This window comes from Thalassophryne amazonica, chromosome 17, assembly GCF_902500255.1.
Source record: "Thalassophryne amazonica chromosome 17, fThaAma1.1, whole genome shotgun sequence".
Classification (NCBI taxonomy): domain Eukaryota; kingdom Metazoa; phylum Chordata; class Actinopteri; order Batrachoidiformes; family Batrachoididae; genus Thalassophryne; species Thalassophryne amazonica.
This window is the reverse complement of record NC_047119.1, coordinates 24166301-24238389: the sequence shown is the minus strand read 5'-3', so window position 1 is coordinate 24238389 and position 72089 is coordinate 24166301. Positions and strand designations below refer to the sequence as shown.

The 72089-nt window shown below is 42.1% G+C and overlaps 1 long non-coding RNA gene across 1 annotated transcript; it reads left to right on the top strand.

Annotated features, from left to right (window-relative positions):
* The first annotated feature begins 29336 nt into the window (after positions 1-29336).
* Positions 29337-55249, top strand: LOC117529028. Its single transcript, XR_004565919.1, has 4 exons — positions 29337-29527; positions 35798-35803; positions 46404-46408; positions 55239-55249. It is a non-coding gene; the product is annotated as an uncharacterized LOC117529028 (long non-coding RNA).
* The last annotated feature ends 16840 nt before the right edge of the window (positions 55250-72089 follow it).

Here is a 72089-nt window from a genome sequence, read left to right as displayed (position 1 = left end):
TGACCAGTAGATGGCAGTAGAGGCCTTGAAAACAAAATTCCAGATACAGTAATCCCTGTCTGCTACATTTAAAATGCGTGGAATTTAACAAACGCAAATAAAACCAACATCTATAAACGCAGAGAATATATTCAAGAGAGTTTTAGGCACTAGAGTTTAATGCTGTTGTCTGTGGAGCCTGAACAGAGTGTCTGAAATGCATTTGTCCTGTCGTGATGTACTGAGATTACATCATCCTACCCAAAATACATTGTGGGTCACAGGATGTGCTCACAAAACCTTAAAAATTAGCACATTACTTTAAAACTAAAACATATATCTGATATTTTCACTTAATAAAACTTCAGACATGACAGTAATTTTAAATAACTTGTCCAAAATTTGCTTGGTTAAAATTTGAACCATAAGTTAAAAACATATGCCTCTGGATGACTTAGGTGATATCGGCAGCCTATTGGTATGGTGGTAAAAGAATTTTTTTTTTTTTCTTTTTGGGATGTTTCTCTTTTGTTTGCAGAGGATTGAGATGCTTTTATACAAGCGGCTCTCTTCTCTTAGCAAAGGTTACAGTTGTGCATCTGTTACAAATTTTTAACAGCTGAGTGCTAAACTAATTTTAAAAATAAAGAAAACATTATCTTCGATGATTATCGGAAGTGTGCCCACCACTGCTTTCAGTTACGTTTAGGGCTAGTGGCCGGCGATCACCTTAGTATTTCTTCTGTTTTTCTTGTTTAATTCTGGGAATTATACAGTATTTTTTGTCTTTCTGATGTCTGATTCTGTTTTTTCTCTCTGTTTAAGGTGCAGCTCCATCCAGAGATGGGAGTTGTATTTGTGTTGGCGATCCTCCTATCCTGTGCTCCAAACGCATTTCTTGTGTATTCCTCCGTGAATTGTTCTGTGAATTGTTCTGTAATTTATGTTTTGTAGCATGGTCCAAGCAGAGGGTCACCCCTTTGAGTCTGGTCCGCTTGAGGTTTCTTCCTCAGAGGGAGTTTTTCCTTACCACTGTTGCTCTTTTCCTTACCTGTGTGAAGCGCTTTGAGGCAACTCTGTTGTGATTTGGCGCTATATAAGTGAAAATAAATTGAAAATTGAACTCTCCGTGGATGCAGTTATATGTTGTGAATAACAACAGTCATAATTCTCATACTAGTGCAGTGCCCATAGGACGTTTATATTCCTATAAAAAAATTGGGAGCTTAAGTAGATTTCTCATGGATGGTCATATGAGGCTGTATTTGAAGGTGGGATGTACAAAGAGGTGTACTTATGTTATATTAGTTTTATATACATATTTCATATTGTTTAAAAAAAATCAGTTTTTTTCAGTAACATGAAAATAAAAGGATTCCTATTAAACAGGTTATTGGAAGAGACTCAGACAAAATTAAACAGAAGATTTTGAATATTTGAAACAGCAAATCCTCAGTATCCCACCTCCTGAGCAGTTTATTTAAATTTAAACACACAGCAAATATAAGATTTTATTCAGGTTATGTACTTACTGAAATGTTATACAAATTGTGGGGAAAATATAAGATTTTATTCAGCTTATGTAATTACTGAAATGTACAAATAGTGGGAAATTTGGTGGTGTTAGCAAAAATCTTATTTTAGCTAATGTCTCCTCAATGTTGTCAAGTTAAACAGTCGCGAGGAACACTGACAGCATGCGTTTCACAGTAAAAGCATTTGCTGGGATGCTGGCATTAAACATTTCATTCTGAAATGATATGAGCAACATTAACTATCTGATGTTGTTTAACTTTGGTACCAGTAACATCAGTGAGCCACACCATCTTGGAAGTACAAATGTTATGTTAATCAAAATAAAGGTTTCAAAATAAAGTTTATGAAAATTAATTACCCAAAATTTTCATAATAAAGGATGCACATCATCGTGGTATGCACAAGCCATATCCCAAAACTGAGGCCGACTTGACACATACTCGTACCCATACAGACGCTTCTTGCTTTATCGATAGATATGTGATTGATTTGTATGCTTTGTTTTTTGCTTGACCAGTCCCCCCCATCATTTTGCTTTGATAAACAAGGGTTGTTGGCCAAGTGGTTAAGTGTGCTTGTTTCCAGTGTAGAAGGTTCCTCGTTCAAACTCACCTCTGTCTGTTCTCCATGTAATATGGAGTTACGTCAGGAAGGGTATCTGGTGTAAAACCTGTGCCAAATCAATATGCAGATCCACTTGGAATCTGTTGTGGTGATCCTGAGTGAAAACAAAGGAGCAGCCGAAGGAGCTTACTTACTTTTAACCCTCTGGGGTCTGAGGGCATTTTTTGGACAGTTCACTCGCCTGGCATAAATGTTTTATTATTGCTGTTAACAGCCCTCCCTGCAAGTTTTATGTCTCTTTTTTTTTCCAGGACAACCTGTGCTTTCAGAATATATATGTTTTTGTTGTGTTTTATAAGTGTAATAAAGGTTTACAATCAAAAGTAAGCAAGGAAAAAATAAAGCGAAAAATAATTTTCCACACATATTTGTTCAAAACACACAGCAAACTATAATAAACATCTGTTTTGAGACTTTATCAAGGTAATTTGAGGTCTTGTGTGAAAGACTGTACAAAAAAAGGTTCAAACAATAAACACAAATGCACATTTTGAACAATATGTACAAAATGGTGTATGCGTTTTGTTATTTTGATATGGGAAACAGTGCTTTACGCCGGGAAAGCAACAGAGTTATCCAGTAACATTCACATGCAAACTAGTGGAGCAATCCTGATAGTTACACACTCTTTGTTTAAGCACATGAGATTGTCATTAGAGGCCCTCCACCTGCTCCGTGTGCTTTCACTTTCACTGTGCATAACGGCGCAGGGCACACTGAGTATGTACTAATAGTATATACTCATTGGAGCACCCAGGAGGCTATTCAAACAGGCCAACTAGTAACACATCACTCCTGAAAACAATCTTTGGCTTTTCATGTGAGGTAAATCTGCCCTACGATTGGATTTTGGAAAACCATGTGACGGTGAACCAATTGCAATTGGACACACACATTGCACATCATCACACAGCTTCTATAAGGAGTACAAAGATGGCTGATGGCTGACTCGAATGTCCGTGCAGTTAACTTTTCAGCAAAAAAAAAAGTAAGTTTCTATCTCATATCATTAAAAAGTTATTTATAATTTAGTAAAGCTTAGCCGTCGTATAAGATGGCGTCGGCCCCAGAGGGTTAAATACATCATTGTCATGTTGCCAATGTCACATCACCTCCTCCAACAACCATTACCTTTGGTTCCAAACAAATAACCAACATAGCAATATGGCAGTGACTGCAAAGCACTTTTCAGGAGAAGTAAAACTAAAATGACTCAAATACACTGAAATACAATTGTTTGTAACGTTTACATGCATAGCCAAGAATGAATCAAGCGATGCCAAAGTCCAAGACAGTATTAGTGGCTTGCCAATGTCAAGGCAATACTTGTTGTAAAATTGTAAAGGTTTGTAGTTTCCATTGACTAACATGGACTGCATTTATATACCTGTCTATTTACACATAGAAAAATATGTACTGGTTCCGTGCTTTATTGGTGCCTGCTATCTGCTGCCGCGCTCTGATAGGCTGATCCCTTAACTTGCCAGATAACCTCTCACTTGTGTCCACAGTGTCTACAGTAAAATGTATGCTGCCTGCACTCGGGACAGATAACACTCTGATTACAGTATATCATGTTTGCACTTTGCACTGTTTAAACAGCAAAAAAATTACTTGGACATGCCATAAATGGATTTGCACTATGTGTGATAAACTGTGCACTCTAGATCATCACGATAGAGGTCCTCTTACAACCATGCAGTATGACTGGAAGCATCAGGACTCTGAAGCCCTGTCGTTCTGCTGCAAAGCTAACAGAGTCGTTGTACACCTCACAAAATCTAGAAGCTTATGGTTACTAAGTGTCGCTAAGTAAATTAGACCAACACTGAAATTGCAAATGTCCTTTATAAAATCAAGATTGTTCATGATTTTCTTTGTCACAAGTTATATAAAAGGTTCCCATGTGCACATCAAACAATAGCACAACTGCCACATCCCCCTCTCTAGGAATGAGGGCTATGCCTCCGTCTCACAAGCTTACCTTGGAATTCTGACATGGGAGATTAGGGAAGTTTCCAAGCTATTCATACCCCCTATTCTCTGCAGAGTACTTGGCTCGGTGGCAGAATCCTCTCCTGTTCAGCTGGACTGGTCTATTTCTGATGCGCCTCTGATGCCGTGTTTGGAGCGTGTCTCTAAATGGCTTTTACCTGTTTATCCCAGCAGCACACAGGCTTTCTGAAATGTTTTCCTCGAAGCTTACCAGGTGCTTTTCTCAGCTGTGTGCTTAATTCAGACCCTTAATCCTTGCAAAAGTGGACCAAACATTTCTCCTAAGTGCTGTCACCACAGAAAAGTAGACTCTAAAATATACCACCCTATACTTCGTGAGTGCCAACAATGTGTATAAGTCACAAACAATCTGCATAGCTCCAAGTCATCTTCAATGCGTGGAATATGCATTATATACAATATTCATCAAAAACAAGTTCCAGCTACTGCAGAAAAGTGTTTCCTTAAATACGACCCTAAATCAGAAAAAGTTGGGACAGTGTGGAAAAAGAAAAAAACAAGCAAACAAAAACAAGAAATGCACACATGCATGGTCACTATAATCCATTCCTGTATTTAAGGCTGGCAACATATTCTAAAAAAGTAATGTTGCCATTCCGTCTCACAACACAGTCATGGCATTGAGGATGCCAAGTGATGATGCATTTAAGGTGTTATTTTGTACTGTTCATCTTGCAAACACATATTAAGTTGTGCAACAGCACAGGGTTGTCATCATTGCATTTTTCATTTTAAAATTCCTCATACATTTTCTGTTGTGGACAGGTCAGGAGTGCATGCAGGCCAGTCTGGTATATGTACTCCCTCCTTCCACAGCCATATCTCTGTCATTTGTGCAGAATGTGATTTTGCATCGTCTTATTGAAAAGTGCATGGACATCTCTGGAAAAGAACTCATCTTGAAGTCAGCATACGTTGTTCTAAAACCTCAATGTACTTTTCTGCATTAATGCTGCCATCACAGAAGTAAAAGTTACCTTTGTCAGGGACACTGACACAACTGCATACCATGAAAGACCTTGGCTTTTGGACTTGTTATGGATAACAGTCTGGGTGGCCCTTTTCATCTTTTTTAAAACATTTATTTCCTTTTTCCAAAACCAAAAAACATCTTTTTCCCAAAAAACATGAAAAACCGTAGGCCCTACAAATTAATAGCAATTAAAATAAATAAAAAATAATAATACACGCCACACACCCATGACAAGCAGTTCAATCAGGTCCAATAGTTTTCAAGGATCCAGGTTAAGAAATAAATGGTTGCCACGCTTTTAGAAACCCAACAGCTGTCCCTCTAAGACTAAACTTGTGCAGTAGACAAGGCTCCAGTCTGATGCCAAGAATGTGAGAAATAACATCAAAATAGAAAATACAATATGGCTGGAGTTTGGAGCAAAGATAAAACATGATAAATTGTGGATAATTTTGACGTTGATAAATGCAGCCTGTGTAGTACTTTTAATTGAATTGGGGGAAGTCTTGCACAAGATGATGATGTACAAATTCTGTCAATTGCTTTATATCCCAGAAACCTTCCCAAATTCCAGACCTAACTCTTGTTCCCCATTACAGATAGTTTTATTGACTGGATGATTATCCATTCACATAACAAGATTATATATCTGTGATATAAGACCTTTTTTATGGGGCATAAGTTCAAAGAGGTAATCCTAAGGATATTTAGGTGGCTGAGAGGGGAACTCCATAAAAATAGCAGTTGCACAATGTCTAATTTGAAAAAACAAAAAAAACAAAAAACAAATGAAATGACGGAAAGCCATGTAAGGAAGACATATCGGTAAAATTAAGAAAGGTATTATCCTTAAAAAAGATCATGGAAATCTTTAGTGCCCTTCTTAACCCATAGATGAAATGCAATGTCTAAGAAGGAAAGAGGAAAGAGATGATTATTACATGGGCCAAGAGCAGCAGCAGAGATACATTTGAAGTGAAGTTAAAACTGATACCATATTGTAAGAGCAGTACAACAGTGGTCTGTCTTCCGAGACAGGGACACAGAAAGGGATGAAAATAATAAGGCAGGGAGAGAGGTAGACAAACATGACTGAGTTTTACCTCCCCATATAAATGAGGAAATCGTTTGATCGATAGATTAAAGAAAAGGTTTTGGGTAACAATAAAGGAATACACTGAGGGCCCCTTCACACATAGCACAATTGAGGCTGAATAGCGCATAAACGAGTATGCCAATCGTGAAAAATCAGAGCCGCCTTGAATGCCTCGTACAGCAGTCGCCACAACCATTCGAGCACAGCAAATGCACTCCACATTTACGTGCTGCTCACACTGGAAATCCATGTGAATGACAGGCAAGATGAGGTTGCACTACTATCTGATTGTGTTCGCAGCATTCGCATGGTGTGTCAAACGCAGGTCAGACATATTGTGCCGTGGCCGAGCTGCTACACAAAATCATCGGCCATGTCGAACCGTGACCGAATGGCATGATCGAAGCAACCTTCACACCAGCAGCCGAGAGTCTGCGAATGCCTTGCGAGTGCCCATTCGACCCACTCTCAGCCGGAATTGCCCAAAGTCCAGGTGCCACCCACGAACAATTAACATCACTCGTGGGGCACTTAGAAAAGGCAGGGCCATTTGCACCCCTAGCATGAAACTAGAGAGCAGGTGACCACTTTCGAGCTCGCTGTGTGAATGGCCCCACACTTTCTAAGTGCCACAAGAGTGTGCCATTACCAAGCAACACAGTGCCCCCTGCCAGCACCACAAATGGCATGCATGTGTGCGGTGTGTGTCCCCCACAACACAGACAGCGTGTGAGCGTGTGCCCCCCCCCCCACACACACACACACACAAAACGAGCTTATCAAGGTATGGCTGGGGTTGCGAAGGCTCACATGGTATCTGCAGTGCAGTGTAATCACTGTCAGCGCAGCACACACAGCTGTATGACTGTCATGTCCATGATATAACAGCTGACAGCTGTGGAACACCATGGCATATCCCAATTCCGCACCATAACAGAAATGTAAATAAAAACCCAACCCTCCATCATGTCACAGTGCCAGCTTACTGGACAGCCATGTGACGTGACACGCGATCGCTGATGATCACAGGCCAGGCCCACCGAGGCAATCAGATGATGCCAGTGCACGCGGGTGCACTGAAGCTATCAGATGATCACATGCGCATTCACGAAGGTGAGCCATGTTGCATATGACCACTGTGTCATCACTACTCAAAGATGGAAAACAGATATCTTGCCATGAAGCACAGCACGTCTTCACAACACGCCACCGCCATGTATCTGCAGGCTCTTTTGACACAATGAGAAATGAAAACAGTTCACCGGCCAGCTGCATCTCACATGACACACAAGCATTCATGTGAGCACTTTGCTGGTCCACATCATAGCTGACCACTGTGTACATGCGTGTGCCAGTGCACAGTGCCCACCTCTCCTCATGTGAGGAGAGGTGGGCATGTCATGTGTTGATCATGTATTGATTGAAATGGTCACACGTACACACATGCACTACAGTTTTGCATTTGTCAGGGACCGTGGTTGACATATATCATGTCATTGGATGGATTCAAAATCATGCAGGGAGGGAGCTGACCACCGGCTATGGTGAGTGCTGCAGTCCTGCAGCTTGCGCCGCTCCACATCGCAGCTGACCACCGTGTCAGCCCAATGCAAAGCTCGAGCACACATATTGTCACATGTGCTCCACTCATCCATGTACAAGGCACGGTACTGCAGCATGTCCGCAAATGATGATGACATGGGGGAGAAATATAAACAAACTGGATCGCCCCAACCACATCTTAGTGCGCATGGCGATGGCCATGCAGTCAAAGCTGCACTTGACCACTGTGTCATCACTACTGAAAGCTAGAGAACACATATCGTGTGATGCAGAATATCACTTCACAAGACACCACCATGATGCATGTGCATCGGCGGGCTCTCCTCACATTGCAGTAAATAAAAACACATATCATCTTTGCAATGCGGTCACCAGCACTTCAGTGCGTGCTGGACACATGGAGCTGGCTCAAGCGTTCATTATACGAGCGCATCAGGTCATTCATGTAAAAACCAAAAGGAAGAAAAAGTCATCATGTCGGTTCATCACTTCCTGGTGTGCATCTAGGAGGAGGATCATTTTTGTATTATGTTCACAGGAATGAAATATTAGAAATTGCAATGTTTTTTGGTGTGTTTTTGTTTTTTTTATAGTGAGAACAGATTCATGACTAGTAACATGATTGTCTTGTATTTAAACAGTATATTCGTTGTTCATGTAAAGTTCTGAATCTGTTCTGTCACATTTATTTTGTGCTTACACATTTTCGTTCATGTATGTACATATGGCCAATATCTAATTGCTCCGCTGCTGTGTGGGTGCGACTTTCCATGTGCACCCACTGCAGTCATATGCATGCCATGAGCATGCATGATACTGTTGCCTGGTGATTGTTCATGCCTGTGCCAGCCGTGTGTCCCTCCCGACAGCAGGTGGAATTTTTCGTGACTCCCCAGTTAGTTTTTCGGCCACTTCATGCTTCTTTCACCCAACTTTGTATTATATGTGAAGGGGCCATGAAATAGGTATAAAAATGTGGATAAAACATTTATTTCAACTATAATAATTCTACCTAAAAGAGATACTGGTAAATCAGTCCATCTTTGAAATGCTGACCTTATACTGGACAATAAAGGAGTCAAATTTGTGGCCCGCAGAGGCTGAGGTGAACCAGTTACATTCACTCCCAAATACATAAAACCAGAATGAGTTCAATGGCAAGGAAAATCAGTTTGTCTGAGTTTCTGTGCAGCTACATTTATAGGCAAGCATTCAATTCTTTGTATAGTAGAGAAGTTTGAATCTTCGACTGGACTGGGTTGCTTGACGCGAGGACGTTTCGCTCCAAATCTCCTACCAAGAGGCAGACTGTTATAGGCTAGTGACTAAACAATATCTCTAATTAGCACCTATTGTGCTCTAGTTAGCACCCTCCTAATGACAGGGCAGCTGTCCCTCCTAATGATGGGACGGACCCTCTCCTGATGGCTCCCTTGATGATTCTGCTGATGACGTGAATGACTCATTACCATGAACAAAAGACTGAAACTGCTTTGACCTGAGTACCCCATTGTAAACAGGGGATAAAGTGTGTCTCAGACCCCCTCCTCGGTTAAGGCTGGGTTTCAAACGTTTCACAAAGAATGCCTCCTTGACCCCTCTCTCAAACCATTTCTTCTCTCTGGCTAATATTTTAACTTCCTTGTCCTCAAACGTGTGGTTAGTGTCTTTAAGGTGGAGATGAACTGCAGACTGAGGTCCACTGGCGGCCTCTCTGCGGTGCTGGTATAGCCTTTTGTGTAAAGGTTGCTTAGTCTCACCTATGTAGTGTTCGTTACAGTTCTCCTGACATCTGATGGAATACACTACATTGCTCTGTTTGTAACTAGGGATCCTGTCCTTAGGGTGAACTAATTTCTGTCTCAAGGTGTTAACCGGTTTAAAGTAAAATGGGATTTTGTGCTGTCTGAAGATCCTCTGTAGTTTTCCCCCTACTCCTGCTAAATAAGGGAGAGACACTCCTCTTCTTCTTGTCTCTGTCTCCTGTCTATCTGGTCTCTTTGTTCTCTGGGACTTCTGCACTTTGTCCAGGGACCATCGTGGGTACCCACATACTATGAGGGCTTTCCGGACAAGTTTAGGAGGGACAGCTGCCCTGTCATTAGGAGGGTGCTAACTAGAGCACAATAGGTGCTAATTAGAGCTATTGTTTAGTCACTAGCCTATAACAGTCTGCCTCTCAGTAGGAGGGGTCTGGTTAGGTTTAAAACTCCAGCTTTTGTGACTTCTTGATTATTCTTCTCTACAAGAGTCAAGACAGAAATCAGACCACCAGAGCAAGAGTTTTAGCTGAGGAAGCTTCTGCGATTTGAAGCGAAACGTCCTCGCGTCAAGCAACCCAGTCCAGTCGAAGATTCAAGCTTCTCTACTATGGAAACCACCTGGACAACTGAGAGCCTACACAGAAACACTTCTTTGTATGTTAAACCTATATCCAGGAGTAGTGCCATAATAGATGTTAAAAGGCTCATTGGATTTGTGATATACAAAAGTAAATTGTCTGCATACAGAGCAACCCTATGTTCTGTACTCCTACGAGGTACGTCCTGGAGCAAGGAAGAGCTTCTGAGACTTCTTGATTGTGGATCTATTGCTACAGCAAAAAGTAAAGGGGAGATGGGACATCCTTGATGTGTATTACGTAAAAGAAAGAGTAAAATACTCAGATTGTACATGCTGATTCATCTGACCACAATACATGTTTCTACTGTGTCATCCAGCCAAGATGCCTCCAAGCCAAGAGAAATTAATGCCACTTTTGGTCAAGGTTAATTTAAACCTTCTTTTTTCCACAGTAAAGTTTTAAGTGTTATTTCTGAATATAACTGAATATAATATAATAAAATGGTATTGTGTATTGGCATTTTTCATGGTCTTATACTGATGATGGAAATTCCAGCATCATGACAACACTAGTAGCTAACGGGGTCATTGGGAACATTATGAGAAATAGCTGGAAAAGTGATGTCACAATCTATATGTTCCTTATGGGACAATCGTCAATAAACACAATGTATAATAATAAGTGGAACACCAAAAAAGTTTGAAATTTGGTGTATACCAGCATTTTCAGGCTTCCTTGACTTTAACAAACTAGCAGCAATCTTTTGTCAAAAATGGCACTAAAGTTGAAGCCTGTGTCCGCCATTGACAGTCGCTGTTGCAAGGCCTCGTCTTTCTCAAACCACCGTGTCTGGTGAGGCATACGCAATGAGACAAGGTCAGTTGCTGGGCAACAGAAGAAGCAGCCGGGTACCCAGGCAGGTGTCTGACAAATCTCTGGCTTCATCCAACAAAGCTGGTGACTCTGCTCAGCTGCAGACGTGACCAGTGAGCATGGTGGCGGATCAGCAAAAACAAATACAAATGTCACTGATAAATCTTCCTTCAGTACAATGCACTAATCGCACAACTGTTTGCTAAATGGTAGAACCGTCATGGGGCCTCTAAATTTATTTGGCACAGCAAGCCCCCTGCAGAAAACGTGGATTACATCTCTAGTTTTTGTAGGGGTTTTTGTCAACATGTTGCACATCTAACTCCAATTTGAACAAATGCAGCTGTTTTCACTGGCTCTGATTTGCCATCATTTCACTTGCAGGGAACTGCAGTCGAAGGTATCTTCTTGGACTTGGAGTATATTTTCCTCCTATTTGCGCACTCAACAGTATTGATTGCGAATTGGTCTATGAGTACTGTCAAAATGCCTCTGAGTGAGCAGTGGTTCAGTGGCTGAAAGGATCCAGCAGAACTCCACTGGGGAGACTTCCAGTAAATGGAACAGTTGAACTCAGAATTGCAAACAATAAATTGCCTGCCACATGTTACCAGATTGTGTTGTCGGCGATGTTTGTATTGTTTTGTTTGTGATCACAAATCTGTATTTTTTTTCTTTGCTGGCAGTAAACAAAATGAAACAGCCACTGACACTGCAGGGCCTGGACTGTTCAAATACTATTAGGATCGTCGGAGTACCTCGAAAGTCTCGATCACTGAAAAAAAAATTATTTTGCAGTGGGTCATCTATTTCTGTTGTCTAAGTCAAAAACAGTAAATCTGTTATTGAAGCATTACATATTAACACGCCTGCAACAATAGTTATCTAGGATCCAAACACTGACAATAGCATACAGTAGTTTTATGTTCAGATAATTTTATATTCAGTTTTAAAATATTTACCTTTATGTATTAAGTTTGAAATCTGCTAATTTTATGCTTCATCCCCTCCATATCCAGTATAAACTCTCAGGGGTCCATGTATGCACCAACAAGTCGAAATCAGCTGTATGTTGTATGTGCGCCTGGACCACTGAGGGTTAATGTTAAGCTAAATTGATATTCAGTTAGTTTAAATTTGTATTCGGATTCACTGTCATGTTCGGGTAATTTGTCAGAATCAATTAACTTTTGAGTTAGCATACACATAGGATGTATATTCCTGTTATTTTCAGGTAGCACTTTCACCTTTGCGGATGATGTTGATTTTTACACAATCAATACATGCTGTAATTTCAGCACTTGAGAAGCTGTCTGAAGAGTCTGGGGTGTCTGGGTTTGTGACTGTCCTCGATCAAGACCAAGATCCAGGTTTTCAACTACAGTACTTTCTGGAGTTAGTCATCAGAAGTGTATCTGGATGCAGTGAAAGTCCTAACTTATCTCGACAGTGACACTCATTTCTCTGGGTACTTGATGTTTAAGATTGAGAGATTTCTGGCAAGAATGTCTAGAGTCATGAGGTCACAGAACCAAAGTGTTTGGATGCTAACAAGTTACCTAATGTGAAGACCGGAGGTTTTTGTTTGATGGATCCCTGAGAACTGTTGGAATGACTTTATGTCAAATGATTGGGGTCAGTTAAGATGTCCCAATCGCATAGTGAGGAAATATCAACTATGTTTCCATGGGGATGATCTAACACATAGGTGGTTTGGTGTTGAGGATCTCAGCAAGTGCAAAATGCCACGAGGGCACCCACACACTGCACCAACTGACTGCAATAGATGCAAGACTACTTTGGGAAGGTGGGGGTGAATCGTTATCTGCTTGGGTGGTTGCTATTTCAGACACAAAGTTATATTATGGTGTAGTCAGACCTGGTGCTTGAGTATTGAGAACCCCAGTGGCTGGAGAAGGCCAAGAGAAGGCCATCTGGCTGTAGCAGAGACATCGTTATTTTAGAGATGTGGCGATGGAACAGTTGTATCCTTGGGACATTGTCATCCAGGACCCAAGGTGGTTCCGTGGTGTCATGGATGCAGCCAAGAATGGCACCAATGCATGCTCAAAACTTGACTTGACTAGGACAGACAGCTGTACCTTTAACCTGTATTGTTTCAGTCCACCAAGCTGTAAATGGATACATCTTTTGTTGGGGCCGTCAAAACCGTCAACTCATTGAAGATTTCAATTGTGTTCCACTTCACAGGTCTTATGTTCTTTACTGCTTGACTATATGAACGACTGGTCAATATGACCACTGGACTTTATGAGTAATTGCATCTTCTCTGTGTTGCACCTTTGACAATTCTTTGATGTGCTTATTTGTTAAATGTTATGTTATGGGAATATGGCCAGAGGAGATGGTCACCCCTCTGAGTCTGGTCTGCTTGAGATTTCTGTCCGACAGTGAAGAAAGGCTGGAGTTTTACATTACCACTGTTGTCAATGTGCTTGCTCAGGTGGTGGGTAAGTTTGGATCTTACCTTTGTGAAGTGCCTTGGGGTGACTCAGTTGTGATTTGGCACAATATAAATAAACTAAAATTAACTGAATTGATACTGGATTGTGTAGAGCAGTTAGCTGAACGGATAAGGAGCTGGCCTGCCACTATGTAGATTTACATATCTCAGTCCACCTAGCTGCAAATGGGTATCAGCGTCCCGTTCACTCTCATCTGGTTGATGTTATAGAATCCGAAGATAAGCACGGGCACTAACGGGGATTGGGGCCTATATAGGATGCTGGCTTGGCTGGCACAGTAACCTGAGCCAGACTGGTGTCCCATACACTCTCATCCATTTCATGCTTTGGAACCTGGAAATAAGTCTCAGGGCATAAATATATGACTTCTCATAGCAAGGTCAAAGATTTGGTTTCACCAAAACACAATTCTTTTCTGATAAAATTTTTTTTTATGTTTTCTCTGTGTCCAAGTGGGTTTCTTCTGTGGATACCAGTTTCCACTTTCCCAGCTGAGCATGCGCTCATCTGACCTGATCCAAAATGCATACATTTTCCAGCAGTGAGAAAATGAATAATCTGATAAGCAGCAAAACAAGACAAAATCGAGATAAAGTGACTATGCTGCTGACGGGACCTTCTGGCAGGTGTTCATCCTATATCAATAGTTTCCAATGTGATATTCTTATTGGATTAAATGGCATGCATGGGTAACAGCTGGGACTACTGCATCAGAGCATAATGAGAGCATAAACACAGGCATGATGATGAGAAATTTAGAGTTGGTAGGATATTATCTCCCCCAACACAGCATGACATTATACAAACCAATAGCTGCTGCAGCTGAGGGTTGTGATTATGTGGGAGAAAGGTCATATGAGGTTATGAAACTGATGTGTTACACCATTAAACTGTACGGTCAACATTTGTTTTGTGAAAGAGCATGGCAGAGCTCTCGGATCGGTTTAAAAAGTATTTTAATTGGATGGAAATTTCCAGTTTGGCACTTTACAGTGTTTAACAGAATGTGAAAATGTGTGCATCTTCTTTAAGTAGTTTAAGATAGTCGGCAGGTGAGGTCTGGACTTTCAGCTTGTGCAAAAGGCCAATCAAAGGTTGAGTGAACACTTTATTGTTGTGAGGCATTTCTGAATCAAAATGTGCATTTAACTTTAAGACAACTGGTGTCTTATCTGGATCTCCTGTCATCACCATCATCCTGAGGCTAAATTTAGTTATAGTCAGAATTTCCAGAGTATGAAGCAACTGGGATGAGGATCAGCACCTCTAAATATGAGGCCATGGTTCTCAGCAGGAAACAATGGATTGCCTACTACAGGTAGGGAATGCGGTCTTGAACCAAGTGAAGGAGTTTAAGTACCTCGGGGTCTTGTTCAAGAGTGAGGGGACAATGGAGCATGAGATTGGCTGGAGAATCGGTGCAGCATGGGCTGTGTTGCATTCACTCTACTGTACTGTTGTGACGTAAAGGGAGCTGAGCCCTAAGGCGAAGCTCTCGATCTACTGGTCAGTGTTCGTTCCTACTCTCACCTATGGTCACGAGGGTTGGGTCATGACCAAAAGAACTAGACTGTGGGTACAAGTGGCTGAAATGGACTTCCTTAGGAGGATAGCTGGTATCTCCCTTCAAGATCGGGTGAGAAGTTCAGTCATCCGTGGGGAGCTTGGAGTAGAGTCGCTGGTCCTTTGTGTTGAAAGGAGTCATCTGAGGTGGTTCGGGCATCTGGAAAGGATGCCTTCTGGGTGCCTCCCTAAGGAGGTGTTCCAGGCACGTCCATCTGGGAGGAGACCCCGGGGAAGACCCAGGACTAGGTGGAGGGGTTATATCTCCACACTGGCCTGGGAATGCCTCAGGATCCCCTAGTCAGAGGTGGGCAATGTGGCACAGGAAAGGGAAGCCTGGGGTCCCCTGCTGGAGCTATTGCCCCTGTGACCCAAATCCGGAAACGCGGTTGAAGATGAGTGTGAGTATGAGCATAATTTCCCTCAGTTTTGTTTTCTTATTGTCCCTTCTTCTTGAAAGAGACAGGGATATAGTAGTAATGACAAAGAATTCTGTCCTTTCATTTGTCCATCTGCATGAAAACATTTGTCCAGGCAATATTGCAAAAATAATTAAACAGATGATAATCTGTTCTATAATTGTGGTACTATGAGAGGCTTATAGTTCAGCAGATAATGGTGATGCAAGCACCAAATTTGGCAAAAATACACCTTAGACATTACCCTTTCGAAAAAGGATATTATCCGCTTGAATTTTCAATAGGCAGCCAGGTACAGGTCAATTGAAGAACTACACGGGTAAAAAAGTAAAAGATCCTGCAATCATATTGAAAACTATACCACATTATTTGCCTTATCACAGAGATTCTAAAAAGGTATAGTTTGGACTATCTGTGACTGAATATTATGGAGTTATGGGTTAAAAACAATGCAGCCTCTGTTGTTGGCCCTGAACTGAAGTGATTCACAATGGTGGCAGAGTTTGCCGACAATTTTGGCCAACAATCGCTGCTCACTTCACAGAACATTCGGTGGTAGACTCCTGTCACTGCCATTTGCCCTATTGAGATTTCAAATCTCGTGCAAATCTCACAAAATCTCAGAGAGGTGACAGCACTGAGAGAAGAACATGGAGAACTGCTACAGGATGCACTGATAATGCTGCAATGTAACCACTGCACACGACAATGGCATCAACATAGCAATGTCAATGTCAATGTCAATTTTATTTATATAGCACATTTACAACAACAGCAGCTGCCCAAAGTGCTTCACAGTAAAAACAATATCAAAAACCATACCACCAAAACAGAGCATTAAAATTCCAAAATATACAAAAACACATAAAACCAGACACACACAGCTTAAATTGTATTAAAAGCCAAAGCATAAAAATGAGTCTTAAGAACAGATTTAAAAGACTCTAGAGATGGAGCAGCTCTGATGTGCAGAGGCAAACTGTTCCAGAGTTTAGGTGCAGCCACCGAAAAAACCTGATCACCTCGAGTTTTTAATCGAGATCTGGGCACGTTTAATAACAGCTGGCTTTCTGACCTCACTGATCTGACCGGAACATAAGGAGTCAAAAGCTCAGAGAGGTATTCGGGAGCCAAACCATTTAAACACTTGAACACAAGCAGCAGGATCTTAAAATCAATCTTAAATGAGACTGGGAGCCAATGGAGCGAGGCTAACACAGGGGTGATGTGCTCTTGTTTCCTCATCCCCGTGAACAGTCGTGCAGCAGCGTTCTGAACCTGCTGCAGACGCTTTAGAGACAACTGGTCCAGTCCACAGTAGAGTGAGTTACAATAATCTAAACAAGATGTTATAAGCAAATGAATAACTCGCTCAAAATCACACACTGGGAGGTAAGCCTTCACTTTTCTCAAAATTCTAAGTTGGTAGAAACTGGCCTTTACCACAGAATTAATTTGCTTGTCCATTTTGAAGGAGCTGTTAAAAATAACCCCCAAATTTCTTACAGAATCATGCACACAGGAAGACAAAGGACCAAGCACATCATATGAGCCAGATGACCATGCAGGGCCAAAACTAACAACTTCAGTTTTATTCTCATTGAGAATTAGAAAGTTTTGAGCCAACCAAGTTTTCACTTCCTGCAGACAATTTACCAAAATAGTCAGAGAATTTGATGGGAGCTTAAGTGACAGATAGATTTGCAGGTCATCAGCATAAAAATGAAAGGCCAAGTTGTATTTTCTGAATATGGTGCCAAGTGGCAGCATATACAGTGAAAAAAGAGCAGGACCCAAAACAGAGCCTTGTGGAACACCATAATTTAAGGGTGCTGAGCTGGACTGGTGTGGCCCAAGGTGCACAGAGAAACTATGGTCTCTAAGATAAGATCTAAACCACTCCAGTGCTGTGCCTTTAAAACCTGCATAATACTCCAGACGGGACAGTAAAATACAGTGATCAACCGTATCAAAGGCTGCAGTCAAATCCAGCAAAACTAAAATCCCAGAGCAACCAGAGTCAACAATTAAAAGGAGATCATTAAAAACCTTCAACAGTGCTGTTTCAGTACTACGAAGTAATTTGTAGCCAGACTGGAATTTTTCAAAAATGCCATTAGAATCCAAATGAGACTGAAACTGATCATAGACAATTTTCTCAAGGATTTTAGCTAAGAATGGCAACTTTGAAACGGGCCTATAATTGGCAAGAATATTAGGATCCAAGGTGGGCTTTTTGAGGAGAGGCTGAACTACAGCATGTTTTAAAACTCCTGGAACACAACCAGATAAAAGAGAAACATTCATAACATTTAAAATGTATGGCCCAAGGACAGAAATAACACTTTTTAAAAATCGTGCGGGAACAGAATCAAAAAGACAATTGGAAGGTCTTAATTGCTGAACCTCTTGCTATCAATCAATCAATCAATCAACTTTTTTCTTGTATAGCGCCAAATCACAACAAACAGTTGCCCCAAGGCGCTCCACATTGCAAGGCAAGGCCATACAATAATTATGAAACACAGTCTACGTCTAAAGCAACATAACCAAGGGATGGTCCAGGGTCACCCGATCCAGCCCTAACTATAAGCCTTAGCGAAAAGGAAAGTTTTAAGCCTAATCTTAAAAGTAGAGAGGGTATGTGTCTCCCTGATCTGAATTGGGAGCTGGTTCCACAGGAGAGGAGCCTGAAAGCTGAAGGCTCTGCCTCCCATTCTACTCTGCTACTACTACTGCTATCACAGTAAAACTCTTTGGATATTGTGCCTAAAACTCTCGTGAATATATTATCTAGGTTTTCAGATGTTATTGTGTTTGTATTTTGTAAACACGTGAGAATCTCAAATGATTTCACTGTTATTTACAGTGTGAATTGCTTTGAGACATGGTCTTATCTTATTCTTGTCATTGTCGGGGAAAGTGATGTTTGCTCTCTTAACGCCCTGCTTATTGTCCTTTCCAACACTGTTTGTGCTGTTTGTTCCAGAGTAATATACATATACTCAACAAAAATATAAATGCAACACTTTTGGTTTTGCTCCCATTTTGTATGAGATGAACTCAAAGATCTAAAACTTTTTCCACATACACAATATCACCATTTCCCTCAAATATTGTTCACAAACCAGTCTAAATCTGTGATAGTGAGCGCTTCTCCTTTGCTGAGATAATCCATCCCACTTCACAGGTGTGCCATACCAAGATGCTGATTAGACACCATGATTAGTGCACAGGTGTGCCTTAGACTGCCCACAATAAAAGGCCACTCTGAAAGGTGCTGTTTTATCACACAGCACAATGCCACAGATGTCGCAAGATTTGAGGGAGCGTGCAATTGGCATGCTGACAGCAGGAATGTCAACCAGAGCTGTTGCTCGTGTATTGAATGTTCATTTCTCTACCATAAGCCGTCTCCAAAGGTGTTTCAGAGAATTTGGCAGTACATCCAACCAGCCTCACAACCGTAGACCACATGTAACCACACCAGCCCAGGACCTCCACATCCAGCATAATCACCTCCAAGATCATCTGAGACCAGCCACTCGGACAGCTGCTGAAGCAATCGGTTTGCATAACCAAAGAATTTCTGCACAAACTGTCAGAAACCGTCTCAGGGAAGCTCATCTGCATGCTCCTCGTCCTCACTGGGGTCTCGACCTGACTCCAGTTCGTCATCGAAACCGACTTGAGTGGGCAAATGCTCACATTTGCTGGCGTTTGGCACATTGGAGAGGTGTTCTTTTCACGGATGAATCCTGGTTCACACTGTTCAGGGCAGATGGCAGACAGCGTGTGTGGTGTCGTGTGGGTGAGCGGTTTTCTGATGTCAGTGTTGTGGATCGAGTGGCCCATGGTGACGGTGGGGTTATGGTATGGGCAGGCATCTGTTATGGACAAAGAACACAGGTGCATTTTATTGATGGCATTTTGAATGCACAGAGATACCGTGACGAGATCCTGAGGCCCATTGTTGTGCCATACATCCAAGAACATCACCTCATGTTGCAGCAGGATAATGCACGGCCCCATGTTGCAAGGATCTGTACACAATTCTTGGAAGCTGAAAATGTCCCAGTTCTTGCATGGCCGGCATACTCACCGGACATGTCACCCATTGAGCATGTTTGGGATGCTCTGGACCGGCGTATACGACAGCGTGTACCAGTTCCTGCCAATATCCAGCAACTTCGCACAGCCATTGAAGAGGAGTGGACCAACATTCCACAGGCCACAATCGACAACCTGATCAACTCTATGCGAAGGAGATGTGTTGCACTGCATGAGGCAAATGGTGGTCACACCAGATACTGACTGGTATCCCCCCCCCCAATAAAACAAAACTGCACCTTTCAGAGTGTCCTTTTATTGTGGGCAGTCTAAGGCACACCTGTGCACTAATCATGGTGTCTAATCAGCATCTTGGTATGGCACACCTGTGAAGTGGGATGGATTATCTCAGCAAAGGAGAAGTGCTCACTATCACAGATTTAGACTGGTTTGTGAACAATATTTGAAGGAAATGGTGATATTGTGTATGTGGAAAAAGTTTTAGATCTTTGAGTTCATCTCATACAAAATGGGAGCAAAACCAAAAGTGTTGCGTTTATATTTTTGTTGAGTTGTCTGAAATTTGGTTTCATGAAGATCCACATGGGTTAAAGGTAACAGACACGGAATATTTGTATTAGCAAGTTTTCAGGGATCTCATGCATCTAGTCTCTTATAATTTAATTTAACCAGGTTAGTTCCATTGAGATCGAGATCTCTTTTACTAGTGAGACCTGGACAATTATAAAGTTTCCAATTCACCTAACCGGCATGTCTTTAAATGTGGGAGGAAGCCGGAGCTCCCAGAGGAAACCCACGCAACTCCACACAGAAAGGCCACAGGTGGGAATCGATCCCATGACCTTCTTGCTATGAGGCAACAGTGCTAACCACTAAGCCACCGTGCTGCCAAAATGGTTTGAAAAGCATGAAAATTTACATTTTAGTAGTATAATGTTCATTTGCAATTGTCATCATGTGGTTTCTCCATGTTGTTTTGATTGTAGCGCCTCAAAGGTGTGCAAGGGATTTGTTATGTGTGGGCCGCTGAAGAGGAGGCACTGCTGGCCCACCACCACCAGAGGGCGCCCTGCTTGGAGTGCGGGCTCCAAGCAGGAGAGGGCGCCAGACCCAGAAGAAGTGACAGCTGTCACTCATCGCACCAGCTGTCACTCATCATCATCACCATAAAGGCCGGACTGCAACTCCACCTCCTCGCCGAGAAATCGACTACCATTGGAAAGGTAATTTCTCTGCTGACTAACACTTTGTGTGTAATAACCTGAACTTCTATTGCAGCCGTTTTCCTGGAGTGTTGCCTTGTCTGGAGGATTGGCGTTTGGTGTGACAGCGACGGCTTCGCCTCACACCCCAACCCAGATAAGTGGTTGACCAGGAGCTGCACGAGTGTGTGTGATTGGAGGTGGAGGTGCTCCCTCCTAACTGTGTTTGGACTGTGGATTACTGAGTGTGCGGACTCACACTCATACATCTTATCTCTGCTTTCTGCCAGCAGTACCAGGGTCGACAGCCGAAGACAGAGGCCACCTGGGGACTCGGGACTTGGCGGCTCCGGTGTTCTTCAGGATTATGGGATATCTCAATTGGGTGAATGCACAATGGACAGGCTGAGGAGGTCCTTTGTCCCTTGGACCATCCAGCTGTTCAACTGCTCACAGAAGGGGAGTCTGCCTCACTCTGCCACCTGTTTGTTCATATGTATGTGTAAGTTGAGACGCTACTGGACGGCTAAAATTTCCTTTGGAATGAATAAAGTATCTATCTATCTAGTTTGTTTCGACACAAACTTTGACGAGGCATAAAAATTTCAGCAATTCCTAAATTGTAAAAGCAATGTTTTTGTTCTTGAATTCAAACTGATATCTACACAACTACAAGCACATCTTCATTGTTTAATTTTAACATTACTGCGATAGTGTACTGTAAAATGGCAAAAACCGTGTTCAAATACACTGAGTGCAGGTACTGCAGAATCTGTATGTGTTTAAATAATTTCATTGACCATGGTAAGAAGAAAAGAAGTTCTTAATAAGGAAAGCTTTCACTGTGTTGCTATAAAATACTATTATTTTTTTTTTAATATTTTACTAATAGTTTCTCCACCCTGATGCTGTTTTTGTTCCAGTCATTCTAAATGTTTAACCTTGTGCATTATGAAGTGTCAATGTGAGCACAGTTGCGCTATATGTGTAGAACTGAATGGTGAAGGAGGCAACTGGGCATCTGTAACAGAGCACGGCCGTATTCTACTGGGATTCAGCAAACCTTTGACAAAGCTACCCAAGGAACTGAACCCACTCTATGTGTTTTGCAGATATCAAACTTTATAATGGGCTCACAGATCTGTTACTCCCAAACCAAATGCAATGTGGCTTGTCTTTCCAAAATATTAGTCATAAATACTTTATTATAATGAGAAGAAGTGCATACTGGGCTTTGACAGCGGTCTAATTTCACCACTGGGGTAGTTCTCCTCCAAACGTTCTGAATCTACGTGCAGAGTTTATTAAACTGTCTGCTGCTTTTTGGTCAGTCAAAGTCAAGCAGCATCAGACTGACATACAATAGCTCAATGTTTACCGATCCAAATTTGACACCCTGAACTCGCTAAATTATTTCACAGCCAGATGAGACCAAACAGAGCTCAAACCAGCTTGCAAACAATAGAGTATATTGCGTTTTCCCCAAAATATTTCTATTATAATTTATTTAATTTAAGGAATAAGTACTCTTTTCCACTAAGAGTAACAGTGTTGGCAAAGTTCATTAGTTACTTTATACAGTAACTTCATTAGCAGCTGTGGGCAACTTGTCTGCAGCTGCTGAATGTAATTAATAAAGTAACTCATAATGTAACTTTTTTATTTTTATTATTATTATTATTATTATTATTATTATTATTACTATTATTATTATTATTATTATTATTATTTTATTTTTAAGATTTAGTACTCAGCAGAGTAACTAATTGTTACTTTGCTGATTAGTTACTTTGCTGATTGCTCAATCTTAAGAGTAACCAAGGTAGACTACTACTTACCTTATTATACTCAACAAAAATATAAACGCAACACTTTTGGTTTTGCTCCCATTTTGTATGAGATGAACTCAAAGATCTAAAACTTTTTCCACATACACAATATCACCATTTCCCTCAAATATTGTTCACAAACCAGTCTAAATCTGTGATAGTGAGCACTTCTCCTTTGCTGAGATAATCCATCCCACCTCACAGGTGTGCCATACCAAGATGCTGATTAGACACCATGATTAGTGCACAGGTGTGCCTTAGACTGCCCACAATAAAAGGCCACTCTGAAAGGTGCAGTTTTGTTTTATTGGGGGGGGATACCAGTCAGTATCTGGTGTGACCACCATTTGCCTAATGCAGTGCAACACATCTCCTTCGCATCATCTGTGAAGAGAACACCTCTCCAACGTGCCAAACAGCAGCGAATGTGAGCATTTGCCCACTCAAGTCGGTTATGACGACAAATTGGAGTCAGGTCGAGACCCCGATGAGGACGACGAGCATGCAGATGAGCTTCCCTGAGACGGTTTCTGACAGTTTGTGCAGAAATTCTTTGGTTATGTAAACCAATTGTTTCAGCAGTTGTCCGAGTGGCTGGTCCCAGACGATCTTGGAGGTGAACATGCTGGATGTGGAGGTCCTGGGCTGGTGTGGTTACACGTGGTCTGCGGTTGTGAGGCTGGTTGGATGTACTGCCAAATTCTCTGAAACGCCTTTGGAGACAGCTTATGGTAGAGAAATGAACATTCAATACAAGAGCAACAGCTCTGGTTGACATTCCTGCTGTCAGCATGCCAATTGCACGCTCCCTCAAATCTTGCAACATCTGTGGCATTGTGCTGTGTGATAAAACTGCACCTTTCAGAGTGGCCTTTTATTGTGGGAAGTCTAAGGCACACCTGTGCACTAATCATGGTGTCTAATCAGCATCTTGATATGGCACACCTGTGAGGTGGGATGGATTATCTCAGCAAAGGAGAAGTGCTAACTATCACAGATTTAGACTGGTTTGTGAACAATATTTGAGGGAAATGGTGATATTGTGTATGTGGAAAAAGTTTTAGATCTTTGAGTTCATCTCATACAAAATGGGAGCAAAACCAAAAGTGTTGCGTTTATATTTTTGTTGAGTATAGTTGCATTACTTATTAGTTGCAAATTTTCTGCAGTTTCTAATAAAGTAATTGCATAAAGCTGCTAAAGAAGTAACTGCATAATGTAACTGTATAAAGCAACTAAAAAAGTAACTTGTCAACGTTACCTTCACAACACTGGCTAGTAATATTAAAATAGTGTTACAGTTAATAATGTCCGTGATTAGTGCACCTACAGAAAATCCTACAAACAATACAATAATTCTGGGGTGTGTTTGAGCAAGAATCTAGGGACACAATTCAAATATACTGCACCACCACCGTTTTACCCATCCTTTGTCCTTTGTTTACAGGTCACAGATATGCAGTTAAACATTCTATTTTGCAACAGAAGACAATTTAAAATGGTTTCTGATGTATTTTTGTACAATGTCATGGCCCCTTGAACGCCAACACCATTTTCATGTATGTCCACTATGTTCTTTGTCTTTCAGCCATTCGTGTGTGTTCAGGGTCACCACAGTGGTGCCATGACAGATCCGCATTGGGATCTGACGCAGGATTTACACTGGATTCCCTTCCTGGTGCAATTCCAGTTTTACCCTTCGTAAGAAGACTCCCAGCCAATTAGTAATCAAGAACGCCTTGCTTAGCTTCTGAGATCTGAATGGACCTTCTCTAAATTTTCCCCAGAGCAACTCCTTCTTCAGGTTGCCAGGCTCCAGCTGCATCATGGGATAACATAGTGTAGTTCGCTTGCACACTATGGAGGTAGCAGATCATCCAGATACCTACTAAATACCTACACAACGCCTTCAAATTGTGATGTACTACTTTTTGCCGACGACTGTAAGTCCATACAGGTATTCAGTTGCAGCTAATATACGAGGTCTATTAGAAAAGTATCCGACCTTATTATTTTTTTCAAAAACCATATGGATTTGAATCATGTGTGATTGCGTAAGACAAGCTTGAACCCTCGTGCGCATGCGTGAATTTTTCCACGCCTGTCGGTTGCGTCATTCGCCTGTGAGCAGGCTTTGAGTGAGGAGTGGTCCAGCCCCCTCGTCGGATTTTCATTGTCAGGAAATGGTGGAATGATTTGGGCTTTTTTTCCATCAAAATTTTTTCAGAAACTGTTAGAGACTGGCAGCTGGAAACCATTAGAAAAATTTATCTGGCTTTCGGTGAAAATGTTACGGACTTGGTAGAGAATAAGGAGTGTTACTGTTGCTTTAAGGATGGCCCCCAGCGGCTCTGGGGTGCGCCGCGCTCCGAAGCCGCCATCGACAGGCTGAACGACCATTTCATTTCTAAATGGATGGCTGTCTGGATCCGTGACCATCGTGTGTCATTTCTCTGGTTATCACAAGAGCTGGACATCAACCATGTTCCGGCAGATTTCACTTTTAACAAGAGATTTTGTCATGGAAAGCCGAGCGGAGGCTTCGTGCGTCACGATGGATTCGCTACTGGAGCAAGACAAAACCACCTCCATTTTGGTCTCACAGGACGGCATTGAGATGGCATTCAGACAGCTGTCGGTGGTTTTTCCATCGAGTGATTATCCAAGAAATTGTGGATGTGCCTGGACATGCCAGAACATGTCCTGTGAGACTTCATCATGGTGTTGCTGTGCGCCATGCAGCACCGCCGCGACGCACGGAATTCCTCCGCACGGAATTCCTCCGCACGGAATTCCTCCTCACGGAATTCCTCCGCACGGAATTCCTCCGCACGTCTGTCTCAATGTGCCGAAAAAGTGCTGATGTCCACGTCTTTTCACAATTCCTGTGCTAGTCAGACAACGTCCCGGATAAAACACAGCATCCAATTTGGAAATGAACGGCACATTCCACTGTTATAGGAGTTTTTGTCATGGAAAGAGGAGCGGAGGCTTCACGCGTCACGGCAGTGCACCCCCTGTTTTTGAAAAAAATAAGGTCAGATACTTTTCTAATAGACCTCGTATACATAAAATTTGACTTAAAACATTCCACCATGTTAATGCTCTTCTTCGTGCATATATACCCTCTCGTCGATTTTTTCATTGTTTAGGAATGGCTCAGAGGCTGCTGCTTTGTTTGATAAAAATTTTTTCAAAACCTGTAAGTCACAACTGAGTGGACACCATTCGATAAATTCAGCTGGTTTTCGGTAAAAAATTTTAACGGCTGATGAGAGATTTTGGTCTGGTAGTGTTGCTTTAAGGATGACCCACGGCTCTTGACGGCGATCTGCGCTTCGAGGCGGCAGCGTCTCGCCGTTTCAAGTTGAAAACTTCCACATTTCAGGCTCTGTTGACCCAGTAAGTCGTCAGAGAACAGAGAACTTTCAGAAGAATTCGGCATGAGGAGTTTATTCGGACATTCCATTGTTAACGGACATTTTGTAATGAAAGAACGTGCGGGCAGAGTCGCATGTTGGGCTGGACCCGACCACGGGGGGTCGCCACAGGAAAAACCTCCGTTGGAAACCTTAACGGGCAAGTTGGAACATGCCCAAGCTGTTAAACAATTTCTCAGTTACTCACTTGTTGAAAGCCATCAAAAGCCGCCTGAATTTTACAAATGGTTTTCAACACGGAGGTGTTTTTCCTGTCGCGGCGCACACAGATTTTGCACGCACGTCTTTCATTACAAAATGTCCTTAGACAGTGGAATGTCCGCATAAAGTCCTCATGCCGGCCTGTTCTGAATCTTCTCTGTTCTCTCACGATGTCCTGGGTGAATTAAGCCTTAAATTAAAATGTTTTCAGGTTGAAACAGGCCGATGACGGTGCCTGGAAGCGCTGCGCGATGTCCTGCTCCGTGGGAAGTCCTTATAGCGACAGAAACACCCCATAATCTCTCATCAGCCATTAAACTTTTCACCGAAAACCAGCTTAATTTCTCGATTAGTGTCCACTCGATTATCCCTCACAGGTCCAGAAAAAATGTTGATAAAGCAACGCGCGCCGTCCGCAGCGGCTATTCAGACAAAGAGGTTCCGATGGGCGGGGTGGAGCACTCCTCACTCAAGGCCTGCCCACAGGCAAATGACGTCACTGATGCGTGAAAAAACTCACGCATGCGCACGAGTGTTCAAGCTTGTCTGACATAAAAACATATGAATCAAATCCATTTATTTTTTGAAAAAAATAAAAAGGACCACTTTTTTCATCACAGACCTCGTATATCTATATATAGTTCATTTTCCCCCTCAAACCTTTGGTCACAACACCCCATAATGACATGAAAAAAGTTTTAAATTTATTAAATATAAAAAGACATCGAAATGACATGTAAGAGGATGCACCTGAGGTCATTTTGAGCTTCATAGCATAATGACCTCTTCTCACTTATCACTGCATCCATGGTAATGCCCCCCCCCCCCCCCACCTCAACGAGCTCCTTAACCCCTAAACTGCCACATGCAACCTCCGCTCTGGAACTGCTGACATCCTAAAACCTTCCAGGACCACTCTTCGGACCGGGCTTTCTGCTTAGCTGCTCCCAGTCTGTGGAATGCTCTCCCTGAGCATCTGAGAATGCCACAGTCTGACCATTCCTTTAAACAAGGACTGAAAACCCATTTATTTATTAGAGCCTTCTCTTAGACCTTTTATAATTGATCCTATCATTTTTACCTTGATTGCTTTATTTACCTCAACTTTTTGCCATGTTTTGTGTGGTTGTTTATTTTATGGTTTTATGTTTTTAATTCTAGCATTTAATGTTTTAATGTTTTTAACCGTAGCACTTTGAGATGATTGAATGTAAAGTGCAATATAAATAAAATGTATTATTATTATTAAGGCTGTGAGTACTTATGTACATGTAGTTTCCTAGGGTTTTTAAATTTTTTTTAATAAATTTGCAAAAATTACAAATAAACAATTTCGACATTGTCATTATATGGGGTTGTGTGTGGAATTTTGAGGGAAAGGTGGATTTCATCCATTTTGGAATAGGGCTGCGGCGCAAAAGAAATGTGGAGGAGGTGAAGCGCTGTGAATACTTTTCGAATGCACCGTACTTTAGATCAACTTCAAAACCTGATCATTCCCAGCCCAGTCTCACGTGTTTTTTTTCATGCTCCCGTGACGAAATGAGTCAAATATTTTATGACAGGGTTTTTTTTAACTCACTTTTACTAACCCTAGTCCTACCTCCAACCCTAACCTTAACCATTCAGGGTTTTCATGTATCCCATAATCCCTTGCACGCCAGAGAGTCGCTGCAGTCAAACAACATAGAGATTAGTAGAGAAGCTTGAATCTTCGACTGGACTGGGTTGCTTGATGCGAGGACCATCAATGTGCAGAAGTGCAGAAGTCCCAGAGAACAAAGAGACCAGATAGACAGGAGACAGAGACAAGAAGAAGAGGAGTGTCTCTCCCTTATTTAGCAGGAGTAGGGGGAAAACTACAGAGGATCTTCAGACAGCACAAAATCCCATTTTACTTTAAACCGGTTAACACCTTGAGACAGAAATTAGTTCACCCTAAGGACAGGATCCCTAGTTACAAACAGAGCAATGTAGTGTATTCCATCAGATGTCAGGAGAACTGTAACGAACACTACATAGGTGAGACTAAGCAACCTTTACACAAAAGGCTATACCAGCACCACAGAGAGGCCGCCAGTGGACCTCAGTCTGCAGTTCATCTCCACCTTAAAGACACTAACCACACGTTTGAGGACAAGGAAGTTAAAATATTAGCCAGAGAGAAGAAATGGTTTGAGAGAGGGGTCAAGGAGGCATTCTTTGTGAAACGTTTGAAACCCAGCCTTAACCGAGGAGGGGGTCTGAGACACACTTTATCCCCTGTTTACAATGGGGTACTCAGGTCAAAGCAGTTTCAGTCTTTTGTTCATGGTAATGAGTCATTCACGTCATCAGCAGAATCATCAAGGGAGCCATCAGGAGAGGGTCCGTCCCATCATTAGGAGGGACAGCTGCCCTGTCATTAGGAGGGTGCTAACTAGAGCACAATAGGTGCTAATTAGAGCTATTGTTTAGTCACCAGCCTATAGCAGTCGGCCTCTCGGTAGGAGGGGTCTGGTTAGGTTTAAAACTCCAGCTTTTGTGACTTCTTGATTATTCTTCTCTACAAGAGTCAAGACAGAAGTCAGACCACCAGAGCAAGAATTTTAGCTGAGGAAGCTTCTGCGATTTGAAGCGAAACGTCCTCGCGTCATGCAACCCAGTCCAGTTGAAGATTCAAGCTTCTCTACTATGGAAACCACCTGGACAACAGAGAGCCTACACAGAAACATAGAGAATACACATGATGACAATTGTAAATTAATATTATACTACAAAATGAAATTTTTTATGCTTTTCGTCACGTTAATAAGAAACTGCATGCATGATACCCTGAAAACTTGCTAAAACAATTATAACAAATAATCCATGTCTGCTACGTTTAATCTGCGTGGAATTTAATAAACACAAACTGAATTTCAGACATATTATATATATATTAGTCTGGAACAAAGAGGACAAACAGTGTTGTAAAGAACAATAATCAAGGCTTTAAAGAGCAAACTTCACTTTCCCCCAGAACGGCATGATCAGGAAGCGAGCGTAGCTCACAGCAGCTCCCATTGAAAATAACTGAGAGACAACCTGTGATTCTCACCTGTTTACATAAAACAAACACAGTAACAACGTCTATAAACCCAGAGAATATATTCACAAGAGTTTTAGGCACAATATAAAAATAGTTTTATGTTGCGATGTTAATTGTGTTGTCCGTGTACAGCGGTTAAAGTGCAGCGTGATCAGAGCGTCTCAATGCAGTTATCAATGTTACTGAAATCTCGCAGTGCGGTGACCTCTCTGAAGTTTTGCGGGATTTGAAACCTGAAAAGGGTGGATAACCTAATCTTACTCCTTCCCCCCCACCCTAACCATAAACACCCTGACTCCCCCTTCACTTTTAATTTCGTGCAGCCATCACGGAATGAATTAGAATTTGTGCTGCTGTGACGAAAATGAGGCGCTTTTCGTCACAATATCACAAACCAATAGATTCATGTATATTTCGTGCTGCTGAACTAGGTTGTCATTACACAGAGAACAGCTGAAAATGTCTGGAGTAATCCATAACATTCTGGACACACACACACACACACACACACACACACACACACACACACACACACACACACACACACACACACACACACACACACACACACACACACACACACACACACACACACACAAACAATTGGTGCCGAATGCTATTACAGTGATGATGTCTAAGGCTGTAAACTAAAGTTAATTAAATCTTAATTAGTTTAAGTTATTCCCCTTAGAACTGACAATAGTATGCCTTTAACAAAGAAAACAAAGGTACTTGGAATATTTAGTTTCAAAATATTATCATTTAACCATCATACTCCACTTTATAACCTTTACCATTCAAACAAAGTATGCTGTACACATGTATGTCATAGTATAAGTTTTTTATTTATTTATTTTATTTGTGGGTAATTATTTATATGGCTATGTGCTGTTTTTCTGCAACAGTGAGAGAAAATAATACTTTGGTCCATTCCACGAGTTCTATTTTTATTTATTTATTTCTGGAGAAGGAACTGATATTGTATGAATTCCATAGGGGCAGAAAGGTTCTTTAAAGTTTCTGCTCCTTCCTCTGGTCAAAGCCTTCTCCCTCGCCGAAACACTATCAGGCACAGGCAGTAACAGACTGAGAGGAAAACCAAATAAATTCTACATTTTTGTGTTCGTTTTCCCAATGACAGTTACTGACTCGTGCTGAAGACGACGGTGAGAGGCCCTCGCTGAGGAGCTGTGGTCGTCTAGCACGTCGTGCAACAGACACGTGTTCCGCTGGCATCCGACACATGCTCTAAAGTATGACAGAATCATATTGTACAGTTAGACAAGAGGGCCTGGTGTTATGAAATAATAATTTTCCTTGCCGTAGGGGCAAGCCGTCAACTGGAAGACAAGTTACATACGTAAGAACAACATTCAAGTTGTCGCTGACGCCCGGCGACAGCTATAAATCAGCACCGTGTATGCAGGAAGACCTGGACATGACACCTGCATCTTAAACCACTCACAGTTTCACTGTGTGAATTCACGGTATATGACAGATATAACACTTTAAATTACTCATGAGGTAAACAATATGTCTTACATAAACAATATAAGCACAGAATCCACCTCTCCGAGATACAGTTACAAACATGCAAATGAGACGTGTGCAAAAAATAAATAAATAAATAAATAATATTCACACACTCGTGCTTAAAGTTTTAGAATGCATGAGGCATTATGGTCAAAACAAGAAGGGATACTCCATGTGTGCAACCCCGGGACTGAACAGATCAAGGCACAATAAATGATTCTGTGTGGCCTTGATATTTGATCAGTTACATCCATAATGTAGCCAATTTCAATTTATTTTCATTCATATAGTGCTAAATCACAACAGAGTTGCCTCAAGGCACTTCACACAGGTAAGGTCTAAACTTACCAACCTCCAGAGCAACAGTGGTAAGGAAAAACTCCCTCTGAGGAAAAAACCTCAAGCAGACCAGACTCAAAGGGGTGACCCTCTGCTTGGGCCATGATACAGACATAAATTACAGAACAATTCACAGAACAATTCATGGACTAATATACAAGAAATGCTGTTGGCGCACAGGACAGGAGGATCACCAACACAAATACAACTCCCATCTCTGGATGGAGCTGCACCTTAAACAGAGAGAAAAAACAGAATCAGGCATCAGAAAGACAAAAAATACTGTATAATTTGCCAGCCTTAATCAACAAAAAAAAAACAAACAGAAGAAATACTAAGGTGATCGCCAGCCGCTAGCCCTAAGCTTCACTAAAAGACCCAGAATTTAAGTAAAGTTGAGGCCGCGACACGCTCTGTTTACTAATAAAATGAATTAAAAGAGTAAAAAGCGTAAAACAAAACTGTACCAGTATGCTAGCCATATGAAAGGGAAAAGAAGTGCGTCTTAAGTCTGTACTTGAAAGTCTCCACAGAATCTGACTGTTTTACTGACACAGGGAGATCATTCAGCAGAACAGGAGCACGATAAGAGAAAGCTCTATGACCTGCAGACTTTTTATTCACCCTAGGGACACAAAGTAGTCCTGCACCCTGAGAACGTAAAGCCCGGGCCGGTACGTAAGGTTTAATTAGGTCAGCTAGGTAGTGAGGTGCCAGTCTGTGAACAATTTTATAGGTTAGTAGCAGTAGCCATGTTTTAACTCTCTCAGGCTCCCATGTTTTACCTGAGTTTAACAGTTATGACCTTTGACTTTAACTTTTCAAGGGTAACCAAAGTCAAAGGTCATGTGACTAATAGAAAGATGATATATAACTTCCAAATAGTGGTTTAGTAGTAACCATAGTTGTATCTTTAATTTTTCAGAATAGCCTCTCAGGATATCTACTATACATATGCACAGATATTCTGAGAAACTAAACTGTTTAAACCTCAATTAATAAGTTCATAATTATGCCAAATTATGTCTGTTTTGTTAATATAAAGAAACTGTACATTATAGAATGTAAAACCTGAATGCTAAAAAAACTATTTTACATCTTTGGAACAACATTTCTTAACAGCAAAATTGTGGTGGCAGTAGTACTCAGAGCATCACACTCGTGCAAACCTGAAATAACATTTTGGACACTGAAAACACTTGTATGTCCAGGAACATGGTGATTTAGATACAAAGTCACAGATGTTTGCTGCTATATTTCCATGAATGAGACCAAGAAGGTGTCCCAATGAGAGAGCTCACATCCTGCAGATGTTACAGAAAATGAAATGAAGAAAAAGGCTGCAAGTGAGGAGACAATTCTGTTGACAACATCCAGTTAGCGTGAGGGCTTGAAGGAAAATGGATAAATCTTTTCCAAATTTAGAGAGAACTAAATGAAACTAAACCCATAGCCTTACTGTGAGCAGACTACACTCTAAGAACTGAGACACAGGGGTTTTAAATGTAATTAATGCTATTATTTTCAATCTACTTGCAATTGTTAATTTTCTGGATTTAAGTAATAATGTTTCATTTGATTAATTGACAATGTTATGTGGAAAAAGTTACCTTAACTTTATCAATTAAATTCAATGTTTTATTTTTTTTTAGCGTGTACTGCATTCAAATTTACCCAACTGCCAAGGAAATACACACAGTGACACTTTATTAGGCACACCTTGTGGCACAATAAAACTACTGTCTTAGCATAATTACAGGTTTGAGTTGCCAACATATAGATTTGGTACATTTTTTTTTTTTTTTACAACAATACCAAGCAGCACTGGCCACCAAGGACTTGTGACCATGACTTTTGTGTGTTAGAACATACAGTAAATGGTATAAATAAATAAATAAATAAACTATCACAATTTGAAATTTCTATGAAGAAACAAGTCTATCTCTCACAGATTTCATTCACTGTGTACCTCACTCATGCTCATTCTTTCATAGCCAAATTTACACAAAATCCTTTCTGCAGGGTTGTGTGGAAATAAGGCAGCCTGTTGTGAGTTTTAGAATGTAATCCCACTGTAAACAGTCAGAAAAAAATGATTTACTTGTCTGATCTGGTAGATTTCTGTGCAGAACCAGACAATCTCAAAAGGCTGAGAATCGAAATTGTATCTGAAACGAAATTTCTTGGCATTTTTATGGCTGATAAACTAAGTTGGAAAACTCATATAAATTATGTTGAATCTAAAATTTCAAAAGTTATTGTGATACTATATAAAAGACAATACTTCCTTTTCCAACATTTCTTGGTCACACTGTATCATTCATTACTTGTCCCATATATGACTTATTGCATTGAGGTGTAGGGAAACACATATAAAACAAAAACAAATTCAATATTTCTGTTACAAAAGAAAGCTATAAGAGTTATAAGCAAAAAAACATATTATGAACCAATGAACCCATTGGTTTTTTTTTCTGCGTATTTTGAAATTTCAAGATTTGGTGGATTATTTTACGCAACATACCATGTATATAGTTAAAAATAGACTCTTGCCTCAACATGTTCAAGAGTTGTTTAAAATGAGGAGTCCAGTTATCATCTACGATGTACACTGATATTCGATAGAAGAACGAGTCTGTTAAAAGTCATCGTATTTTCGTAAAAGGTGTTAAAATCTGGAATAATTGCTCAGATAGTATTAAATTATCTGGTACATTGGCTGGCGTTAAAAGACTTTATAAAAACAACTTCATTTCTTACAGTATGTAATATTAAGTTAACTGTCTTCCTGGCTGTTCTTTTGTGTAATTGCACATTATATTACTGATTGTTTTGTTGTGTTCACTTACGTTATTTTTCTGACTGGTACTTTGTTCTGAGTGTATCTAAATGTGTATAGTAACTGGTAAGGGGTGGGCGTTTATAAGCTTTTGCTTCAGCCCATGCGCTTTCAGCCTCACCCAACTGGAAAATGGTTTATGAGTTATTGTTGCATTTTCTTGTGTTTTTTTTTTGTTTTTTTTTGTTATTAAGAGATTCTTTTGTTGGGTATGTTTGTGTGTGTGCTGAATAAATTCATTAATTAATTCATTCATTCATCTGTCTCACTGAAAACTACGCCTGCTCCTAATCCATCATCAATCCAGTGTCCACTAATGATCAGCAGGTGGCAGACATGTCTATGGGATATAGCATATGCATAACAACGATGCTTTTTGGATTTTTTTTTTTTGACTTACTGTATGATGAACCGTTAGTGGTGGACTTGATTTACCGATTACATTTTACTTGATACATGCATAGGCCTGGGAAAAAAGCATAAAAATAATAATGCAGTTATTAATGCAGTTTATTGCTTCTGCATCTGCAAACGTTCTGTTTTCTCTCCAACAAAAATATCACCAACCTCTTAACCTATATACTTCCTTAAAAATGTCTCTTCAAACTATTCTATGGCATGACAGATGCTACATCCCTTTTTTTTTTTACAATCATTACATGGAAGGAGAAACTAAATGTCAGTGCCCAAACAAGGAGCGTTGCTTCCAGTTAACTGAGCTTTGCCACAGCACTTATTCAGAATGCGTTTTCTTTTCTCAGAACAAAATTGCCGTCTGACTCAACACTGCCTCTGGTCTTTTGTGCTAATGATTTGATTTGAGCGTGGAGTTCCTAACTTCCATCCATGCACAATTGTACTTATCTTTATATGAATAATTCTACTGATATCAACTCCACTGCATTGGATATATTAAATATTTTTAATATATATGCAGTATAAAGTTTGAAAAGGTGGAATCAGCTGTTTAGATATAATAGGGCATTAATTATATATGCTCATTATCTATGTAAGCAGGGCACATTTTGATTCATAATTCAGGACCATATGACCCTGAATAACACAGATGAAGAAGCCTCGTGTGGAAAAAGCAGCTTAATTTTATTTAGCTGAAAATGTCTTCTATACACCTGTGGACAGGGGTCAAGAAGGTTGTAGGGTATAAAATCATGTAGCCTTCTCATAAAGTTGGATGATGTTACATTTCTACCTCAAACTGCCTGTAGAGCAGGTAGCTGAGTGGATAAGGAAGTGGCCTGCCAATATGTAGACCAGGAAAACTCTGAATGTCCTTGAGTGGCCCAGCCAGAGCCCAGACCTGAATCTGATTGAACATATCTGGAGAGATCTGAAAGTGGCTGTGCAACGACGCTCCCCATCCAACCTGTTGGAGCTTAAGAGGTGCGGCAAAAAGGAATGGACAAAACTGCCCAAAAATAGGTGCACCAAGCTTGTGGCAACATATTCTAGAAGACTTGAGGCTGTAACTGTAATTGTTGCCAATGGGGCATCAACAAAGTATTGAGCAAAGGGTGTGAATACTTTGTACATGTGATTTCTTACTTTTTTAAATAAATTTGCAAAAAATAAAAACAAACAAACAAACCTTTTTTCATGTTGTCATTATGGGGTGTTGTGATTAGAAGTTTGTGGGGAAAAAAACTGAATTTACTCCATTTTGGAACAAGGCTGTAACATAATGTGGAAAAAGTGAAGCGCTGTGAATACTTTCTGGATGCACCGAAAATTGACAGAATATCATATGGGTCAGAAAAATTCATTTTAAGAGACTTCAGCTAAGGTGAATGTAAACCTTTGGCACCAGTAGAGTTGTGCTGTGGTTTGAGTTTCAGCTGCAATGAAGAAAGTCAAGACATTGTTCAGTAAAATGCACCTTTATAGAAAAAAAATCCACAAAACCATGGCCAAACAAAATTGTTCTGAAATACCAAAATCAATGCATTTCATCTTGTTTAGCTAAAGGAGGAGTGAAAGAACTGGATGGGAAAATTTGGTGAAAACCTGTGCTTGCTTCTCACTTAAAATCCAATCAAGTTAAAAGGAAGCTGTGCTGAAGCAAGCAAAGAAGGAGATGGACTGCATCATGTCGAATGTCAGGAGGAGAGATACACACAGCTGTTTTCTCTAAACTAAACTAAATTTTTAGTCCCTTAAGCCAGTGCTTCCCTAACCTGGTCTCTGGGGACTGCTAACCTTCATGTTTCTTTGTCTTACCCCTTCTGTCTGTTTGGGTCAGTCACGTTTATGTGAGTTCTTGATTGGCTGATCACAACTGAATGTGCTAATCAACTTTTGGCAGACCCAAGAGAGATCAAAATTACGTGTATACTGTCAGGACCAAGACTTTGAACCATTGCTTTACATGAACCCAACACACAACCAGGATGTTCCCCGCAAAATGAAATATCAGCCTCAAGCCACGTACTCAAGATCATGTCCAAAATAATAATCAAAATAGTTATTTTACCCAATAAAATACATTTAAACCAACACAACAAGGCCTTACCTTTGAAAAGTATTCCATGATAAGAAAGTTTCAAGTCACAATAAATGCAGTTATGTCAAAATATTTTTATTTGCAAATTTTAAAATTCCAAATGATCATTTTACATAAAATGCACTTAAAAAGATCATCACAAGTAACAGAACATCATATTTTAGCTGCCATTTTGGACACAGTCTTGAATATCTGGCTTGAGGTCAGTTTTTACTTGTGGGAAAATCCCATCCTCGTTGTGTTTTTGGTCATGTATGGAACCAAAGAACACCTGAACATGAACACCTCAAAGAACACCTGTTTGGAACATTCCACAGGTGAACAGGTTAACTGGAAACAGGTGAGTGTCATGATTGGGTATGAAAGGAGCATCCCCAAAAGGCTCAGCTGTTCACAAGCAAAGATGGGCAACGTCCAGTAGTCCAACAGTTTAAGAACAATGTTTCTCAACATTCAACTGAAAGGAATTTGGGGATTCTATTATCTAAAGTCCATAATATAATCAGAAAATTTGGAGACTCAAATAGCTAATCAGCCAATCACATGTCAGTAAATCAGTGCATTTAGGCATCTAGATGTGGTGAAGACGACTTGCTGAAGTTCAAACTGACCATCAGAATGGGGAAGAAAGGGGATTTAAGTGAATTTTGAATATGGCATGGTGCCATATGGTATTTCAGAAACTGTCAATCTTCTGAGATTTTCAAGCACAACCATCTCTAGAGCAGAAATCTTCAGCTCATTCCAGAAAGGGCCAAGAGGGTGCAGGTTTTCTTTGTAACCACCCACTCCACCAGGGGATTTCACTGGTTAACCGATTCCATCGACTCAAAGTCATGTTAATCAGTGAAATCACCTGGTGGAGTCGGTGGTTACAAAGAAAACCTGCATCCTCTTGGCCCTTTATGGAATGAGTTGAAGATCTCTGCTCTAGGGTTTGTAGCGAATGGCTCAAAAATGAGAAAATATCCAGTAAGTGGCATTTTTGGAGACAAAAAGGCCTTGATGATGTCAGAGGTCAGAGGATAATGGGTAGACTGATTGAATGGGTGACTGTGTGATGCTATCATGTCAATATAGACCACAATCTCCCAGGACTGTTTCCAACACCTTGTTGAATCGGTGCATTGAACAATTAAGGCAGTTCTAAAAAAGGGGGTGTACCTAATATAGTGACTGTTGTGTGTGTATTTTATTTATCTATTGCCATGGGTGATTGGTGACTCCTGGCTGTTTTGCTCACCCTGCTGGCACATGCGGCAACATGAACTCAGTGTTGTGTGGGCCGCTGAAGAGGAGGTACTGCTGGCCCACCACCACCAGAGGGCACCCTGCCTGGAGTGCGGGCTCCAGGCACCAGAGGGCGCTGCCGCCTCACAGGAGCAGCCGGGGTGACAGCTGACACTCATCACCTATGACAGCTGTCACCACTCATCTGATCAGCATCGGTATATCAGCAAGACGTCATCTCCACCTTTTTGCCGAGATATCGTTCTACCTGGAAGGTAACGTACCTCAGCTGACTGTTTGACAGTATTCTTTTGTGACTTTGTGCGTTGTATTGTGGACTACTTTTCCAACGAGAGGTGGAGGTAGCTTTCCTGCCGTACGGATTCCTGGGTGCAAACGCGCCCTCATTTAATTGCTTTTTGTTCCTCGCCAGCAGTACCAGGTCCGACACGCGGAGGCAGTGGCCACCTGGGAGTTCGGGACTTGGCGGCTCCAGTATTCCCGGGGTCTGGTGGCGGAGGAAATCGTGTGGTTCCGGTTCTGCTTTGGACAGGCGTCTCCTATCTTCGAGCCTGCCCACACGACACCTTTGTGAATTGACTCTTGTCTATTGTTGTAATCTGTTGTATTTGTTGTGCACATTCACAACAGTAAAGTGTTGTTATTTGACCTACTCCATTGTCCGTTCATTTGCGCCCCCTGTTGTGGGTCCGTGTACCTACACTTTCCCAACAGGATATCTCGGCCATCGTCATGGATCCCGAGGGGCGTCAACCGGCTGTTGAACGGCCAATGGAAGAAAAGGGCGCACAGGCGTCCGCAGGAGGAATGATCGGTGAGTTGCAGCGGATCCTCACCGCTTTCACGGCTCGGTTGGATTTAATGACCGAGCAGAACGTCCTCCTTAACCGCAGGGTGGAGGCTCTCGCCGCGCAGGTGGAAGCGCGCCCTCAGGGCGCTGCTGCGGCTCTCCCTCCTGTCGACCCTGTGCGTAACAGTGACGTTCCACAGGTCGTTCAACGACCCCTCCCACCTTCCCCGGAAGCATACATAAGCCCTCCAGAGCCGTACGGAGGTTGTGTGGAGACGTGCGCGGACTTCCTTATGCAGTGTTTGCTCGTCTTCGCACAACGTCCTGTCATGTACGCGACTGATGCCAGCAAAATAGCTTATGTAATAAACCTGCTTCGCGGTGAGGCACGCGCTTGGGCTACAGCGCTCTGGGAGCAGAATTCACGGCTCCTTCAGACATATGATGGGATTGTGAGGGAGTTCAGAACAGTGTTCGATCACCCAAATAGAGGAGAGACCGCTTCAGCCGTGCTGCTGTCAATGAGACAGGGGCGCCGGAGCGCAGCTGCCTATGCAGTCGACTTCCGCATCGCGGCTGCGAGGTCCGGCTGGAATAGCACTGCCCTCCGCGCCGCCTTTGTAAACGGACTGTCGTTGGTCCTAAAGGAGCACCTGGTGGCTAAGGACGAACCGCGGGATTTAGATGGGCTTATTGATCTCGTTATACGATTAGACAATCGGTTAGAAGAACGCCGTCGGGAACGAGACGAAGGGCGTGGCCGGGCACGCGCCGTCCCTCTCCCTTCCGGTTCCGACCGCGTTCCGCCCTCCCCACGCTCCACGGCCCCTACGCTCCGTGTGGTTACAGCTCCCTCTGCTGACGAAGCTATGGACACGAGCAGGGCCACATTTAGGGCACCAGATAGACAGAGGAGGCTGGCCCGCGGAGCGTGTTTTGTTTGTGGATTGATAGAGCATCAGGTAAGAGACTGCCCCGAGCGGTTAAACACCAACGCCCGCCCCTAGAAACTGGGCTAGGGGTGGGCCGAGACATTCACGTGGGACACACCCACATTGCCACACGACTCCCAGTTACAATCCTTTATGAGGATTTAACCCTGAAGGCCCCAGCACTGGTGGACACGGGCTCTGAAGGGAATCTGTTAGACAGCAGATGGGCCAGGGAGATAGGGCTCCCTCTGGTGGCGCTTACCTCGCCTGTGCAGGTGCGGGCACTAGATGGCTCCCTACTCCCTCCAATCACACATAAGACACCACCAGTAACTCTGGTGGTGTCAGGAAATCACCGGGAGGAGATCGAGTTTTTTGTGACTCCTGCTACCTCCCGTGTGATTTTAAGGTTCCCCTGGATGTTAAAACACAATCCCCGGATCGATTGGCCGTCCGGGGTAGTGGTTCAGTGGAGCGAGACCTGCCATCGGGTATGTTTAGGTTCCTCGGTTCCTCCCGGTTCCCAGGAGGAGTCCCGCCCAATCTAGGGATGGTGCCGGTGGAGTACCATGACCTTGTGGATGTGTTCAGTAAGGATCTGGCGCTCACCCTTCCCCCCCACCGTCCGTACGATTGTGCCATTGATTTGGTTCCAGGCGTTGAGTTCCCGTCCAGCAGGCTGTACAACCTCTCACGACCTGAGCGCGAATCAATGGAGACCTACATCCGGGACTCTTTAGCTGCCGGGTTGATCCGGAATTCCACTTCCCCGATGGGTGCAGGTTTCTTTTTTGTGGGAAAAAAGGATGGCGGACTACGTCCATGCATTGATTACAGGGGGCTGAACGAAATCACGGTTCGTAACCGATACCCATTGCCCTTGTTGGATTCAGTGTTCACGCCCCTGCATGGAGCCCAAATGTTCACCAAGCTCGATCTTAGGAATGCGTATCACCTGGTTCGGATCCGGAAGGGAGACGAGTGGAAGACGGCATTTAACACCCCGTTAGGTCACTTTGAGTACCTGGTCATGCCGTTCGGTCTTACAAACGCCCCCGCGACGTTCCAAGCATTGGTTAATGATGTCTTGCGGGATTTCCTGCACCGATTCGTCTTCGTATATCTGGATGACATACTCATCTTTTCTCCGGATCCTGAGACCCATGTCCGGCATGTACGTCAGGTCCTGCAGCGGTTATTAGAGAACCGGCTGTTTGTGAAGGGCGAGAAGTGCGAGTTTCACCGCACTTCTTTGTCCTTCCTGGGGTTTATCATCTCCCCTAACTCCGTCGCTCCTGATCCGGCCAAGGTCGCGGCGGTGAGAGACTGGCCCCAACCCACCAGCCGTAGGAAGCTGCAACAGTTCCTCGGCTTTGCTCATTTTTACAGGAGGTTCATTAAGGGCTACAGTCAGGTAGTTAGCCCCCTGACAGCCCTGACCTCACCAAAAGTCCCCTTCACCTGGTCGGATCGTTGCGATGCCGCGTTGAAGGAGTTGAAACGGCGCTTCTCGTCTGCACCCGTTCTGGTGCAGCCCGATCCTAGTCGCCAGTTAGTGGTTTAAGTGGATGCCTCAGACTCAGGGATAGGAGCTGTGCTTTCCCAGAGCGGGAAGACCGATAAGGTCCTTCACCCGTGTGCCTATTTTTAACTATTAACTATGACGTCGGCAATTGAGAACTCCTTGCAGTGAAAGAGGCTCTTGAAGAGTGGAGACATCTGTTGGAGGGAACGTCCGTGCCATTCACGGTTTTCACTGACCACCGGAACCTGGAGTATATCAGGACCGCCAAGCGGCTGAACCCCAGGCAAGCCCGCTGGTCACTGTTCTTCGGCCGTTTTGACTTCCGGATCACCTACTGTCCCTGGACCAAAAACCACAGATTGGATGCCTTGTCCCGGGTACATGAAGATGAAGTCAAAGCGGAGTTGTCGGATCCACCGGAACCCATCATCCCGGAGTCCACTATCGTGGCCACCCTTACCTGGGACGTAGAGAGAACCGTCCGGGAGGCCCTGGCACAAAGCCCGGACCCCGGAACTGGGCCGAAGAACAGACTCTACGTCCCACCAGAAGCTAGGGCTGCAGTCCTGGACTTCTGTCATGGCTCTAAGCTCTCCTGTCATCCAGGGGTGCGAAGAACCGTGGCAGTTGTCCGGCAGCGCTTCTGGTGGGCATCCCTAGAGGCCGACGTCTGGGATTATACCCAGGCCTGCACCACCTGCGCCAGGGGCAAGGCTGACCATCGCAGGGCTTCAGGACTGCTCCAGCCGCTGCCTGTGCCCCATCGCCCCTGGTCCCACATTGGCCTGGATTTTGTCACGGGCCTCCCGCCGTCGCAGGGCAACACCACCATCCTCACGATAGTGGACCGATTCTCCAAGGCGGCCCACTTCGTGGCCCTCCCGAAGCTCCCGACGGCCCAGGAGACAGCGGACCTCCTGGTCCACCACGTCGTCCGGCTGCATGGGATCCCAACAGACATCGTCTCCGATCGCAGTCCCCAGTTCTCCTCGCAAGTCTGGAGGAGCTTCTGCCGGGAAATGGGGGCCATGGTGAGTCTCTCATCCGGGTATCATCCCCAGACCAACGGGCAAGCAGAACGGGCCAATCAGGAGGTGGAGCAGGCCCTGCGTTGCGTGACAGCCGCGCACCCGGCGGCCTGGAGAACCCATCTGGCCTGGATCGAGTATGCCCATAACAGCCAGGTGTCGTCAGCCACCGGCCTCTCCCCTTTCGAGGTGTGTCTGGGGTACCAACCTCCTTTGTTTCCGGTGGTTGAGGGAGAGGTCGGTGTGCCCTCGGTCCAGGCCCACCTACGGAAGTGCCGTCGGGTGTGGCGTGCCACCCGTTCTGCCTTGCTGAGGGCCCGGATGAGGACGAAGGCCCATGCAGACCGTCGGCGGACCCCGGCCCCTACGTACCGGCCAGGGCAGGCAGTGTGGTTGTCTACTAAGGACATTCCCCTTCAAGTGGACTCCCCTAAACTGCAGGACCGGTATATCAGTCCGTTTAAGATCATCAAGGTACTCAGTCCAGCCGCAGTGAGGCTTCAGCTTCCGGCCTCACTGCGGATCCATCCCGTTTTCCACGTGTCCCGGATCAAGCCCCATCACACCTCACCCCTCTGTACTCCGGGTCTGGCACCACCTCCTGCCCGGATCATCGATGGCGAGCCGGCTTGGACTGTGCGCCGGCTCTTAGATGTCCGTAGGATGGGCCGGGGCTTCCAGTATTTGGTGGACTGGGAGGGGTACGGACCTGAAGAACGCTCCTGGGTGAAGAGGATCTTCATCCTGGACCCGGCCCTCCTGGCCGATTTCTACCGCCGCCACCCGGACAAGCCTGGTCGGGCGCCAGGAGGTGCCCGTTGAGGGGGGGGTCCTGTTGTGTGGGCCGCTGAAGAGGAGGTACTGCTGGCCCACCACCACCAGAGGGCACCCTGCCTGGAGTGCAGGCTCCAGGCACCAGAGGGCGCTGCCGCCTCACAGGAGCAGCCGGGGTGACAGCTGACACTCATCACCTATGACAGCTGTCACCACTCATCTGATCAGCATCGGTATATCAGCAAGACGTCATCTCCACCTCTTTGCCGAGATATCGTTCTACCTGGAAGGTAACGTACCTCAGCTGACTGTTTGACAGTATTCTTTTGTGACTTTGTGCGTTGTATTGTGGACTACTTTTCCAACGAGAGGTGGAGGTAGCTTTCCTGCCGTACGGATTCCTGGGTGCAAACACGCCCTCATTTAATTGCTTTTTGTTCCTCGCCAGCAGTACCAGGTCCGACACGCGGAGGCAGTGGCCACCTGGGAGTTCGGGACTTGGCGGCTCCAGTATTCCCGGGGTCTGGTGGCGGAGGAAATCGTGTGGTTCCGGTTCTGCTTTGGACAGGCGTCTCCTATCTTCGAGCCTGCCCACACGACACCTTTGTGAATTGACTCTTGTCTATTGTTGTAATCTGTTGTATTTGTTGTGCACATTCACAACAGTAAAGTGTTGTTATTTGACCTACTCCATTGTCCGTTCATTTGCGCCCCCTGTTGTGGGTCCGTGTACCTACACTTTCCCAACACTCAGCTCTTAATGGAAACACTAAACATTAGGCATGTGGAGATTATTCGTTACAAACTGGTATCTGCAACTCCAATTCGAATGAAGTTGAGACGTTGTGTGAAATGTAAATCAAAACAGAATACAATGACTTGCAAATCCTCTTCAACCTATATTCAACTGAATACACCACAGAGACAAGATATTTAATGTTCAAACTGATAAACTTTATTGTTTTTGTGCAAATATTTGCTAATTTTGAAATGGATGGCTGTAACACGTTTCAAAAAAGCTGGGACAGTGGTATGTTTACCACTGTGTTACATCACGAATGCTCAAAGAACACCTGTTTGGAACATTCCACAGGTAAGCAGGTTAATTGGAAACAGGTGAGTGTCATGATTTGGTATGAAAGGAGCGTCCCCAAAAGGCTCAGCCGTTCACAAGCAAAGATGGGGCGAGGATCAACACTTTGTGAACAACTGTGTGAAAAAATAGTCCAACAGTTTAAGAACAATGTTTCTCAATGTTCAAGTGCAATGAATTTAGGGATTCCATCATCTACAGTCCATAATAGGAAGAAGAAGTCAGCAGGTCAAAGAGCCTTTTCGTATCGTGCACCCACCCTGTGGAACAGTCTTCCTGCGACCATGAGGCAGTCTGAGTCTGTGGACATTTTTAAGTCAAGACTCAAAACCTATTTTTATTCTCTTTCTTATGGATAGTTTTTATTTTTATTTCTTTTATTCTTTTACTTCTGTTGTTATTCATGTATTTGAATGTTTTATTCATTTTTAATTATTTATTCATTTTTAAGTTGACTTGTTTTATGTAAGGCGCCTTGAGACAGCTTTTGCTGTGATTTGGCGCATTATAAGCTAATTAAATTAAATTTAAATTAAATAATATAATCAGAAGATTCAGAGAATCTGAACTTTCTACATGTAAGTGGCAAGGCCGAAAGCCAACATCGAATACCCGTGACCTTCGATCCCTCAGGCGTCACTACATTAAAAACTCAGGTTGAGCCGGATACTCCTTTCAGATGAGTATCCGGTATGGATAAAGCATTTTTGATGAGCACGAGCGTGATCCGAATAAAACTCATCAATATCTGTGCTCGTGCTGAAGGAAAATTCTCATTGGCGAACTGACTGTTTTCACGCTCTGTGATTGGCCAGTCACACATAGCGCCCGCGCCTCCCTACACAGACACATCTCTCTGCAGCTTCTCTCACACACACACACACACACACACACACACACACACACACACACACACACACACACACACACACACACACACACACACACACACACACACACACACACACACACACACACACAGACAGGATCGCTCTCTGTGCTTGGCTGGAATCTGTCTCACGTTGCTCTATCAGTACTCTTGCCCAGCTTTAGTTTTCTTCAGCTCACCTCTTTTTTGATTTGTCTGATATTTAAAGTTATTTGGTGAACTTGTTTTGTGTCATATGCGGTGCTTTTAACAAGAGAGCTGAAAACGGCTCCTGCCGCGATGGTCACTGCCTCCAGTCGGGTTTTTATTTATTTATTTATTTATTTATTTTTAACCGTTTGCTTGCTCTTCGTTTTGTTGGTGATATAAAGTCAGTTGGAAAACTTTGCTCGTACTGAACATGATGCTTTTGAGAAGAATATAGTGAACAAGGCTGACATATTATTTCCATTTTTGCGATCACTGGATTGTTGCATGAATCACCAACTTCACACAGATCATTAAAAAAATAAACAGTCTTACAGTCCACTTGCACACATGCACACATACGAGGTCTGTGAGAAAAGTATCCGACCTTTTTATTTTATCCAAAAAATATATGGATTTGATTCATATGTTCTTACGTCAGCCAAGCTTGAACCTTCGTGCGCATGCGTAAGTTTTTTCACGCCCGTCGGTTGCGTCATTCACCTGTAGGCAGGCTTTGAGTGTGCACTGCTCCACCACTCTCGTCGTTTTTTCATTGCGAGGAAATGGAATGATTTGGGCTTTGTTCCATCAGAATTTTTTCAGAAACTGTTAGAGACAGGCAGCTGGAAACCATTCAGAAAATTCACGTCTTTCGGTGAAAATGTTATGGGCTTTGCAGAGATTAAGGAGTGTTACTACCGCTTTAAGGACGGCCCACAATGGCTCACAGTGCGCCGCACTCCGAGCCGCGATCGACAGGCAGAAATGACCATTTCATTTCTAAACGGATCGCTATATGGATCCGGGACCATCGTGTGCAATGTCTCTGGTTATCACAAGAGCTGGACATCAGCCATTTTATGGCAGATTTCACTTTTAACAAGAGATTTTGTCAGGGAAAGCCGCGCGGAGCCAAAATCCTCCTAACGTAACTGTGCTGGATCTTTTCTGATGTGTGACCTGCTTCTAGTTCCTTTTGCTTCATGCATTTGGGAATAACATTGTTTTGTTTACATCTCAGGTTAAATCTTAAGTGGTTTCTAAAGTTAGCTATCTTTTTAGCAGTCTTTTCCAGCTTATGTACCAGTGCCAAGGCCTCATGCCCACAGTTGGTCGCAATGTTTCTGTGAAGGCTCTCAGTTGTCCAGGGGGTTTCCATAGTAGAAAAGCTTGAATCTTTGACTGGACTGGGTTCCTTGACATGAGGACGTTTCGCTTCAAATCACAGAAGCTTCCTCAGCTAAAATTCTTGCTCTGGTAGTCTGATTCTGTCTTGACTGTTGTAGAGAAGGTTTTGGAGCAACACATGCTTCCATCTGAGCAACATCTTTTTCAGGTACATCCCTGCTTATTTCAGCAAGACAATGCCAAGCCACATTCTGCACGTGTTACAACAGTGTGGCTTTGTAGTAAAAGAGTGTGAGTTCTCGACTGGCCTGCCTGCAATCCAGTCCTGTCACCCGTTGAAAATGTGTGGCGCATTATGAAGCGCAATATACGACAATGGACCCCAGTCTGTTGAACAACTGAAGTCGTACATCAAGCAAGAATGGGAAAGAATTTGACCTACAAAGCTTCAACAATTAGTGTCCTCAGTTCTCAAAGGCTTATTGAGTGTTGTTAGAAGGAAAGGTGATCCAACACGGTGGTAAACATACCACTGTCCCAGCTTTTTGGAAACATGTTGCAGGCATCCATTTCAAAATAAACAAATATTTGCACAAAAACAATAAAGTTTATCAGTTTGAACATTAAATATCTTGTCTTTGTGGTGTATTCCATTGAATATAGGTTGAAGAGGATTTGCAAATCATTGTATTCTGTTTATATTTACATTTTACACAACATCCCAACTTCAATGGAATTGGGGTTTGTGTGTATGCATATATATATTATACAAATAATGGATGGTAAGGAGTACAACATAGAGAAATATTGGATGAATAAAAGTTATAATGGACGAGGCGTAGCCAATTCTGATACGATGAATGCTTCTAAAATGTCAGTAGCATGCTTGTCTGCCTTCTTAGTGTTTCTGGCATCCTCTGAGTTCAATATTTCCACCAGTTCCTCCTCTGTGAACTCAGCAAACCTCGCTGGCAGATGATTTTCAGCTGTTGTTGACATGTTTGTTGCCATTTTTTCAACCAGCGTCTATCAGCTAGTTCCTGACCTTCGTATGCCGCGCTCTGATTGGCTAGCTGTTGGCAGAAAGCTCGAACGTTATTGGTCAGTGGGACCCGATCCAATTTAATTATTGGTCCTAGCCTTTTTGGATCATTTTGGATCCAACATAACTTTCTGGCACCAAGCATGCCAAAATACAGGTAAATGATGGACAGAAAGGCTAATCTGTGATTGGCTATTGCAATCTGAGTGGAGAACATATATACATACATATACACGTTATGTACGAGGTCTGTTAGAAAACTATCCAAACTTTTTATTTTTTGCAAAAACCATATGGATTTGAATCATGTGTGATTGCATCAGCCAAACTTAAACCTTCGTGTGCATGCGTGAGTTTTTTCACGCCTGTCGGTTGCGTCATTCGCCTGTGAGCAGGATTTGTGTGAGCAGTGGTCCACCCCTCTCGTTGGATTTTTATTGCGAATAAAATGTCTGAATGATTTGGAGCTTTGCTGCATCAAATTTTTCCAGAAACTGTGAGAGACCTCCAGGTGGACACCATTCGGAAAATTCGGATGGCTTTCAGTGATGATTTTATGGGGATTACACAGATTAAGGAGTGCTCCAGCCAGTTTAAAGACCGCCTACAGCGGCTGAGAGCACGGCGCACTCCGAGCGCCGATCGACGGGCTGAAACCCCGCTGAAACAATCAGATCATTTCCAAAGTGAAGGCTTTGTTGATCGGGGACGTCGTCTGACTTCCACAGAAATGGCAGAAGACGTGGACATCAGTACTTTTTTGGCACATTCCACTGTTACAGGAGTTTTTGTCATGGAAAGAGAAGTGGAGAAGTGCCACGGAGCCGCTCATGACATGGGACAAAAGCACCTCCGTGTTGGTCTCACAGGACGGCTTTCAGATGGCTTTCAGACGGCTTTCGGTGGCTTTTTAGTCGTGTGACTATCCGAGAAATTGTGGATGAGCTGGACATGCCAGAACATGTCCTGTGAGGCTTCATCATGGCGTTGCTTTGCGCCATGCGGCTCTATCCCGATGCGCAAATTCCTCCGCTCCTCTTTCCATGACAAAAACTCCTGTAAAAGTGGAATGTGCCGTTCATTTCCAAACAGAACGCTGTGTTGATCTGGGACATCGTCTGACTTCCACAGAAATTGCAGAAGGCGTGGACATCAGCACTTTTTCGGCACATTGACACAGACGTGCGGAGAAATTCGCGTGTCGGGACGGAGCCACATGGCACAAAGAAACGCCATGATGAAGCCTCACAGGACATGTTCTGGCATGTCCAGCTCATCCACAATTTCTCGGATAGTCACACGACTGAAAAGCCACCGAAAGCCATCTGAAAGCCGTCCTGTGAGACCAACACGGAGGTGCTTTTGTCCCGCGTCATGAGCGGCTCCGTGGCGCATCCCTCCGCTTCTCTTTCCATGACAACAACTCCTGTAACAGTGGAATGTGCCAAAAAAGTGCTGATGTCCACGCCTTCTGCCATTTCTGTGGAAGTCAGACAACGTCCCAGATCAACAAAGCCTTCACTTTGGAAATGATCGGGTTGTTTCAGCGAGGTTCAGCCTGTCAATCGGCGCTCGGAGTGCGCCGCGCTCTCAGCCGCTGTGGGCGGTCTTTAAACTGGCTGGAGCACTCCTTAATCTGTGTAATCCCCATAAAATCATCCCTGAAAGCCATCTGAATTTTCCGAATGGTGTCCACCTGGAGGTCTCTCACAGTTTCTGGAAAAATTTGATGCAGCAAAGCTCCAAATCGTTCAGACATTTTATTCACAATAAAAATCTGATGAGAGGGGTGGACCACTGCTCACAGGCGAATGACGCAACCGACAGGCGTGAAACAACTCACGCATGCGCACGAAGGTTCAAGCTTGGCTGATGCAATCACACGTGATTCAAAACCATATGGTTTTTGAAAAAAATAAAAAGGTCGGATAGTTTTCTAACAGACCTCTTATACGAGGGCTGTCAATAAAGTAACGGTCCTTTTTATTTTTTTCAAAAACTATATGGATTTCATTCATATGTTTTTACGTCAGACATGCTTGAACCGTCGTGCGCATGCGTGAGTTTTTCCATGCCTGTCGGTGACGTCATTCGCCTGTGAGCACTCCTTGTGGGAGGAGTCGTCCAGCCCCTCGTCGGAATTCCTTTGTCTGAGAAGTTGCTGAGAGACTGGCGCGTTGTTTGATCAAAATTTTTTCTAAACCTGTGAGACACATCGAAGTGGACACGGTTCGAAAAATTAAGCTGGTTTTCAGTGAAAATTTTAACAGCTGATGAGAGATTTTGAGGTGATTCTGTCGCTTTAAGGACTTCCCACGGTGCGAGACGTCGCTCAGCGCTCTCAGCCGCCGTCATCAGCCTGTTCAAGCTAAAAACCTCCACATTTCAGGCTCTATTGATCCAGGACGTCGTGAGAGAACAGAGAAGTTTCAGAAGAAGTCGGTTTCAGCATTTTATCCGGATATTCCACTGTTAAAGGAGATTTTTTTAATGAAAGACGTGCGGACGGGTCCGCGCGTCGGGACGCAGCCGACGCGGTGCGGCGGCACAGGAAAAACACCTCCGTGTTGATAACCATTTGTAAAATCCAGGCGGCTTTTGATGGCTTTCAGTGGAGTGAGTATATGAGAAATTGTTTAACAGGCAGGACATGTTCCAACTTGTCCTTAAGGCTTTCAACAGAGGTGTTTTTCCTGTGGCGGAGCGTCGCGGCGGCTGCGTCCCGACGCGCGGACCCGTCCGCACGTCTTTCATTAAAAAAATCTCCTTTAACAGTGGAATATCCGGATAAAATGCTGAAACCGACTTCTTCTGAAACTTCTCTGTTCTCTCACGACGTCCTGGATCAATAGAGCCTGAAATGTGGAGGTTTTCAGCTTGAACAGGCTGATGACGCTGCCTGAGAGCGCTGAGCGACGTCTCGCACCGTGAAAAGTCCTTAAAGCGACAGAATCACCTCAAAATCTCTCATCAGCCGTTAAAATTTTCACTGAAAACCAGCTTAATTTTTCGAACCGTGTCCACTTCGATGTGTCTCACAGGTTTAGAAAAAATTTTGATCAAACAAAGCGCCAGTCTCTCAGCAACTTCTCAGACAAAGGAATTCCGACGAGGGGCTGGACGACTCCTCCCACAAGGAGTGCTCACAGGCGAATGACGTCACCGACAGGCGTGGAAAAACTCACACATGCGCACGAGGGTTCAAGCATGTCTGACGTAAAAACATATGAATGAAATCCATATAGTTTTTGAAAAAAATAAAAAGGACCGTAACTTTATTGACAGCCCTCGTATATGTTCATGGAAAACATTCACAAAAATAAAAACAAACATAATTTAACTTAATTTCTTGTGAATTTACAGTTCTTTGAACAACTCTACACCCCCCCCCCCCCCCCAAAAAAAATCTGGAATCTAAAATGACTTCATTTGAAATGCTGCATAAACCTCTGCACATCAGCCAGCACATATGGTAATTTTCCTGTTTGTGTTCTGATAGCAGAGTGATGCTGTGAACAGATGACAGTGCACATGTATTTTGCACTCCACTGGCATTTTTCCTGTGCATATGGCACCATTGTGCTTGAGCTAGATAACTCAGAACAGCTGGTAATACACAAAAAACAGCTATTTTGTTTGGAAAATATATTGCTTTTACTCCCATTAAACAATGCTTCTGTTCACCTTCTTTGAGTGTGAATGTTGAAGGCTGCGCCTCAAAAGAAAATTGCAAACACAGTGAAAAACACCTTTGTCTTATCATAAATGACCCAAAAAGCACAACCCCATCATAATTAGGTTAAGACAAAAAGATTTTTTTCCACCTTTACTGACTCCACTGTGTTGCATTTATTACAGGTATTTATGACTAGTTTTATGTACACCTTATAAATGGACTGTGTTAGCTGCAGACGATTCACAGCTAACACACTGTGCTGTATGGCAATATGTGCCGAAAACATTTAAATGGTTGTCCAAACTATAAATCATTTGTAATCATTTTCACTTGTGACTCATTTTACTTCTTTCTTTTCAAAAATAATAAAAATGGACAAATTCTAGCAGCATATTAAGCTAAGAAAGGGTTTTTTTTTAGCATCTGTGCTGCAGTGAATCCTTCACAAAATTCCTTTTTCTTAATAAATAAGTGATCCTAACTTATTCTCCATACAGTAGTGTTCAGAATAATAGTAGTGCTATGTGCCTAAAAAGATCAATTCAGGTTTTGAGTATATTTCTTATTGTTACATGGGAAAAAAGGTACCAGTAGATTCAGTAGATTCTCACAAATCCAACAAGACCAAGCATTCATGATATGCACACTCTTAAGGCTATGAAATTGGGCTATTAGTAAAAAAAGTAGAAAAGGGGGTGTTCACAATAATAGTAGCATCTACTGTTGATGCTACAAACGCAAAACTTTTATGTTCAAACTGCTTTTTTAGCAATCCTGTGAATCACTAAACTAATATTTAGTTGTATAACCACAGTTTTTCATGATTTCTTCACATCTGTGAGGCATTAATTTTGTTGGTTTGGAACCAAGATTTTGCTCGTTTACTAGTGTGCTTGGGGTCATTGTCTTGTTGAAACACCCATTTCAAGGGCATGTCCTCTTCAGCATAAGGCAACATGACCTCTTCAAGTATTTTGACATATCCAAACTGATCCATGATACCTGGTATGCGATATATAGGCCCAACACCTTAGTAGGAGAAACATGCCCATATCATGATGCTTGCACCACCATGCTTCACTGTCTTCACTGTGAAGTGTGGCTTGAATTCAGAGTTTGGGGGTCATCTCACAAACTGTCTGCGGCCTTTGGACCCAAAAAGAACAATTTTACTCTCATCAGTCCACAAAATATTCCTCCATTTCTCTTTAGGCCAGTTGATGTGTTCTTTGGCAAATTGTAACCTCTTCTGCACATGTCTTTTATTTAACAGAGGGACTTTGCGGGGGATTCTTGCAAATACATTAGCTCGACACAGGCGTCTTCTAACTGTCACAGCACTTACAGGTAACTCCAGACTGTCTTTGATCATCCTGGAGCTGATCAATGGGTGAGCCTTTGCCATTCTGGTTATTCTTCTATCCAGTTTGATGGTTGTTTTCCATTTTCTTCCACATGTCTCTGTTTTTTTGTGTGTGTCCATTTTACAGCATTGGAGATCATTGTAGATGAACAGCCTATAATTTTAAAGTTTTCCCCTCTCCAATCAACTTTTTAAGCAAACTACGCTGTTCTTCTGAACAATGTCTTGAACGTCCCATTTTCCTCTGGATTTCAAAGAGAAAAGCATGTTCAACAGGTGCTGGCTTCATCCTTAAATAGGGGACACCTGATTCACACCTGTTTGTTCCACAAAATTGACGAACTCACTGAGTGAATGCCACACTACTATTATTGTGAACACCCCCTTTTCTACTTTTTTTTACTAATAGCCCAATTTCATAGCCTTAAGAATGTGCATATCATGAATGCTTGGTCTTGTTGGATTTGTGAGAATCTACTGGTACCTTGTTTCCCATGTAACAATAAGAAATACGAGGTCTATTAGAAAGGTATCCGACCTTATTTAAAAAAAAAAAACATATGGATTTGAATCACGTGTGCTTGCCTGAGCCAACCTTGAACCTTAATGCACATGCGTGATTTTTTTCACGCCTGTCGGTTGCGTCATTCACCTGTGAGCAGGCTTTGAGTGAGGAGTGGTCCAGCCCTCTCGGCGGATTTTCATTGTCAGGGAAATGGCTGAGAGACTGCCGCTTTGCTTGATCAAATTTTTTTTAGAAACTGTGAGGCACATCCATGTGGACACCATTCGAGAAATTCAGGTGGCTTTTGGTGAAAATTTTATGGGCTTCAAAGACATTAAGGGATGTTACTGTCCCTTTAAGGATGGCCCACAGCAGCTGTGGGGCGCGCTGCGCTCCAGCTGCCATCAACAGGCTGAGCGACCATTTCATTTCTAAATGGATCGCTCTGTGGATCCGTGACCATCGTGTGCAATTTCTCTGGTTATCACAAGAGCTGGAGATCAACTATTTTCCTGCAGATTTCACTTTTAATAAGAGATTTTGTCATGGAAAGCCGAGCGGATGCTTCGCGCGTCACGATGGATTCGCTGCTGGACCGACACAAAACCACCTCCGTTTTGGACTAGCACAGGAATTGTGAAAAGACGTGGACATCAGCACTTTTTCCTCAAATTGAGACAGACGTGCGGAAGAATTCCGGGTGTCGCGACGTGCAAAGCAACGCCGTGATGAAGCGTCACAGAACATGTTTTGGCATGTCCAGGCTCGTCCACAATTTCTTGGATAATCACTCAACTGAAAAACCACCGACAGCTGTCTGAACACCATCTCAAAGCCGTCCTGTGAGACCAAAACGGAAGTGGTTTTGTGTCGGTCCAGTAGCGAATCCATCGTGACGCGCGAAGCGTCCGCTCGGGTTTCCATGACAAAATCTATTGTTAAAAGTGAAATCTGCACGAAAATAGTTGATATCCAGCTCTTGTGATAACCAGAGAAATTGCACACGATGGTCACGGATCCACAGAGCGATCCATTTAGAAATGAAATGGTCGCTCAGCCTGTCGATGGCAGCTGGAGCGCGGCGCGCCCCACAGCTGCTGTGGGCCGTCCTTAAAGGGACAGTAACATCCCTTAATGTCTTTGAAGCCCATAAAATTTTCACCAAAAACCACCTGAATTTCTCGAATGGTGTCCACATGGATGTGCCTCACAGTTTCTAAAAAAAATTTGATCAAGCAAAGGGGCAGTCTCTCAGCCATTTCCCTGACAATGAAAATCTGCCGAGAGGGCTGGACCACTCCTCACTCAAAGCCTGCTCACAGGCGAATGACGCAACCGACAGGCGTGAAAAAAAATCACGCATGCGCATGAAGGTTCAAGGCTGGCTCACTCAAGCACACGTGATTCAAATCTATATGTTTTTTTTTTTTAAATAAGGTCGGATACTTTTCTAATAGACCTCGTATACTAAAAACCTGGATTAATCTTTTTATTCACATAGCACTACTATTATTCTGAACACTACTGTAGGTACACATTAAAAACCAAGTTGCAGTTGCGGACAAATGTTTACATACACATTGTGGACCTGAATGTTGGGGCCATTTACAGCTGGAAGGATTAAAAAATGCATAAATGTCTTGTCCATGGACAGCAATATGCAACGTGAGCAGGAATCAAACCCAAGCTCTAGATCAAGGATCTTCAACTCCAGTCCTCGAAAGCCGGTGTCCTGCAAGTTATAGATTTGTCACTTCAACACACCCAAGTCGATTAATGAGGTCACTAGTAGCACTCTGGAGAACTTGACAGCATACTGAGGAGGTAATTCAGCCATTTTATTGGACCAGGGAAACATCTAAAAAGGTGCCAACCAACTCAATCTATGTCTGGGAATTGAAGCTACACATATTGACAATGACAAGGCAACCACTGTCAAGGATGGAGATTGGGTAGGTGATGTTCTAGAGGTTTGATCTTCTTCAGATCATAAAATGGCACTTAACCCCTAAATTGTTCCCAGTGTGTTGGGGTGCCTCCCCGATAGCATGCTGATATTGTTTGTGAAGGTGAGTGGGAGAATGGGTGAATGTGAGGCACCAATTTAAAAGTACCTTAAGTGCCTGCATCAGATAGAAAAACTCCAATACAAACCCCACCCTTTAAGGACTGACAACCACATTTAAAGACTTTCATGAAAATTCAGGAAGGTATATCTTATATATTATATTGCAATTCTAAGGTGGAACTATGCCAGTATACAAAAGTATATCTCAATATCTAAAAAGGAAGAGTAGAGTAGAGCCACTTAGGTGCCTGGTCTTGAGAACCAGGGATGTCAGGTTAAAAAGTTTTTATCCCATGGGAACTCTCCCTTCATGTATTCTTTCAAGTATAGGTCTGTTTCTTTGTGAAGGATTTCAAACATGTAATAAATGAGACATCACAAACATCACAGAGTGCTCCCATGTGAACTTGTCAAAGATTCTGGTCCAGAGAGCAAGTATTTGACATGACAGTCATATCTGGAAGTGTTGAGTTGTTGTGGTGATGAGGTTTTACCATTACCTACTTTTGACTAGGTCACAATGCCCAAGGTTTTGGTGCAATGAATAAATGTAGCCGATATGAACATGACATGATTATGCCCAGTGGTGGGCACAGTTCAGCTAATCCGATAGCAGATAATTGTCAAAGCTAATGTTTTTGCTATCGAATTAGCTTTTCAGATAAGTTTTAAAACCATCATTGGACCAATTATCTTCCGATAAATTTAGTTCCAATAACTTTCAGTCCGATAACATTTTCTTTGCTGGTAAAGTTTAACGGTCAAAAACGTTTGTAAACCCTAAAATCAAACATTTTAGTCCGTTTGTTGTGTGTTTATATCCACTGAGCAGACTGGCTGCCTGTTGCTTGCTGATGGTGTCATCATTAAGCGCAAAACGTGATTGGCCGGTCGATGCAGGGAGCATTGTGGGTAGTATAGTTCAGGTTCACTTTGGACGTTACAGTGACGTGTCCACTCGACACAAAAACAAAACAGACTAATTTTAAATTATATATATATATATATATATATATATATATATATATATATATATATATATCACACACACACACACACACACACACACACACACACACACACACACACACACACACACACACACACACACACACACACACACAGTGAGGAAAATAAGTATTTGAACACCCTGCGAATTTGCAAATTCTCCCACTTAGAAATTATGGAGGGGTCTGAAATTTTCATCTTAGGTGCATGTTCGCTGTGAGAGACATAATCTAAAAAAAAACAAAAAAATCCAGAAATCACAATGTATGATTTTTTAAAGAATTTATTTGTATGTTACTGCTGCAAATAAGTATTTGAACACCTGTGAAAATCAATGTTAATATTTGGTACAGTAGCCTTTGTTTGCAATTACAGAGGTCAAACGTTTCCTGTAGTTTTTCACCAGGTTTGCACACACTGCAGCAGGGATTTTGGTCCACTCCTCCATACAGATCTTCTCTAGATCTTTCAGGTTTGGAGTTTCAGCTCCCTCCAAAGATTTTCTATTGAGTTCAGGTCTGGAGACTGGCCAGGCCACTCCAGGACCTTGAAATGCTTCTTATGGAGCCCCCTCCTTAGTTGCCCTGGCTGTGTGTTTGGGGTCAGTGTCATGGAGGTTGTTTGCCAGGAGGTTGTTTGCCAAAATACATGATCCCATCCATCCTGCCTTCAATACGGTGTAGTAGTCCTGTCCCCTTTGCAGAAGAACACCCCCAGAGTATGATGTTTCCACCCCCATGCTTCACGGTTGGGATGGTTTTCTTGGTGTTGTTCTCATCCTCTAAACATGGTAAGTGGAGTTGATTCCAAAAAGCTCTATTCTGGTCTCATCTGAGCACATGACCTTCTCCCATCCCTCCTCTGGATCATCCAGATGGTCACTGGTGAATCTTCAAATGGGCCTGGACATGTGCTGGCTTGAGCAGGGGGACCCTGCTGCCCTGCAGGATTTTAAACCATGACAGCATCATGTGTTACTAAAGTAATCTTTGTGACTGTGGTCCCAGCTCTCTTCAGGTCATTGACCAGGTCCTCCTGTGTAGTTCTGAGCTTTCTCAGAATCATCCTTACCCCACAAAGTGAGATCTTGCGTGGAATCCCAGACCAAGGGAGATTGACAGTCATGCTGTGTTTCTTCCACTTTCTAATAAATAATCATAACAGTTGTCTTCTACCAAGCTGCTTGCCTTTTGTCCTGTAGTCCATCTCAGCCCTGTGCAGGTCTACAGTTTTGTCCCTGGTGTCCTTAGACAGCTCTTTGGTCTTGGCTATGGTGGACAGGTTGGAGTGTGATTGATTGAGTGTGTGAACAGGTGTCTTTTATACAGGTAACAAGTTCAAACAGGTGCAATTAATACAGGTAAAGAGTGCAGAATAAGAGGGCTTCTTAAAGAAAAATTAACAGGTCTGTGTGAGCCAGAATTCTTGCTGGTTGGTTGGTGTTCAAATACTTATTTGCAGCAGTAACATACAAATAAATTATTAAAAAAATCATACATTATGATTTCCGGATTTTTTTTTTCTTTTCAGATTATGTCTCTCAAAGTGGACATGCACCTAAGATGAAAATTTCAGACCCCTCCATGATTTCTAAGTGGGAGAATTTGCAAATTCGCAGGGTGTTCAAATACTTATTTTTTAGTTTAAACAGTCACTTACACGCAGTCATCCAAATTTTAACTTTGTGTTCATCCAATATTGATTGAAAAATCACTCTTGTGAGCTGGCCTAAATGCTTGTTTGAACTGTGATGAGTCACTGCATCAATGCGCAAGTGCACACACAGTGGAGCTCATGTGATCCATTAACAAGATATTAAATCAACCATAGACATACTTTTACAGCTAGGAACTGCTTTATCAAGCTATTAAAACATTAAAAATAGTTACCTTAAGCTGTTCAAAATACATTCCACATTGAGCAGGAAAGAGAGGGGAAAAAGCGTCCAGATGAAACAGTGCTCTGTGATTCCAGAAGCGGTGTTTTCGGCATCCAAGGTTTGACAGAAAATGATTAACCTGCTACAAAATAATTATTTTATATGCAGCGTCCAGCACAAAGAGCAGGTGGAATTGTTTGCGCAAGAGGGCAGCCTCTCCAAAAATAGCCTCTCAGGTCCTGTGTAGCTGCTATGCGCAGGGATAATGGGCTTTTAACAGACTTGTAAGCACCACGCAAATGCCTCTAAAACCTTGTATACGAACTGCCCCACACTGAAATTAGCGCCACACTCAGAGAGGAGCCTCGTTAACTGAAGATAATGCCTCTTGAGCCACTCAGAGCCACCATTCTCCCACGATAGTTGAAGAAACCCCCTCGTAACAAAGTAAGCATGCTGCGTGGCTCATTATTCATCCTTCATTATTCGGTGGGACCCAGGCTTTAGATTGATAGTTGTTCCTGTGATAAAGCAACTGAGTACACACATATATAGATAACAGAAAACATTTCAACAAACTCTTCACATAGAATTTTTTATATTATGTACTTTTGTTTCAATCTCATGCAGCTAAATAATTACATTGACTCCACAAATGCCATCGTATTCAGTGACAAGGCTCTGAGCTCCAACTTCAAGTGCTGTTCAAAAGGAGTTTTTGTAGTGAGACATTGGACAAGTTTGAATCCCAAGTTGAACCTCCAGTTCTTCATTATGTTTCAAAAATAAAACCACTTCACGTTGAAGACCATGGTAGACAAAATTCTTAAGTTGCTAACATTCGAAATTATGTCGCTAACTACCAAACATTGACTTGGGAAAAAAAAATCAAATTTGGTTTGGAAATCAATGTGAAGTATTGCATGAAGCTGTGGTCAGAACTTTGCATTCAGTCATGAATATTATGGTGATGGAATATTGGACTTTCAATGATTTACTTGTGTTTTTTTTTTTTTTTTTTTTTTTTGCTGGCATATAAGTAGGGGTGTGCAATATGGATGAAAAAAATGTTGATAATGATAATTAGGCAATATTCTTCAAAATTGTGATTGAAAATTTTTCATGTTTTTGTTTCTTACTAATGACATTAATGGTGACAATGTTTTAGGAAAACAGCTCTTATTTATTTCCTTAAACATTTAAGCAAAAACAATAGAAAAATAGTAATCTCCAGACAGCAGCATAGTAGTGCAGGGATAGCATAGGGCTAGAGCTTGAGGTCTCCAAAGTGCGTTTTTGTGTTGAACCAGTAAGAACCCGGAGCAGAATACTTCAGGACCTGACCATCCTCCTCACGCATTGTGGGTGTCCGAGCAATATCCAAAGTAACGCAGAGGGAGGCTGGGTGGTGATCATCAGTGACCTGCCTGCAATTAAACATCAAGCCCTGTTATTGGCAGGTTGCAATGTTCTTGGGGCGATTGACACAAACTTATGATCGTACTGGTGTTGTTGCTTTGCATCCTTGAAATATGGTGTAGGCATTTTTGGAGCAACATTTTTCTATTATGCTTTGCTTATTTGCCCTGATTCATGAAAAGAATCACTTAATTGTTGAAAGATTTGTGGCAAATCTAAGCAGGTGGGGAATTGATGAAGCATCTTTTAATGACTGATTACTGATTCATACAAATTAGTTAATTGTGATTCAGTGATATTATATAATGTTCTATGTGAGCTTGACATTGATCAAGAGTAATACTTCTAACTTTGATTGTGACATTTCAGGGTCACCAAAAGCCAAAGGTCAAGGATCTATGGGCTCGGAACCACAGATTTATCTTTAACTTATTCCTCAAAATTGTCACTCTACATGAGTTTTAACTTTCAAGTCACATGACTACTAGAAAAGTGATCTTCATTTGTTCATTTATTTCCTACGTCGGCTTACTCAAATCAAGGATCACGGGGGGCTGGAGCCTATCCCAGCAGTCATAGGTCATCAAGTAGGGTACACCCTGGACAGGACACTAGTCTACCGCAGGTCCACATATAGATGGGCAAACAACTGCACTTGTACGCACACCTACGGCCAACCTGAAGTGCCCAGTTCACCTAACCTGCATGTCACTGGAAGTGGAAGGGAGTTGGAACACCTGGAGGGAACCCACGCCAACAAAGGGAAACCATGAAAATTCCAATGCTCAATCCCACAACCTTCTTTCTGTGGGGCAACAGTGCCAACCACTAAGCCAACGTGCCAGAAGAGTAATATACAACTTCATATTCATCACATATTTTTCACTGTCTATCTTTAACCAGCTCTTCAAAATTCTATCTATCTCCTATACTGCACATGAAATTTGACTATGGCCCTTGACTGTGAATTTTAACCAGTTTTCCTCAGAATCATATGTCTTTCTCCTTTACCCTCATTCTTTTCATTTGGTTTGGTTAACATGGGATCAAAACCCTTCAAGTTATTTCATTTTTTTTTTGTATACAGATGAATATATGCATGCATACACACAACCAAAAACAATACCCTCCCATCAACTGCATAGACAGGTATAATTACAGCACACTCCAAACCTTTTGGGGCCCTTGGTATTTCAAACATTTTAATTTGTATATGTCATTTCAAATACAAAAATAAATAAATAAAATAAAAAAAATCTAAAATTATTTTCCTTGAAATCAAACTCAAATCTCTCAAACTTGATATAAATTAATAAAAATATGAATATGTTTGGAAATGTTCATGTATCCATCCTCTGACTTGTCTGAAGAAAACTGGCAATGAAACTGATTATTTACAGGTATTATACCAATGGGCAGTGGTGGGCACAGCTAATCCGATAACTATCAAAGCTAATGCTTTTGCTAGTGGATTAGCTTTTCACATAACTTTTAAAACCATCAGTGGAACAACTGTCTTCCAATAAATTTAGTTCCGATAACTTTAAGTCCGCTAACATTTTTTTTTTTTTTTTTGCTGGTAAAGTGAGCAAAGTTTAATGGTCAAAAATGCTTGTAAACCCTAAAATCAAACATTTTAGTCTGTCTGTTGTGTGTTTGTGGCTGTCACTTGCTCATGACATCATCATTAAGTGCAAAATGCAGGGAGCATGGTGGGTAGTGTAGTTTAGGTTCACTTTGGACGTTACAGTGAGTGTTACCGTGAGTGATTGTCCGCTCGATGCAGAAACAAAATGGACTAATTTTAACATTGTTTTATTTTATTTTATTGTGGCTGAGGGCATAATTTAATCGCCAAGAGTCGGTGTGAGAGAGGAGATCTCACGGCGCAGCTGTGTTACAGAGGGACTTTTCTTAGACATTGTTTTGGATAATCAGGACGCTTTATGTGTATTATTTCTTCGGAATTTAATTAACCCCACTGAAACTAACAGGTAAACTTTACTACGTGTCTTTTACTCTGCCAATCAATGCATTAAACAACCGAAATATGTCCATTAAGGCGCAGGGTTCAAAGCAGCAGCTCTTAGTTTGTAAATGATGGTGTATATAATACCGAGATAAACTGTGACTTGAAAGATGATGACAGTGTTTGGGGTTTTATTTTTTTATTCATTCATTTTTTATGCATTCTTTTTGTGTTTGTGAACCTTAAATTTTTTTATCAGAGGCAGACTGTGTAATCTGATGTGGCCGTGTCCGAATCAATACTAAAAGCAGTTTATCAGTTTAGCGTCATAAAAGATCATTTTTCAGTTATTGGATTAATGGTTACAGAAGCTAACTTTGGTTAACTGTGCCCACCACTGCTAATGAGCCCCATTACTTATGCAACCCATCATCTCGGCTGTCATATATTTAATGAACTGATATCAAGTTGTAGAGATTTGCTTTCAGTTTGAGTTTAAGGTTAATTTTATTTTATTTTTTTTATAGTGAGAAGCCTGATTCACTTTTTGCATTTGAAATGTCATAAACAAATTGTGTGAAATACCAACGGCCCAATACTTTTGGAAGACACTGTATAATGTCAAAGAAATCACAAGGCCAACAAAAGACTGCGTGTTTGACTATATCATCATTTATGATCATCTACATTATTGCTTCAGGGATACACACAGTACACACTGTCTCTTACACTAAAACAGCCCATACAGTCCATTATTTCTGTTCCGTAATGAAGACTTGTTGACAGACCACTGGGTATACTGACAAGAAAGTCATCCTTATGTCTGGCTGGGACCTTTGTGTTAAACACTCTTTTCGATCATTTTGCCTTTAGAAAACATTTTGCACCTGAAAACATAACTGTAATTAACATTTTCATATCTCCCTGTTCCTGCGTTCTATCTTTCACTGGCTTAATTGCGTCCCCAAAAGAGAACTGGAATTTTAAATGAAATATTTCAAATATTTTAAATTTTAACAGCTCCAGCCTTGCACAAATCCATATTAACGACCCATTTTGGAGTACATGATAATTACTGGAGTCACACATAAGTGGTACAGCTGTATGCACACAGAGCCTCAAATGAGGATGTGGACCTGACTCTACTGGGAAACCTGCATTTGCACACCTCACAGGCAAGAGATATTGTGATGAAGAGGGTTCAATAGATAATTACAGATTCAAGTTAAATTATGTAACAAATTCTCCAAAATGTGAGAAGAAAAACATTCCATGCGATCTCAAAAACATGAAAATGCCATTTCTACCCTTGCGGGTGACTAAAGAAGATGACATGAAGCTGACAGGTTCAGTTTGAAAGAGTAACTTGAAATAGCAAACAATGTTGACAGTGTAACTGGAAAGTATTCACAGTGCTTCACATTACAGCCTTATTCCAAAAATGTAGTAAATTCATTTTTTTCCCCAAAATTCTACTCACAACACCCCATAATGACAACATGAAAAAGTTTTCTGTTTTAATTTTTGCAAATTTATAAAAAAAAAAAAAAAAAATCACATGTATTCACACCCTTTCCTCAATACTTTGTCGATGCACCTTTGGCAGCAATTACAGCCTCAAGTCTTCTTGAATATGATGCCACAAGCTTGGTGCATATATCTTTGGGCAGTTTTGCCCATTCCTCTTTGCAGCACCTCTCAAGCTCCATCAGGTTGGGTGGATCATTGGTGCACAGCCATTTTCAGATCTCTCCAGAGATGTTCAATTGGATTCAGGTCTGGACGCTGGTTTGGCCACTCAAGGACATTCAGAGTTGTCCTGAAGCCACTCATTTGATATCTTGGCTGTGTGCTTAGGGTCGTTGTCCTGCTGAAATATGAACTGTAAATAAATAAATGGTAAATGGACTGCATTTATATAGTGCTTTTCCATCTGCATCTGACGCTCAAAGCGCTTTACAAATAATGCCTCACATTCACCCTGATGTGGGGGTGCTGCCATACAAGGTGCTCACTACACACCAGGAGCAATAGGGGATTAAAGATCTTGCCCAAGGGCCCTTAGTGATTTTCCAGTCAGGCTGGGATTTGAACCGAGGATCTTCTGGTCTCAAGCCCAACGCCTTAACCACTAGACCATCACCTCCAAACCCTGAGCCGTCACCCCAGTATGAGGTTGAGAGCGCTCTGGAACAGGTTTTCATCCAGGATGTCTCTGCACATTGCTGGATTCATCTTTCCTTCAATCTTGACGAGTCTCCCAGTTCCTGCTGCTGAAAAAAATCCCCACAGAATGATGTTGCCACCACCATGCTTCACTGTAGGGATGGTGCCTGGTTTCCTCCAAACATATGTGGCATTTTCGTGGTCTGAGAGTCCTTCAGGTGTATTTTGGCAAACTCCATGTGGGTTTCCATGTGCGTTTACTAAGGAGTGGCTTCCGTCTGGCCACTCTACCATACAGGCCTGATTGGTGGATTGCTGCAGAGATGGTTGTCCTTCTGTAAGGTTCTCCTCTCTCCAGAGAGGAATGTTGAAGCTCTGACAGAGTGACCATCGGGTACTTGGTCACCTCTCTGACTAAGGCCCTTCTTAATTCAATGACTGCTCTAGCATTGATGAAATTATTGATTCCGTAGTGCAGTCTTGATGGCTAGGACTCTTATGTTTGCTTCCTGGTTGTCCTTTCAGGCATCTGTCCGTGCAAACATTGAGTGGTATATGTTGCTTAGTCCCAACATTTCTATCATTGCATGTTCTGAAAATTTGGTGTTTTATTTGTAAGTAAGGTCAAAGCGAATGCAACCCCCCCCCCCCCCACTGAGTCTGATCTGCTCAAGGTTTCTTCCTATGATCAAAATACATAAATCCCTGAGAGAGTTTGCTTGCTCACTGAGTGGGTACGGTTTAAACCTTGCTCACGTATAGTGCCTCTGGGCACATTATGTTGTGATTTGGTAGCATTAAATTGAAAGTCTACCTCTTCACCAAAAAAATCATTAAAGCTGGTTCATGACTTTTTGAGATATTCTGCTAACAAACATAAACAGTACATAAATACTTAATGTAGTCGATCACATGTGTTCCACATGCATTTTAATCCATTTATCCACATGACTGAAGATTCTATTTCAAAAACCCACACCACTTCAAAGAGTGAGCAAGACATAGAGCAGAATATATTCTCAATTGTAGAAAATAATGCATGGCAAGTTGTTCAAGATCTTCATACTAAATATTAGGAACCTGTAACCATCAGCCTGCTGACATGGGAGATAACAAAACTGACATTTAGGGTTAATAAATTGCAGTAATATATGTTTTATAGTTACAGTGTGCATCTGTACAACCTGGTGTACTAATAAAACATTACTATATGTTGTAGTGTTTTTCAATTCCAACATATTAAAGTACCATTTGAGGACAGTCGTCGCCTGGTGTGCAGAAACAGATGGTTGTGATTCTTGGAACTGCTCTGTCATTTGTAATTCTGTGCTTAAAGTGTTGACAGCCAGAGCCCAAAGGAAAAATAAGAGCCTACCATGCCGCTCACGTAGCCCTTCCTCTGGCACCTCCCGATTCTCTGCATGAAGATGCTCACGCTGAAATGCTTTGTGTTGATGTCTGCAGAGTGACAGACACATTCAACTGGTGAAGTAGCTCAGCTAGTGTACTGCTCAGGGACATAATTGTGAACAGATATATAACCTATGAAAATGTCCAAGCGTGACTTCAGTTACTAAGCAACCGGTACAGCTGAATTGATTACTCTCTTTCCTTAAGCTGAGGAGAGAACTGGCATTTTGAGTGCTCGCACATCTTTTTTTTTCTGTTTTGAAAAAACGGGGGAAAAAAATAGAGAAGGTTTTACTGTCTTGAAGTGATCACGAGAAAGAGCGAGCAGGCAGTGGTTATGCATTTGGAAGATAAGGTGGAACGTAGCTGGAGAGGTTGTTGGTAAAGGTTCTCTTTGTGTTGTGGCTCGGTTGATTGTCCAATCAATGTATGTTCAACATTGTGTGAATTTCAGTATTTTTTTTCCCCTGTGACCCTCATAAAATTTCTACAATTCTTCAACTGACATTACTCATGCAACTGTGCCACTCTGTATTGCTTGCTTCTTTAAATGGTTACTATTATACATATGTATAATAGTACACAACGGCTGAGTGGATCCTGGTCATTTGATTGGTGCTTTGTATGTCACATGACATGGATTATTCATCCCATTTGTGTTGCATTGCATTTAGCGTGCAAATATGGTTCCATTTACCATACAAATTTGGTTCCATACATTTTGTACCACTCGGGAGGAGCTTGGAGTTGAGCCGCTGCTCCTCCATGTCGAAAGGAGTCAGTTGAGGTGGCTCGGGCATCTTTTCCGGATGCCCCCTGGACGCCTCGCTGGAGAGGTGTTCCGGGCACGTCCCACTGGGAGGAGGCCCCGGGGAAGACCCAGGACACGCTGGAAGGATTACATCTCTCGGCTGGCTTGGGAACACCTTGGGGTTCCCCCGGATTCGCTAGGGGAGGTGTGTGTGGATCGGGAGGTCTGGGCGGCTTTGCTTGAGCTGCTGCCCCCGCGACCCGACTCCAGATAAAGCGGAAGAAAATGGATGGATGGATGGATGGATGGATGGACATTTTGTACCATTACATGCTGTAACCACCGCCCACACACGCACACACACACACTAGTGGATGTGGCATTTAGCTAAACATAGCGGAGTTTGTTTTGCTGACGGACGATGATTTGAACATGCTAATTGACAGTGCTAATTCTTCTAACACATACACACAAAACAAATCCATTACGTCATAAGCCGCCTGGAGGCATGAAGAGCTGTTAGGATGAAAAGCTGGACAAATTTCTGATGCGATTTTTCATTGGACTGAGGAACTACACAGTCTTTTTTTTTTTTTTTTCTTTTTTGGAAGTATCACAAACTACATCTGTTTTTCCAGTTTGACTGAGAACAATTTTGGACTCCTATTTAAAGTTCGTGTTGGACTGTTGATGTCAAAGCATGAGTGACGCACACCTAAATGTAAGTCCCTTTTGTATTGTTTATGAATTAATAAAATATCAAATTACAAGGATCTAATTTAGCCGTTATAGAAAACAAATAATGAATGTTTTTACATTCTTTCAATGGAAAGAACATACTAACATTCTCGTAACGTACAAACGTAAAATAGCATTCCATCTTTCACCTCATGAAATATTCGTACCATAAAACTCAAACATTAATTATTTGTACACTAATGTCACTTTTTTCCATTTTCAGTACTAAAAGGAACAATTTTGCCTGTTGCGATTTCTCCCTTCCCCTTTCAAAATGGGATTTATCACTGAAGCAAGGACTAATTCCAAATAACAAATTTAATTGGTTCATGTCTTGAGATACAAATAACATCAAAATGAATAACTGACATAAACATTTTAATTAAAAGAACATTTTGGTTTAAATTTAATCAACTCTTTGTTAGCCCAAGGCTTTCATCTCCACCAAATTTGATTTTGAGATATTCGGCTGATAAATAGATGGACACATGTACAAATAATTGGTGAAAGAAAACGCACGTCATCCGTTTTCTTTGCAATATTCACTTTACTGTATTTAACGTCAAAGATGTAAATCTGCAAAGTCCAGATGAGAGTATTAGTTTCTTCTGAAGAGAAGCTGCTCTGAACTTTCCATTCCATTAGCAAACTGTCAGTATGTCACAGTGGGAGAGCACTGCTTTTAGAGGGGATGAGAGGACACACTTTTGAAAGGCAGACTGCCCCTAGATCCCCTCTCAGGCAACTACCAGACCCTGAAAACAAGTAGCCAAAAAGTACTTTAAATCGACAGAGTCAATCCACCATGCAGGTCAAATATACTGGGTTTGTTTATTTAAGGCAAATTTGATTGTGCCCCATATAGCTATAGCTCCTGCTTGACTTTAACATGTTCACCTAAGTTCATGCTGACGACACTTCACACATTCAAAAATGTTCTTGAAAACAGAAATTAATTCCTTTTTATATATGCAATTTTTTTGGCCATGATACTACCATAACTAGAAGATCATTGTGGGTCCTGCGCATAGTCTAGGTGGTATCATGGACAGTTGCTAAAGCCCCACTATCCATGAGTACTCTGCAACCATCCATGAATACACCACGTCAGAGTTGTCATGGTAAATCTTGACCACACCTTGTCGACAAGACCTTTCTACAACACCATGACCTTATTGCGACAGGGCAGATGATTCACTGAAACAAGAACCACCCTGACTTGACAGGGCACCATCAAGACACAATCATGGTACTGCCATGTATCGTCTTGCTGCATTAGTATCATGGAAATGGGCCTTTAGATAATGGGGTAACGGCAGCAGTTCTAAAATGTTTGAAACTATTGTGAATTCTTATTAAACTTTTCCAAATCCACTTGCTGTCATGATGTATTCTTGAAGGCGGACCTGGGCATACTTGTGTATTCAAGTTGGGGTTCATTATGAGGTGTCTTGCTACTTTTATAGCAAATGATGTGTGGCATCATGAATATTCTTGTTTCCTCAAAGCTCCATCTTGCGCGGCCTTTATCAACTCATGATGGAGTGTTGATAGCATTGTGCTAAATCATGGTTGCCCTTGGTGCAGTCATGATGAATTCTCTTCTAAGTCATTAATAAAGTCATGGTGTTATCAAAGAGAAGTTATATAACACACAATCAAGATTAAGTTTGTGATCCATGATTATTTTCATACTCAATCAATTGATTATTTTCTCCATTAGTCATTTAGTTGTTAGGACCACAAAATGTTGATCATTATCCAGAGCCCAAGATGACACATTCTTGTTTTGTCCACAGCTCAAATGTATATTCATATTCATATAATATATCATATTCAGTTTACTGTCAGAAGTAAAGCAGAAGTAAAGCAGCTAGTAAAATAAACCAGAACATAATTACATTTAAGAAGATGAAATAAAAAGAGCTAAACTCAAAATGACTATCATTTATCGCTAATTAATTAACAAAACAGTCATTGATTAATTTAATAGTTGATTCATAATTAATTCATCATTACAGCTCTACTGGGAACAGGACCTCATTGTGAGGCATGTTCATGCATAGATTTTATTGTTCTGCTATTTTTTGCTCAGTATTATCAGGTTATGTTACCGGAAATGTCTGGACACAAATGCTGAACACAGACACCAAGGTTTGATGTTCAAAAGGCTTTAGTGAAAAAAGTGCAGAGGTTGGTACACAAGAAGGCAGTCCAAAATCAGCAACAGTAACAAAAAACATTAGGCTAGTAACCAAGGTCGATTCAGACGGCTTTCGGTGACGATGCTTGGGGCATCACACAGATTAAGGAGCGGTACAACCGGTTTAAAGACGTTTGCACAACGCTCTGGTCGGCCATCAACATGCTGAAATACCAGATCATTCCAAAGTGAACGCTGTGGTGATGTGGGACCATTGTGTGACTATCCGAGAAATTGCGGAAGAGGTGGACATCAGCACGTTTACGGCACATTCCATTGTGACAGAAGATTTGGCCATGAAAAGAGTGGCGGTGAAATTCGTGCCGAAGACTTAGACACGAAGCTGCTGATGGCAGCTTGAAGTCTCACAGGACATGCTGTGACATGCCCATCTCTTCCTCAATTTCTCAGATTGTCACACGACTGAAAAGTCACCGAAAGCCGTCTGAATCATCCGAATGGTTTCCACCTGGCTGTCGTCCAGTTTCTGGCAAAATTTGATGCTGCGCTGCTCCAGTCGTTCCGTCTTTTTCCTTGCAATGAAAATCCGCCGAGCGCACTACACGTCCTCACACAAAGGCTGCTTACCAACAAATGACGCAATCGACAGGCGTGAAAAAAATCACGCATGAGCACGAAGGTTCAACGTTGGCTGATGCAAGCACACGTGATTCAAATCCATCAGGTTTTTGAAAAAAATAAAAAGGTCCGATACTTTTCTAACAGACCTCGTATTAAATGAAAAAAACTGAAAATTTAAATATTTATCTGTGTATTTCTTTATTCTTTCACTGAGTAATTAATATTTTTGGAACTATGAATATTTCAGAAATAAGAATAAAAATATAAATAAATATAATATCAATCAATCAATCAATTTTTTTTTATATAGCGCCAAATCACAACAAACAGTTGCCCCAAGGCGCTTTATATTGTAAGGCAAGGCCATACAATAATTATGTAAAACCCCAACGGTCAAAACGACCCCCTGTGAGCAAGCACTTGGCTACAGTGGGAAGGAAAAACTCCCTTTTAACAGGAAGAAACCTCCAGCAGAACCAGGCTCAGGGAGGGGCAGTCTTCTGCTGGGACTGGTTGGGGCTGAGGGAGAGAACCAGGAAAAAGACATGCTGTGGAGGGGAGCAGAGATCGATCACTAATGATTAAATGCAGAGTGGTGCATACAGAGCAAAAAGAGAAAGAAACAGTGCATCATGGGAACCCCCCAGCAGTTTACGTCTATAGCAGCATAACTAAGGGATGGTTCAGGGTCACCTGATCCAGCCCTAACTATAAGCTTTAGCAAAAAGGAAAGTTTTAAGCCTAATCTTAAAAGTAGAGAGGGTGTCTGTCTCCCTGATCTGAATTGGGAGCTGGTTCCACAGGAGAGGAGCCTGAAAGCTGAAGGCTCTGCCTCCCATTCTACTCTTACAAACCCTAGGAACTACAAGTAAGCCTGCAGTCTGAGAGCGAAGCGCTCTATTGGGGTGATATGGTACTACGATGTCCCTAAGATAAGATGGGACCTGATTATTCAAAACCTTATAAGTAAGAAGAAGAATTTTAAATTCTATTCTAGAATTAACAGGAAGCCAATGAAGAGAGGCCAATATGGGTGAGATATGCTCTCTCCTTCTAGTCCCCGTCAGTACTCTAGCTGCAGCATTTTGAATTAACTGAAGGCTTTTTAGGGAACTTTTAGGACAACCTGATAATAATGAATTACAATAGTCCAGCCTAGAGGAAATAAATGCATGAATTAGTTTTTCAGCATCACTCTGAGACAAGACCTTTCTGATTTTAGAGATATTGCGTAAATGCAAAAAAGCAGTCCTACATATTTGTTTAATATGCGCTTTGAATGACATATCCTGATCAAAAATGACTCCAAGATTTCTCACAGTATTACTAGAGGTCAGGGTAATGCCATCCAGAGTAAGGATCTGGTTAGACACCATGTTTCTAAGATTTGTGGGGCCAAGTACAATAACTTCAGTTTTATCTGAGTTTAAAAGCAGGAAATTAGAGGTCATCCATGTCTTTATGTCTGTAAGACAATCCTGCAGTTTAGCTAATTGGTGTGTGTCCTCTGGCTTCATGGATAGATAAAGCTGGGTATCATCTGCGTAACAATGAAAATTTAAGCAATACCGTCTAATAATACTGCCTAAGGGAAGCATGTATAAAGTGAATAAAATTGGTCCTAGCACAGAACCTTGTGGAACTCCATAATTAACTTTAGTCTGTGAAGAAGATTCCCCATTTACATGAACAAATTGTAATCTATTAGACAAATATGATTCAAACCACCGCAGCGCAGTGCCTTTAATACCTATGGCATGCTCTAATCTCTGTAATAAAATTTTATGGTCAACAGTATCAAAAGCAGCACTGAGGTCCAACAGAACAAGCACAGAGACGAGTCCACTGTCCGAGGCCATAAGAAGATCATTTGTAACCTTCACTAATGCTGTTTCTGTACTATGATGAATTCTAAAACCTGACTGAAACTCTTCAAATAGACCATTCCTCTGCAGATGATCAGTTAGCTGTTTTACAACTACCCTTTCAAGAATTTTTGAGAGAAAAGGAAGGTTGGAGATTGGCCTATAATTAGCTAAGATAGCTGGGTGAAGTGATGGCTTTTTAAGTAATGGTTTAATTACTGCCACCTTAAAAGCCTGTGGTACATAGCCAACTAACAAAGATAGATTGATCATATTTAAGATCAAAGCATTAAATAATGGTAGGGCTTCCTTGAGCAGCCTGGTAGGAATGGGGTCTAATAATCATGTTGATGGTTTGGATGAAGTAACTAATGAAAATAACTCAGACAGAACAATCGGAGAGAAAGAGTCTAACCAAATACCGGCATCACTGAAAGCAGCCAAAGATAACGATACGTCTTTGGGATGGTTATGAGTAATTTTTTCTCTAATAGTTAAAATTTTGTTAGCAAAGAAAGTCATGAAGTCATTACTAGTTAAAGTTAATGGAATACTCAGCTCAATAGAGCTCTGACTCTTTGTCAGCCTGGCTACAGTGCTGAAAAGAAACCTGGGGTTGTTCTTATTTTCTTCAATTAGTGATGAGTAGAAAGATGTCCTAGCTTTACGGAGGGCTTTTTTATAGAGCAACAGACTCTTTTTCCAGGCTAAGTGAAGATCTTCTAAATTAGTGAGACGCCATTTCCTCTCCAACTTACGGGTTATCTGCTTTAAACTGCGAGTTTGTGAGTTATACCACGGAGTCAGGCACTTCTGATTTAAAGCTCTCTTTTTCAGAGGAGCTACAGCATCCAAAGTTGTCTTCAATGAGGATGTAAAACTATTGACGAGATACTCTATCTCCCTTACAGAGTTTAGGTAGCTACTCTGCACTGTGTTGGTATATGGCATTAGAGAACATAAAGAAGGAATCATATCCTTAAACCTAGTTACAGCGCTTTCTGAAAGACTTCTAGTGTAATGAAACTTATTCCCCACTGCTGGGTAGTCCATCAGAGTAAATGTAAATGTTATTAAGAAATGATCAGACAGAAGGGAGTTTTCAGGGAATACTGTTAAGTCTTCTATTTCCATACCATAAGTCAGAACAAGATCTAAGATATGATTAAAGTGGTGGGTGGACTCATTTACTTTTTGAGCAAAGCCAATAGAGTCTAATAATAGATTAAATGCAGTGTTGAGGCTGTCATTCTCAGCATCTGTGTGGATGTTAAAATCGCCCACTATAATTATCTTATCTGAGCTAAGCACTAAGTCAGACAAAAGGTCTGA